The 72,089-nt window shown below is 32.4% G+C and overlaps 4 protein-coding genes, 2 long non-coding RNA genes and 1 pseudogene across 6 annotated transcripts in view; 3 read left to right on the top strand and 4 right to left on the bottom strand.

Moving 5' to 3' along the window:
* Positions 1–8,262: 8,262 nt before the first annotated feature.
* LOC142617054 (uncharacterized) lies at positions 8,263–10,439 on the bottom strand. Its single transcript, XM_075789750.1, has 7 exons — positions 10,364–10,439; positions 10,033–10,265; positions 9,923–9,955; positions 9,752–9,862; positions 9,564–9,656; positions 8,778–8,879; positions 8,263–8,700 (listed from the first exon to the last, which is right to left on the bottom strand). Exons 1-7 carry the CDS (start codon positions 10,437–10,439, stop codon positions 8,263–8,265), a joined length of 1,086 nt encoding a protein of 361 aa, XP_075645865.1.
* A 217-nt stretch (positions 10,440–10,656) lies between these two features.
* LOC142617055 (uncharacterized) lies at positions 10,657–14,087 on the bottom strand. The gene is made up of 4 exons (XM_075789751.1): positions 11,816–14,087; positions 11,617–11,713; positions 11,431–11,518; positions 10,657–11,334 (listed from the first exon to the last, which is right to left on the bottom strand). The coding sequence occupies exons 1-4, from the start codon at positions 14,085–14,087 to the stop codon at positions 10,657–10,659; spliced, it is 3,135 nt and encodes a 1,044-aa protein (XP_075645866.1).
* A 3,609-nt stretch (positions 14,088–17,696) lies between these two features.
* LOC142615784 (uncharacterized) lies at positions 17,697–23,319 on the top strand. Its single transcript, XR_012840846.1, has 4 exons — positions 17,697–17,808; positions 17,918–17,956; positions 20,410–20,496; positions 22,792–23,319. It is a non-coding gene; the product is annotated as an uncharacterized LOC142615784 (long non-coding RNA).
* Positions 23,320–28,123: 4,804 nt separating this feature from the next.
* Positions 28,124–30,692, top strand: LOC142617058 (uncharacterized). Its single transcript, XM_075789752.1, has 3 exons — positions 28,124–28,861; positions 29,161–30,212; positions 30,410–30,692. Exons 1-3 carry the CDS (start codon positions 28,124–28,126, stop codon positions 30,690–30,692), a joined length of 2,073 nt encoding a protein of 690 aa, XP_075645867.1.
* A 7,795-nt stretch (positions 30,693–38,487) lies between these two features.
* Positions 38,488–39,413, bottom strand: LOC142617059 (G-type lectin S-receptor-like serine/threonine-protein kinase LECRK4; annotated as a pseudogene).
* A 5,918-nt stretch (positions 39,414–45,331) lies between these two features.
* Positions 45,332–46,301, bottom strand: LOC142615692 (uncharacterized). The gene is made up of 3 exons (XR_012840828.1): positions 46,220–46,301; positions 45,731–45,826; positions 45,332–45,410 (listed from the first exon to the last, which is right to left on the bottom strand). It is a non-coding gene; the product is annotated as an uncharacterized LOC142615692 (long non-coding RNA).
* Positions 46,302–65,271: 18,970 nt separating this feature from the next.
* Positions 65,272–72,089, top strand: part of LOC142617060 (uncharacterized) — a 6,827-nt gene continuing 9 nt past the window's right edge. Inside the window, exons 1-5 of the mRNA XM_075789753.1 lie at positions 65,272–65,913; positions 66,357–67,106; positions 67,600–68,384; positions 68,533–68,668; positions 71,778–72,089. The exon at positions 71,778–72,089 is cut by the window's right edge and continues 9 nt beyond it. Coding sequence (XP_075645868.1) covers positions 65,305–65,913; positions 66,357–67,106; positions 67,600–68,384; positions 68,533–68,668; positions 71,778–72,089 — 2,592 coding nt within the window. The 5' untranslated portion in view covers positions 65,272–65,304. The remainder of the gene's footprint in view (positions 65,914–66,356; positions 67,107–67,599; positions 68,385–68,532; positions 68,669–71,777) is intronic.

A 72,089-nucleotide genomic window follows, 5' to 3' on the forward strand; every position in this document is an offset into this window, starting at 1 on the left:
TAATTTTTGTTGGGGTGAAAGCCTAATTGAAGAAGGTGTCACTTGGCAGAACCTCATGCTCTTTTACATTAGGTCTCTACTTTTATATATATATATATATATATATATATATACTGATTAGATATTTTGGATGAATTTGGCATCAGTTTTGAGCTTTAGGTTTTAAGTTTTAGCTTTTATGTACAAATTTTTAAAACCTCATATTTTCTCGCATTTTCTCACATTTTCAAATTTTTTTAAGGTACACACGTATACTATAGCACACTTACAGCAAAAAATTTTCAATAAAAAACTAGATAAGTTGTTTCCAAACAAACCCTTTCTATTATGTCTGGCATGTGGCTTGGAATGTTTTAGCATTAATGTCGGCTAACAAATAACCAACTTTGGATTAAGATCTCAGACCAAGGACAAGACTTGACTAATTTAGTGACTGTTTATGACTACTACATTATGCAGGCTGTGAGACACTTACTTGCTTGGGGTTTTGGATTTGTCTATGAAAACCTTACGAATTTCGAGGGTAAAACAGCATGGAACATCTTGCTATGTCAAATACAAGTTGACTGTTGTGAAATTTTAAAGTACTCACAAGTGTATGAACCGTACCAAAGTATAGTTTGATAAGAACGAGGTTGAACCCACAGGGACTTGAATGAATGTAGGAAAATTAATTAAATTTAACCAAATTAATCCTAATCTAGTTTAATGAAAAATGGTTGTTTGAAATTAAATATACTAAGCAAACAATTAAACTAAGCGAAGATATAATATAAAGTAGTAAAGAGATGTAAACAATCTAGAGAAAAGAATTAAGGTTTTGGAATCCGCCTTGTTAATTCATATCAGCATATATTTATAATCATTAATTTTTCCAACCACTACATGATAGTCTAGAAATCAATCTTGCTACCATGGAAAATATTATCGTTAAAACTTTTATTTAAATATGTAAAGCATGCTCTTCTTCACTTCCTAGGTATAAAATCAAATCATCAATTGTATCCGTAGCCAAACAAATCACAAAAGATATCCAATTTTAAAATCAAGAAATAATAAACCAAACATTCAATTAATTAAGACGAATCTTAAATCATGAGAAAAACATGATTGAACTCATATCTAGAATCTCATCTTAGTCAATTAATATGAAATAAGAACAATTTAAACCATTAAAGAATAGCTATTGTAGGGACACGATTTTCAGACCAAGCCCAAAATGTAAGGGATCTTGGCCTAGTGAACCCAGTACAATAAATTTGTGGAGAGTGGGTCAAAGAGCTAAGCTTTAGTGCATGAATAACAGTTAATATGGTTTTGGATGATGAGCCAACAAGAATTGAACCCGGTTTGTGCGAGAAAGTTTGTCCTCGGCACAGTTTGAGGAGCTATGTTCTAATATATATTGAATGACAATGGTTACAGGAGTTGTTGAGATTGCTATAGTGCTTTCTCTTCTCATTTTTTCATCCCCTTTTCATGAAGGGCCTTTTCCATTATATAGTTCCTTTTGGATAATCTTAATCCTACACTTGTTGATCCTTTAAGCCACCACTTGAGTGCTTGTCCCATCAGACACCCTTTCTGGCCTTCTGTGAGTTGTGGTTGCCGACGTAACACTGTTCAGGGGTCTTTTCCACATAAATGCAGTCAGAAAGTTAGCTGCAGGGCATTCAATGTGGTGTCGCAGCTTTCTTTTAGATATTTTTGAGTCCTTATCCCTCTTGTATGTTCATGATACTCGTCCATATCATTAGAACTTCTTGGAAGGTCACTTTGATAATTAGGATCTATATTTGATCTGCGTTTAGCTTATCCGAGGAGATATTAATCCTCGGACTCGGACTACTCACGATCTCGGCCAAATCCCCATGCTCTCGGCTGAAGCCCAAGACCCCACAGCTATTGTAGGAAAAATCAAATCATATAAATATTACTAATAATCCTTAACAAAGTTTTATTTTCAATTCTAATTATAAATTTAGCTACTCATAGTAATTGAAAGAAAACACAAAAATAAAATACTAAACATTAAACTAGAAAAATAATTAAAACTAACTGTCATGGAAGAAGTAGCCACAGCTCTCTATGCATTCAGTCCTCATAGTCTCTCCTTCTATTTTTTCTGTTTTGCTCCCTTTATATACTTGCACACATGCAGCCGACCTTAAGCTTCCTAGCAAACCTGCAATGACCTAGAGCCTCTCTCATTTGTTGTTTGGTGGAGTAAGAAGAAAGCCCAAGCCCACATGTGGTCCACGAGAACAAGCCACATTTCTTCTTTTTCTTTTTCTTGCTCCTTCACGTGTCTCCAGGCCACTTCTCTTTATTCTTTATTCCTTGTCTCTTCTTTTTATTTCTTTCATTTTACTTCACATGCTGACTTCACTACCTCATGATTAAATGTTTCTTTGGCACTTTTACCACGTCAGATTGAGTAGTGGGTCACTTCTTATTCTTTAATTTTTTTGGGTCTTCTCTTGAATTCATGCCTGGCTGGATGTAAGTTGGCTTGATTCAATTAGCCTAGCCTCACTTTGCATTTAAAGCCCTTGGTACCTACAACACAAATGTATTATATAATCAGTTACAAAATAGCATAAAAGTAAGGCTAAATATGTAGATATGAAAGTACTTTATTGTTTATATTTCATGCACATCATTGACAACAGAGAGACCAAGGTCAAGCTATGCTGTGCACAGGCTAAAGCAAAATCAGGATTGTCTCTTAATTTCAACATATAAGAGGTATGCAATACTACTAAGTGGCAGAGACAGGACTTTTGAGTTGGGGGGGCCGAGCTATTGTGTCAAGATAAACTCAAATCAAAATCATAATGTTACAAATTGCATATATTATCAATGTTGAATGATTTGAATGCATTAATAGAATTTGAAATTGAGCTAAAAATTAGGGGTTCCACTATTTACTCAAAAACTTAGTACCTAATTATTTTCATTCTATTGCAATTGTATATCAACTCAATTCTAAACTCTCTCTCTGAGAAGGATTACTAAATTAATTGATCAATGCTTTCTATTTGGGGGGGGGGGGGGGCTCCTATTTTTTCATATAACCTTTAAATATTTATAAAATATACCTATATTTTTAAAAAAAATTAAAAATTTTGGAGGGGCCAAGGCCCCCCAAGCATGCATGTGGCTCCGCCATTGGCAGATTGCCTAAGGTCACCAGGATGTTTGGAGGTTTTTTTTTTTTTTTAAAGAAATATGGTTGTGAAATGATGACATTATCAAATGAAATGCGCAATGTGCTTCTGGTGGTTGCAATTCTACTTACAACAATCACCTATCAAGTAGTACTCAGCCCTCCTAGGGGACTTTGGCAAGATGATGATAATAAGTGCAATACCACAGTAGCACACAAAGCAGAGACATTTAACAAGTGAAGGCAATCTCTCTCTCTCTCTCTCAAAATTATTTTCATTCTCTCTCTGTATTTCTAACCCCCTATTTAGATGGAAATGGATACTATTTCTACTAGTTTATCCTTCCCTTAGTAATGGATTATGTTAAGGGAGCTCATATGATACTTGTCCCATCAAGTATCTCTTCCATCTTTTGGAGATGTTGAGTGGGTTAATGGGTGTGGAGAACTATTCAGGCCGGTCATTTAGTTATACATGCAACCCATGTTATGCGGGAACATCTAATTAATGCGGAGATGAATGTCTAAACTCTGATTCCTTGGCCTTATGTTGATTGAGCCACAATTATACCTTGGCCTAATATATCCACTTTGCAAACTGAGGTGGGTGATTTGTCAGCTAAGCATTGGGTTGCAGTGTAGGGCTTCACCAGGATGGATCCCCAGAATCACGGACATGCTCAGTCCTTCCTTTATGCACCTTGGGTTGGGCCTGCTCCTTTGATTCTCACTCCCTTTGTAGGCCTACTATCCACAACATGTGGAAGGAAACTAGTCAAACCACTCCTCCACAACAAATCCTTCCTAAATATCCTCCAATGACTACTTACCAAACTGTTGATGTGTTAAATTAAAATGTTTAGATGGTGATGACATGCCACTCCATTCAAGGAAAAGGTGCGCTTGATGCATACAAGATTTTTCCCCATTCAAGAGGCTCTCAGTGTTACCAAGATCAAAGAGTTTTTTATTTTTTTAATTTTTTAAAATTTTTTTAAGTTTAAGAAAAATATTAATTTATTTTTATGTTTTTAATGAGGTACATGCATTTATTTTTAAGTGTAATTATATTTTTATAGGTGGTGCACTAATGATTAATATAAAAAAAAGGAAGTTATGTGGTTCTCTTTTTTTCACAATAAATTTGGGTTCTTCCAAGTACTGTCACAGGGTCTCAGTAATTTATATTATTTTTTTCTAAAACTTATATTACAAAAGTAATTTTGAATTTCACAATCCTTCAAGTTTAGAAATAATTGAAATAAATAAAAAAGATACAAATGCAAATTTAATAATACACCCAATCAAAGAAAATAACTAAAACTTATAATTGAATATTTATAAGTTTATTCAAACAATATGTTCGTATACTAAATTATATTAATTATAACAATTTACATTTCTCTCTTTTCAATGAGGTGTAATATAATTAATTTTTGAATATAATATTACATAATGAGTAATATACATGAATTATAAAAAAAATATTTTTATATAAACTTATAATGTATTTGTACATTGCGCGAAACATCTGTTAGTTCCATATGAAACACATGTGTTGGTTTTGTTCCAAAAATATTACACTTTCATTCCAACTTTTGTGTCTATGACTATATGCCTAACGTGAGAATCACCTAAATGTTTTAATTTTTTTTTGGACAAAATTTAGTTACAAAATTAGTTTTAGCTTAAAACCATAACTTTACTCAATATTTTTTTATCATAGGTGAATTTTGACAAATCTACATTTGGGTTACATTTTCTTCTTCTATCCTCCTTACATATAAAATTTCTAGAAAAATAAAGATTACTAGCCATGTCATTAAGAAATTGTTTAAATTGTAAATTTTTGTAATTTAAAATTATGCATGAAATATAATCTTATAGATCATATAATAAATAATATTCTATTGGCACAAAATTTGACATGTATATTAAGAGCGTAAAGATCATGCAACCCAATGGTTAAATTTTCGAAATATGTAAAAATGTTAATGAAAGCTTTGTCCTTTACGCTCTTAATACACGAAATTGGTTGTGGCCTAATTTTATAGCTAAACTTTGTCTTTTTTTTTTTTTTTTACTTTTGTTGGAAAATCAAAGAAAGCTTCATTTTTCATATTCTTTTCTATTTAGAAAAAAAAATAATAGTGTTTTTAAAATAACAATATTAATATATTTTTATTTGTTTAATGAGATACATGCATTTTCTTTTTTCTTTTGAGAAGAATTTAGGTTCTTCCAATATCACTAAGATACAAGGGTTTTGATAATTTAGATTATTATTTGTCTAAATTTTATATTTAAAAACAATTAATTTTGAATATGGCATTCCTGCTCAAGTTTAGCTGTTTTAGCAACAACTGAAATAAAAAGAACAAAACACAAAGGCAAATTTAATAATGCACCCAATAAAAAATATAAAAAAATAGCAATTAAATTAATAAAAAAAATTATATTTGTGAGTGAATTCAAATCATATGTACATATACTAAATTATATCAATTGTTATAATTTACATTTCCTTTATTTTTAATGACATGTAGTATATTTAATTTTCAAAAGGGTTTTAATTATTTCAACTAATAAAATCTTTGATAGTTGAATAATATATCTAGAGTTCAATCTCCGTCTGCACCAAAAATCGATTAGTGTCTTGATCTGACGATAAAGACTTATCATTAAGAGAAGATGTCATTGGTTGAAACTACTGTTTTGAAAATCGAACCGGACCGGCTGGTTGAACTGGTTGAACCAAACCTAGAACCGATTCGGTCAAAATCGGGAAAAAACCAATCAAGAACCGAGTTAAATCGGGAACTGGTCCCTTTTCCGGTTTTAAAACTATGGTTCAAACTCTCTCTCTCTCTCTCTCTCTCTCTCTCTCTCTCTCTCTCTCTATATATATATATATATATATATATATATATATATATATATATATATATATATATTACATGAAGTATAAAAAATAGTACAAATTTTTTTTATATGAACTTAAGTACTCGTGCATCACGAGAAAGTCTTCTAGTTACTCATGAAATACAAGTGAAAAATTCTTGAAACTTCTTAAATGCATGTCGAACTTGACTTTATCCCTTAAGTTGATTTTGTTCCAATACTTTTACACTTCCATTCCAACTTTTGTGTTTATGCCCAACGTAGAAATCACTTAACACTCTTTATTTATTTATTTTTTCTACTTTTGTGCCTATACCTAACGTGAGAACTTCTAATCCAACTTTTGTTCCGATACCTATCGTGACTCGTGAGAACTACCTAAAACACTTTAAATCCCTTGTCATATAAATATGATGTACGTCAATTTCCTTTTGAAACGCCCATTGTCTGTCCTTTACAAAAACTACCACATGAAAAGAAATCACAAAAATGATGAAGCTAGCTATTGAATTTTCTCTATCATACCCAAAAGTAATAGCCATGAAAATATTCACAAATTTTCAGGTAATTTTTTTGGCCCAAGCTTATTATTTTCAATACAAATTTTCAAAATTACATTTTGATCCAAAATTTAATTGACTAGAAAAAAAAAGGTAATAATTAAATATAGGGTAAAATGCAAACTGAATCTCTAAGTCTCTTCAAATTTCAACTCGGTCCTCTAACTTTTTTTTTTTTTTTTTTTCATTTCAGTCCTCTAATTTTCAAGTTTATTCAATTAAGGATTTTCTATCAACTTTTGTTATATGTTGTGGTTGATTTTTCAATTTTATAAATTTTTCTTCAATTTTTTTAAATTAAAAAATTCAATTAATAATTGAAAAGTATTTTTAAGATTTTTTTTTCCTAAAAATTTGAACAAAAATTAACGGAAAGACCTTAATTGAATAAATCGGAAAGGCCTTATTATCCATCTCCAGGATAACAATAACAACTAATAGAGAACATATTAGGTAGGGGTTGTTTTATAGAAGATCGAATCTAAAAATATTACAAGTCTTTATACCTGCATTACAACAAATTAGACTTTTTTCAAGGGTCAAAACCCCTAAAAAAAGTATTAAAAAACCTTGAAAGAAGTTATTTTAAGAGTCCACTCGACCCTTGATAACCTTTGAAACATATACCGTTGAAAAAGAAATTTTGAGAGCCTTTGTGCCCCTCAAAACAAGTGCTCAAATCTTATTTTGAGGGTCAAGAGACTCTTAAATAACCTTTTACCAAGGTTTAAAAGATTTATACTTACAACCCTTGATAAATAAGGTTATTTAAGGGGTCTCTTGACCCTCAAAATAAGATTTTATTTTATTTAAAAAAAAAACCACAATCATGCACTATATATATATATATATATATATATATATATATATATATATATATATATACATTCATGAAGTTAGACATGGTAGCAAGTGGTGGCAAATTGATGCCAACCATAAACCTGGCAATTGATTAAGAAAGCTTAAAACAAGAAATTAAAGGACTGCACAAGAACCCAAATACACAAAGTGAAAAGTATCAACAATCCTGTATGATCAAACAATCATTAGGGGAGAGAAGCATCTATAAAATCCCCCCGGAAAATTTCAATATACCATAGCTTTAACAGACACACAGGTCTAGGCCTATCACTTATCAGTTTAGCAGAATCAAAAACTACACAAATCCCTCAATGATTCTTATAAAGGTATCTGAAAGTCCACTATGCAGCAACAATGGAGAACCATAAGAAATCATCACTGGGAACTAACAGTCCTCTTTAGACGGATCATCATCAGTCACAATAGCCAAACCAAAAAAATCACAAGAATAATTTGATCGGCTACAAGCATAACAGATGTTGTAATGCTGCTTGTTGAGCTGAAACAGAGGAAAAAATAATTATTACTTGAAAGTTGAATTACAACAGAGGAAAAAAATTCTTAAATATATTCTATGCTTTAGTAGGCATGAAAGTTTAAATATAATGCATCTAAAAAGGAAAATGGATAACCAGTACTTTATGATGACTTAAAGTCTCAAACCCCAATAAGGAAATATATATAACAACTCAGTGTAAACAACTCAACAAGTCAATCCAAATTTATCCAATAGTACTAAAACAGTCACTAGCTTGAGTTAATCTTTATACCTTAGTGATCACTACTAGATTGGGCTGATTGCGAGGTGATATAACTGAACATCCGCATCATCATATTGTCATAATGTGCTCTTTGTTCAGCCATTTGACTAGCTTGTTGTTCCTCAAAATGTCTTCTTTGTTCTACCATTTGAATAGCTTGTTGTTCGAGCATGCTTTTGAGGTGCTTTACTTCTCCTTTCAACTCTGCATCAGCCTCTATTTGTTTGTGTTCAGATTCTAAGCGTTTTTGTTCAGATTCTTGGAGTCGCTTCTCAAGATCATATATTCTAGATGAGGAGGAACCCCATAACATGGTAGGAGTGACTCCAGCCCCATAGCCACGAACTCGTCCATGACGCTCAGGTCCAAACACCTCCACAAACATTTGATCTTGAGATATTTGCAATGCCCCCTCATTCACTTGAGTAGTAAGATTCCTCAATGCCACCTAAAAAGAAAAGTAACTTGCAACAAAACCACATAAAAATATACTATCTATATTAATATAATTAGAAGATTTCATACCAATGCATCTTGTGTTGATTCATTTACTGCTTGCCCATTAGCTTGCACATGGGTGATGTCAAATAATTCAATTCTATTAGGACTATGACCTGTCTTCTCTTTCTACCATTTGAAAAACAAATAGAATAGTGAGAAATAAAACCGGATAAAGGTTGAAGCTTAATAAGATAACAAACCCCAAGGCATCATACAATAATTTGAAGATGAAGCTATGAAACAAGTTCCCATAATTCCAAAACTTTGATAAACTTCTTTGCTATAAATCAAAAACCAAAAACAGATAACCAAGCAACTAGATGCAGTTAGAACTTCCATCAGCATATAATGGCAAAACAGAGTCCCCAAAACGCCTAAACAATAAGGTGTACAACTTCCTCTACAGAGTATGTAGTAAAGGTGGCTTTGTATTTCAATCATAACACTGTTATTGTGTTATTCAATACTCTAAAAAAACAGAAGAAAATATAACATTAACCATAAAAAATATTTCATTTCAATCAAAAGCTACCAAGAAAAATATACTCTCAAACCTTACATCAAAAACATGATCCGATACTAAAATAAATTTACCCTTTAAGAATTGATCGAGCCTATGAAGCATACTTTTATATGTACCGCCCATCCGGCAACCCATTCACATTCAACGCAACAGAATCTAGAAAAACTAAATATAACTATATAAAAATGGCTTTGCTAACTAACGAAAGTAACAACAATCACACCCCATATATGAAACTAACAATTATATTTTGAATTGTGGATAGTAAGCATTTTGCTTCGATATACCTCTTCCGCTCTACGTTGTTGGAAACTTTTTGAACCAGAAGTGTGAATAATATCGTTTTTGTCCCGATTTTCCTTGTTTTTCAAACACAAGTCCTACATTTAAGAATGATAAGTCAGTCCCATAAACCAACAAATCCACAAGACAATAGTTAAGAATAAATTTGATAAAAAGTTCTTTGTAATGATACCATATAATCTTTCTGGCTCCACAAATCCACGAGACAATTCCAATCATCCTTCTCGAGTCCGGGTGGAACATTTGCTCGTGCCTCTTCAATTGCTTCACCATATGGCTTAAACTACTTTTTTTTTAGGGAGTCACGATAATTTGAGTAAGAGCTACCTATTTGTCGCCAAACCTCTTGCTCTCGACCCTCAACTTTGAAATACTCCTACAATAGAATTAAACATAAATACACAAATAAAAAAAATCATAGAAGCTGCTACTAGATTTTATTATATTACTTACCAATACTTTATCAAAAAGCTTCCTCTTGTTGATGTATAGTACTTTTTTCCAATCTGTGAACTTTAGAGGTACATTTTGTTGTGCCCTAACAAGTGTTGTACATTCATTTATTAAATCACGAGAATGAGGCCCTACAGGTCTTCCATTCAACCAACCAATCTCATATCTTTCCCCTCCCTTGAACTCTTTGGCCAGTTTAAGATTCCGAGTAGGCCCACGCCCTTTCTTCTTCCCTATGGGGAGAAAAATAAAAATAAAGATCACCTCAACTTACTAGAATAGTATCTTCAATACAGTATTAAAAAACTTGAAAGCATAATTTAAAACTTACCTTGATGAGTCAGATTATTTCTACTTCCATTAGCACCACTTGTGTCAACTCCTCCTTTGCTACCTTCGTTTTCCATTAATAGAATCCCCTTACTTTGATCAATCCAATATATGTTAGCACTATTTATCATATGAATATTTAATTAGTTTAGTCAATACACGCATATTACCATATAAATGAAACATACACATAAATACACGATATAAAACAAATGAACATGTAACTATCTAGATAAGTCAAGAACATAACTTTCAAGTAAATAAATTACAATCATTTTGAAATGTTTAATCTCATTAATTCATATCAACATCATTCATATCAACATCATCCATATCCACAAGTCTGCTAGGTATGTCCACCCTATCTAATGAAATAATAGCATCATCTTGATCATCAGTACTTGTGAAACCCATTTGATGCCCATGTGAATCATTCTGTTGGTATGGCTCTTGATCATCATCTTCTTCATCATCATCATTTTCCTCCTTTGGAGATGGCATATTGTAATAATTTCGAGGTTCTGTTTTTATAACAAAATGCCACTGAGGATTCCTTATGCTTTTCACATAAAATACTTGCTCGGCTTGGCATGCTAACACGAAAGGTTCATTACTCTTTAATGAACGTGTTACATTCACAAGAGTTCGGCCATACTTGTCAACCATAATTCCTCTACCACAATGGTCAACATCCCTCCATTCACATTTAAACATTGCAATCTTATTTCCTCCCATGTAGTGTAACTCAATGATATCAATTAAAACACCATAATAATCACGATTGCCCGTACTTGCATCTCCTTTTACCAAGACTCCATAACTTTGAGTTCTTCTGCTACAATCGACTTCATTTTTTCGAAATCTAAAACCATTGACAATATACCCATTATAACATACAACTTTTTCTAATGGTCCACGAGCCAAATCAAAGAGTTGCTTGCTCACTTTCCTTTCATCATATAATTGAGTAATCTATTCAAAACAAGTTCAAAATCAATACATCATTATAATTGACTCAAATTAAACATATAGAACAATTATAATAATTTCCATATAGATAGAACTTACGTGACTTTCAAACCACTCTCGAAACTGTTTTTTATGTCGATTCTCTACATTCTTAACACTTGCTTGTTGAATCATGTACTTGTGCTCCCTAGATAACAAAAGATGCAATTACATTGTAAACAACTTAGAAGTTTAAGAAGAAAGTGAACTCTATGAGAAATTAATATTAACTACATTTCAACTTACTCAATATATGGGAGCACTTCATCGCAGTTTTTCAAGACATATAAATGTGCTTGCATCCACTCTTCTTGACTAAGTTGACGTGAGACATATCCCCTACCTAAAGCACGACCACTTGGAGAAAAAATGGGCAATCCTTCATATGTCTGTAAACGATCTCCATCCTAATTTCATTCAACTCGATTAAATCGAGTCTCAATACCATGAAAATATCTTGAGCAAAATGTCAAGCATTCATCTATCAAATACCCTTCTGCAATAGAACCCTCTGGATAGGCAGGATTACGAACAAAATTCTTTAGTGTTTGCAAGTATCTTTCTATCGGGTACATCCACCTATATTGGACAGGTCCAGCAATCATAGCTTCACCAGCTAGGTGAATAGGTAAATGCATCATAACATCGAAAAATGATGGAGGGAATATCATTTCCAACTGACAAAGTGCTATTGAAATTTGAGATTCCATTTTCTCCAAGTCATCCACACTTAGCACCTTTGAGCAAAGTGCTTTAAAGAAATTACTCAGCACAATTAGTGGTTTAGACACTTTTGCAGACACTTCTTCTGGCAGCAATCCATCAATTGCTAAAGGAAGTAAGGTCTCTAATAAGATATGGCAATCATGGCTCTTAAGTCCAGATATCTTCCGGTCTTTTAGATTCATACATCTAGTAATGTTTGAGGAATAACCATCAGGAAACTTTACCTCCTTTAAGAATCCAGAAAAATCTCTTTGCTCGTTGACAGATAAAGTATAACATGCAGATGGGAGCTTTAAATATTCCCCACACGATATTGGATGTAGTTCCCCCCTAATGCCCATGGCTTTTAGATCAAGACGAGAATTCAAGTTATCTTTTGTTTTTTTCTTAGTACTCATCAATGTCCCGATTATACTATCACACACATTCTTCTCAATGTGCATAACATCTAAATTATTTCTCAATAATAAGGTTCTCCAATATGGTAATTTGAAAAATATACTCTTCTTCAACCAATTATCTTTTTCATTTAACTCATCATGTTTTCTCTTCTTCGCACCGTTCCTAAATATCAAGAATTCAAGATCACATAATTGACTAAGCACATCATCTCCAGATAGTTGTTTAGGGGATAAACCAATCTCTTTCTTACCATCAAATTTCTTAGATTCCAATCTCCATCTATGCTTGATTGGCAAGAAGCGTCGATGCCCCATGAAACAAAACTTTCTTCCATTTTGCAAATAGGAAGAACTTGTTTCATTATGACAAGAAGGACATGCCAAAGCACCCATTGTATTCCAACCAGAAAGAATCCTATATGCTAGGAAGTCATTAATTGTCCATAAAACTGCTGCACGCATATTGAAATTTTGATTTCTAGAGGAGTCAAAAGTAGTAACACCAACTTCCCATAATTTGTTCAGCTCATCAATTAATGGTTGCAAATAAATATCAATTTTAATTCCAGGACCTTTCGGTCCTGGAATGAGCAATGCTAGCATAAAATAAGATTGCTTCATACACATCCACAGTGGTAAATTATACGGAACAAGGACAATGGGCCATGTGCTATGAGTGGTGCTCATGTTTCCATATGGATTAAACCCATCACTTGCTAAACCCAACCTAACATTGCGCTTCTCAGAAGAAAATGACTCGTGTATCTCATCAAAATTTTTCCATGCCTTAAAGTCAGCTGGATGTCTTAATAGACCATCATCAACACGCTTATCATGATGCCAAGTCATGTAGGAGGCTGTCTTTTTTGGCAAGAAAAACCTCTTGAGCCTTGGTGTTATTGGGAAATAGCGCAATACCTTGTGAGGGACTTTTTTACCCCTTACACTCCCTTCACTTGATTTCCATCTTGAGAGGCCACAAACTTGACACTCACTTCTGTTGGAATTTTCCTTCCAATACAACATACAATTACTTTCACAAGCATCTATCTTCACATAATCAAGACCCAAATCCCGAATCATATTCTTTGCCTCATATAATGAATTTGGCAACTCTACAATAACTTTAGAAAGCGCATCATTCAACAATTGAAGCAATAGAGTAAACGATTTGTTTGTCCAACCACTAAGGCATTTAATATGAAGTAACTTCACAATGAAAGACAGTTTTGTATACTTGCAATCTTGAAAAAGTTTCTGCTCGTTATGCCCTAGTTTTAGAAAAAAGTTAGCTGCATCATCATTAGGCTCTTCAGGAGTACCATCGCCACTCGAATCTCCAACTACATTACTGGCTGCATTAAAGGCTGCACAATAATCTTCTACCATCTCACTCAAGCCATCCCCATCTGACTCATCATCACTATCTAAAATATCACATGTTTGAAAATGTCTCTCCTCACCATGTCTAAACCAACGAGTATAACTTGGGAGAATACCAATAGTAAGCAAATCAACCTCAACATCATCTCTGGTCTTTGCAAAGTAGTTTTTGCATTTTTTACACGGACAATAAATTTTATCCCCCATTGTTGTATGCTCAAATGCAAAATCAAGGAAGTCTTTAATTCCTTGTCTATACTCGGGAAGAGCTCTATTCCTGAGCTTTACCCAATTCCGTTACATCTAAAGTTGAATTAAAAGTTTTTAAAAATCTTCAATGAGAGACACACCTTAAGTTGTCCTCAACCGGAAAAGAGTACTAAATCCAATGGAAAAGCTTGCATAAAAGAATATTTCAATGTAGAGTTTGAGACATTATATAATACAATAGATAAAAGCTTATTGTCAACTAGAGGAGGCAACCAATTCATATTCATTTGTATAAACAAAATGTCCTCACTATAAATGAAGCAAGGTGCAAGTGACTGTTTCTACGATTTTGAAATAAAAAAGGTCATAATTTCAGTTGTGCGTTACAAAAGAGAATTTGTAAAATCATATCCCAAAAGGCATATGGGATACTATGGAAGGACTCTAATGTGGTTCCTACTCAGATGAAAGTTTATTATAATGGTAGACCCTTAAGGTGATCAAATGAGGAATAAATGTAGATCATATATTGACATTGGATATTAGTAAAGAGGGAGCCTCAACAAACTAATCAAGGTTGGCCATATGTACGAGTAACATTTAACAATTATCTCATATTAACATAATAGTTTTATATTTATGGAATGATAAAAATATAAAAACCCATATTAATGAAATAATGTAAATTACAATGGAATTCATAAAAATAACAACATGAGCATAATGTGATTGGCATAATATGATTGGCTGAATTTACACTTTGAACACAACCACAAGGCAATTACTAGGATTATTTAATATGCTTAAGTGCTAAGGTTTGCATTTATAAAAAAAAAGGAAAAAGTGCTAAAGTTTTTTTTTTTTTTGTTTTTTTTTTTTGTCATTTTGAGAAACAAAAGTGCTAAAGTTCTTTGATTGAGCTATAATACATTACTACATTGTTAAGAAAGAAGAAAAGTACGGGCATTAAAGTTATTCATGAATATTAACTATAGTTCAATCTCAACAAACGGTAGGTACTTTTCCTTCTCTACTTTTTTATACTTTTCTTTATATATTTTTCAATGTGAAGACCACCTAACTAGTAGAGCTAATCGGCTAAAATTCCAGAACCTTGTGTGCTACTGCTACCTTATCTTTCTTTCACACACACACATGTGTGTGTGTGTCTATATATATATATATTTGTTGTTTGAGGAAACAGTACACACATATAGATGGTCCCAAGGGAAAGGGAACAGAAAATTAAAAGTAATAACTTCCCCTTCATAAAAGATGATCCCAAATAACTGTGCTACCCTTAGGATTGTCACATATTGCTTACATTATATAAACATGTTTTCATAATTTCATTGTCCTGAGTGTAGTCTCTGTCTAAATGTAGATCATATATTGACATTGGATATTAGTAAAGAGGGAGCCTCGACAAACTAATCAAGGTTGGCCATATGTACGAGTAACATTTAACAATTATCTCATATTAACATAATAGTTTTATATTTATGGAATGATAAAAATATAAAAATCCATATTAATGAAATAATGTAAATTACAATGGAATTCATAAAAATAACAACATGAGCATAATGTGATTGGCATAATATGATTGGCTGAATTTATACTTTGAACACAACCACAAGGCAATTACTAGGATTATTTAATATGCTTAAGTGCTAAGGTTTGCATTTATAAAAAAAAAAGGAAAAAGTGCTAAAGTTTTTTTTTTTTTTTTTTTGTCATTTTGAGAAACAAAAGTGCTAAAGTTCTTTGATTGAGCTATAATACATTACTACATTGTTAAGAAAGAAGAAAAGTACGGGCATTAAAGTAATTCATGAATATTAACTATAGTTCAATCTCAACAAACGGTAGGTACTTTTCCTTCTCTACTTTTTTATACTTTTCTTTACATATTTTTCAATGTGAAGACCACCTAACTAGTAGAGCTAATCGGCTAAAATTCCAAAACCTTGTGTGCTACTGCTACCTTATCTTTCTTTCACACACACACACATGTGTGTGTATATATATATATATAGTTTGAGGAAACAGTACACACATATAGATGGTCCCAAGGGAAAGGGAACAGAAAATTAAAAGTAATAACTTCCCCTTCATAAAAGATGATCCCAAATAACTGTGCTACCCTTAGGATTGTCACATATTGCTTACATTATATAAACATGTTTTCATAATTTCATTGTCCTGAGTGTAGTCTCTGTCTAATAATGTGGACAGACGAGATAGGCCCAAGCCGAATTAGAGTGGCTTTTCTTACCAAGGTCTAAAGTGGAATTTTTATACCATAGTTTTAGTAATAATTGTTCTTTGTCCAAAACCATAATAATGCAAAAACTTATCGGGCCCATTTGCGGGTTAGTTCACCTAATCCGTCAACAATAATTTCTTACAGATCTTTATCATTTTTAATAGAATCAACTTAAGGATACAAACTTTTTTCACAATTCTTATCAAAATTGTTGTGATGATATGTTGTTGTTGGCGCCAATAAAAATGGTAAAGCTATTTCAAATTCAACTTATTATATCGTTAGAAAGATATTGCAATAATAATAAGGTAGGCCATTATTAAGCCTGCTTAGTGCTTTTTTTTTTTGTGTGGATAATTTGATAATTACAAGGAGGGAGGGGAGATTTGAACATGCCGAAAGGTGCCAACTAATTGAGCTACAAGGCTCGTCGTAGGATATTTTGAAATTTAACAATATACTTAGTAGCTTTCATTTTGCCAAACTTTAATAAAACTTTGTTTTAGGTGAAGATACTCAGTAAGTAGCTTTAGATGGTCGAGCAAGGTAGCTTTCATTTTGCCATACTTTAATAAAACTATGTTTTAGGTGAACATACTCAGTAAGTAGCTTTAGATGGTCGAGCAAACAACCCTTAATTGAATAAATCGGAAAGACCTTATTATTCATCTCCCAGGATAACAATAACAACTAATAGAGAACATATTAGGTAGAGGTTGTTTTATAGAAGATCGAATCTAAAAATATTAAAAGTCTTTATACCTGGAAGGAGTGTTAAATTCACCAGTACATCATTTTGGTTTAGTATTTCCAAAAATGTAAATTATTGGCTATTGGTTCACGGTTCATACGGGCATAACTGCATAAGGTCTTTTGTTTTACAAAGCAACTTTAGATGGTTTTTAACAGCCACTTCATATCATTGTATGGGTTGTGCACTGTTGCAAGTGTTAGAATAAAAGCCAATGAACCAATAGTTATAGGTTACTTGTACTACACTTATATCTCTTGTGTAGACACTTCCCAACAAAATGGTTGTGTTGAACTTAAATTTTGTCACATTATAGACACTGTTAGGGCACTTATTACTACTGCTTCCACTCCCTCAAATGTTTTTTTGGGAGAAGCTGTAGGGGCTAGTGATTTTTATTTTTAACCAAAATTTAAAAATGATTCAAAAGAAAAAGAGAGAAAAGATAAAGTTATTTTAAAAAGGACTAACAAAAAAAAAGGGGGAGAAAAGAAGAGCCAGGGAAGAGTGGTTGGCCCCATGGATGAGAATCACGAAGTTAAAATATTAAAAAAAAGAAAAAAAGAAGGAAACACATAGAGGTAATGTAGAGGTGAGCACATAGCTTATATAAAGCAATGAGAGAGGCCAAAGGGTGCAGGCAGCAAGACAAAGTAGAAGAAGAAGAAGAAGAAAGAGGTGAACTACGAGCACCTAAGGTAAAACTTACGTTGGATTTTTCTTTTTTTCATTTTCTTTCTTTATTGTTTTTGTTTCTTCCTCCTAATGGGTTTGAATTAGTCACTAATCATCAATTTATATATATAGAGAAGAAGGGTGCAAAGGGCGAACTACGAGCACCTTGAGGTAAAATTTACGTTGGGATTTTTCTTTTTCTTTATATATTTTTTTTGTTTCTTCCTCCTAATGGGTTTGAATTAGTCACTAACCATCAATATATATATATATATAAAATTACCTTTAGATGGTTTCTAACAACCACTCCATATCATTATGTATTACAAAGATTCCTGACAAGAGAAATAGACAACAAAGATTCACTGTAGACACTGAGAGCAATGGCATGCAATAAATTCTGGTCCCAAGTAGGTCGTCGTTGCATGAGACATAGGTTGATGACTTGCATTCCATATTGAATGCAAAACACATTTCCTCGCGTGGGCGGGGCCTGCTCTTTTGCCGCTTCGGTGGCCGTGGCCGGCGGACACGCTTATGTGTTTTGCTTCAACATTTAAGCTTCATTTACAGCCTTTTGGTCAACTGGAGTTTTTTCCAAAATGGAAAGACAACTGAAACTAAAAATTGAGCATCATTTTTGGACGAAAATGCCATTGCATATGGGCTTCATCCACTTTCCTTTTATTCACAAATTTTTTTTTTTCTTCTTTTACCTCCTAGACGTTTTTTTTTTTTTTTCCTGACGTTGCCTGCCTCTTTTTTTTTTACTGGGCAGGTTTGTCCAGTATTTTTTTTTTCCTTTTGCTTTTTTTTGTTTTTGTTTTTGTTTTTGTTTTTGTTTTTGTTTTATTTTTAAGATGTGGTTTTATTTTTATGGACATGAATTTTTATTTTTTAATAAATTTAGGTGATTGATTTTTTTTTGTTGTTTATCATTTATTTAGTTTTAATTGGACATTATTTTTTAATAAGAATATATGCGTAAATTTATACAAAATCATTTTTTTATCCCTCCATTTTTTCACTCTAAAATAAAATAAAAATAAAAAAATAAAAATATTTTCTATCTTCTCACTTTTCCATCATCTCACAGAAAGGAGGGACATATTGTTCATGGATCTTTAAATTATGAATTTGATTCTCCTTAAAAAAAACAAAATATGGATTGTGTATATAACCAGTGGCGGCTCCAGGATTGTTTCTCAGGGTGTTTCTCGGTGGGCTTGCTCTGTTACAATTTTCTTTTCTTCAGATTCTCTATTACAATTTTTTATTTTTTAGATTTTAGTTCAAATTTTTTTTTAGCTTTTTCTTTTTGCTTGAAAGCAATGTTATGAATACCGTTTTGGACCGGAATATTTTGGTACCGATCTATTTCGACGTACCGTTTCAGGGTGTTTTGGGGTTTCTAAAAAAAATAAAAATAAAAAATATTTATATTTTCTTATACAACATAAAATTATTGATCCAAATAAGTAAAACTCAAATAAACAAATCATTAGTTTTTCTTTTTTGACACTCAAATCATTTAGTTATTACATAACAATTATTGTTTTAGAATATTAAAACATAAATATGAAATTGAATAATGAAAAACAACAACAAAAAATAGTAAAATAAGAGTGTATATATGTATATCATATTGGGAAGAGGCAAGACTCAATAAATAAATTTGAAATCAAAATCTTTTGTTAGCTTTTTGAGTTTTGTCATTTCCAAAGCTTTGTCATGTGGGTGGGGTCAGCAAGCTAAAAGTCTAAAAAACAAACTAAAGAAAAAACTTGACAAAGCAAAAACTAGAGTAAAAAAAGAAAGAAGATGTAGACTAGCAGAATATCTGAAACGAAGCAAAGAAGAAGGGGCGACCTTTGCGATAGTTGGATTTTTTTTTAGGCGTTCGACGCAAGTAATGACATGCTATGCTGACGAGTTTGTCAGTTTAAGAGTTTTTCTTTTTTTCTTCTAAAAACTGGTACCAACCAAAATGTAACATATAATCTACCAAAATTTAATTTTATTGGCATAAAATTTTTTTGAGAGTGTTCCTAATTTTTTTGAGGGTGTTCCTAATTTTTTTTTATAGATAGATAAATAATTTTTTTTTTATTATATATATATTAAAAAAAAAAGAATTCAGGTCAGGGTGGTCTTGGGACCACCCTGACCTATATGTGGCGCCGCCACTGTATATAACCAAAACTTATCTTATCCAAAGACCACCCTGACCTATATGTGGCGCCGCCACTGTATATAACCAAAACTTATCTTATCCAAATGATACTAATCGTACTTCCTGAAAAAATAGCCAGCCCAATAATAGGGGCTAATGAAATTAAAAAAAAAAAAAAAAACATAAAAACCAAATTTTTTTTTTGAGAACACATAAAAATAAAATTCAAAAAGGATTTAAAAGAGAAAGAGAGCAAAGTAAGGTTATTTTAAAAAGGATTAAAGAGAGAGAGAGAGAAGAAAAGGCTTGACTGGATTAAAAAAGAGAGAAGAGTGGTTGACCTATGGATGAGGATCACGAAGTCAAAATAAATAAATAAATAAAAATTAGATAAATATAGAGGTAGCGTAAAGCGGTAGAGGTAGAGCCATCGTATAAAGTAATGAGAAAGGCCAAAGGGTCTGGCAGCAGGTGGACAAACTGAAGGAAGAAAAAGATAAAGAAGAAGAAGAAGGAACAAGAACGACAACCACCTGAGGTAAAACTTATGTTGGGTTTTTCAATTTTTTCTTTTTCTTTTTCTTTCTTACTTTATTTATTTTGTTTTTCTCTTAATGGGTTTGAATTGGCATCCCATCTCCAACTATTATAATTTTGAAATACATAAACCGTTGCTTAATGTGATTTTTTTTTTTGGATTTTTTTTTAATGTTTGTCGGAAAATATTAAACTATTATAATTTTTACTACAAAATACTTAAAAATTAAAATGACAATAAATATAATGAATGCCACATCCATATCATACTAGGCAAACTCCTTGTTACTTTTTTGCTTGGTGATGAAAAGTTGATATATAATTTGTAAGCTCTTTGTAATAAAATTAGTAATATCTTTAACATCTCTTATATATTTAATATTCATGTTATGATATTTTGTAAGACTTTTGTAATAATTTTTTTTTTAATACAAGATAGAAATTTACTCTACTCTAGTCTAAGAGTATATGTGTATGAAGCTCCATTTTGAAGACTTGAATTCCAGCTCTTCCTCTCACCTAAACCTCCCTTCTTAAGAATCGTAGCAAAATTATTAACTTCCTTAGCATCTCTCATATATTTAATATTCATGTTATGAAATTTTGAGAGTAATAAATTTTCATTTATAGGTATATTGGAATATGATTTTCCTTTGTATCAATCATACATTTGGCAATATTTAAAAAAAAAAAAAATCATACATTTGATATGCATGTAGCACCATTTTGAGGGTCTAATAAATTTTCATTTATGGGTATATTAGCCTTTTCACGTACGTTGATTTGCGCATGTTTAGTAGATTTAAAAAAATTATTCTAAATCTTAAAAATTTGTCCAATTTTTTATAAGACTATATTAGAAATTTGAAAAAATGACACCAATGTTGGTTAAATTTCCTATTTTTTATAAGACTACTTTTGACACCTAGAAGATCATGACACCAATGATGAATAAAATTCCTTTTGTAAGTGGTATAGACCAGTTAGATGCATAAATGTTATTCTATAAATGAAGCCAACATAATCACAAAGAAACAAACATGGAATTTACAAAATAAGATGAAAGAATGAAGCTTCTACTCAAAAAAACTCATTTTTTTCAATTGAAAAAAAAATCATTCATAAGCTTCTTTTGGGATTGAGATCATTCCACACTTATGTCGAATTCTTTTTCTTTTTACTTATTTTTGTGTGGATAATTCGATAATAACAACCAAGGTTATCAGATCCGGACCAGACCGGGCAATCCGATTGGGTTAACCGAGAACCGGATTGAAATCCAGTTTTTTAAGCATAAAGAACTGGGCATGCCTGTTAATTCCGTGAACCCCTTGAACCGAGTGGTCCCACCCCGGTTCAAGCATGCCTCTTAAATAAGGGAAAAATCAAAAAATAAGGAAAAAAAAATCAGAAAATGCGCTTACGAGGTTTAGAACCTAGGCATTGTTAGAGTTGAAGCTAGAGCATAACCACTCAGATAAGCTTGCAAACTGATGCTCAACAATAACCCCCAAAAAAAAAAAAAAAATACTTGAAGTAAACTTAACGTTTTTAAAAAAAAAATAAAAACAACTTAACACAATTCTATTCTACTTAATTAAATTATCCATCTCTTACAAAGAATACTAAAAAAATTATAATTAAAATCCTTCAAAGATATTCAACTTTACTTCAAAAATTAATCATAAATTTTAATGTTTTCATGGTTATTATTTTATTTTATTAACTTTCTTATTTATTTATTAAATATATACTTGAAAATCATTAAATTTCCATCTTACATATAGATATATTAGTCAATTTTGCTAGTTTTATTAATTTAATATATTTATTTATAATTTAAATAATTATTAAATTAATTATGACGTCATCACGGTTCGACTTCGGTTTAACTCCGGTTTGACCTCGGTTTGACCGTGGTCCAATCTTAAAAACCTCGAACCTCGAACCTCTAACCTTTTACGGTCTTTTAACGGTTCATTGAACGGTCCGGGTTTCAAAGCCATTAACAACAACGGCAATATAGGATTTGAAGTAGAGGAAGTGTCTTTCTCTCACAAATAAGAAAGACTATGCTATGATATAGAGAGAATAAATAGTAACCTAAAATATATGCTACTCTAAAGCTGGCTTGCCATGGAGTAGAGTCTAAATCAAATACATATAATATTCCAAAGCAGCCAAAACCACGTAGGAATAACAATGTAAAACATACTGAAGTTTTAAGTAGGTGACTTGCTAGAGATATTCGAAACTAATTAGGATGAGGTGGTAATATTGGCTTTGTTGTATGCAGCACTACTAATTCAAGGCACAAAACAACAAGTTCAGAGCAAGAAAAACCCTATATATCAGCCTTCTCTAAAATGGATGAGAGGATGAAGCAGGTTGCTGAAAGTGGAGATGTGAATGCCTTTTACCTATTAATTGAAAAGGATGTAAAATTTTTGGAGCACATTGATCAGCTACCATTTGTTCAAACTCCTTTACACATAGCTGCATCTGCTGAGAACATTCAATTTGCCATGGAGATGATGGGTTTAAAGCCCTCATTTGCTCGAAAACTAAATCAAAATGGGTTTAGCCCTATACACATTGCACTACAAAATGGGCATATCGAGCTGGTGCGTCAGCTTCTACAATATGATGGAGACCTTGTTCGTGTCAAACGAAGGGAGTGTCTCACTCCTTTGCATTACGTAGTAGAAAGCAATGAGCACCGTAATATGTTGAAAGAATTTTTATCATTTTGTCCTGATTCTATTATAGATGTGACGGGGCGAAACGAAACGGTTTTGCATATTGCCCTCAAATATAACAATCTCAAGACACTACAACAAAATGTAACTACAGTGACGAATTTTAGTGAGGAAAATTTTTTCGTCGCAAAAAAGTACCATATAGCGACGAAATATAAATTTCGTCGCTATTTATAAAAAAATGGGTGACCTTTAGCGACGAAATATTTATTTCGTCGCTATAGGGATGCTGAATTAGTGGCGCGGACCAAGTGGGCTGGCGCGAAACCAAAATGGATCTACAGCGACGACTTCGTTCGTCGCTAAAAGTTCTAGTCTTTTGCGACGAAACAGTTTCGTCGCTAAAGGTGCTGAAAATTATGCTTTTAGTGACGAAACATCTTTCGTCGCTGAAGGTGACAATTAGCGACGAAATATTTTCGTCGCTAAAAATAAAATCATAAGATTTGTGTGGAGCAATAGTGACGAAACAAAATTTGTCACTAAAGGCTATGAATAGCGACGAAACATAGATTTCGTCGCTATAGAGGTTGCTGAATTAAGGGCGCCAATTGAAAGGGCAGGCGCGAAATCATGGAGCTTTAGCGACGAATATATTTCGTCGCTAAAAGTTATAGTTTTGCGACGAAAAAATTTCGTCGCTAAAGGTGCTACTGTCATGCTTTTAGTGACGAAACCATTTTCGTCGCTAAAGGAGAAAATTAGCGACGAAAAGAGATCGTCGCTGAAAAAAAACACATGATTTAGTGATGAAATCTGCGAGGAAATTAAAACCGTCGCTAAAGCTAATATATAGTGACGAAATGGAATTCGTCGCTATAGCTATCATATATATACTGCGTTAACTCTTTTTTTCCCTCACTCATTCGGCAACTCCCTCACTCATTCGGCAACTGCGATACCCACTCCCTCACACATTACCCACTCCACTCACACACCCAAATCGGACCTTCAGCGACGCTTCGGCACCGGCGACCTTCGGCGACGCTCCTGCACCGCATCCTGCACCGGTGACCTTCAGTGACGGTTCGCATCGCGCCGCGACGCTTCGCCGCGACGCTTCAGGCGACGCTTCGCCGCGACGCTTCAGGCGCGACGCTTCGCATCGCGTCGCGACGCTTCAGGCGCGACGCTTCGCATCGCGCCGCGACGCTTCAGGCGCGACCCTTCGCATCGCGCCGCGACGCTTCAGGCGCGACGCTTCAGGCGCGACGCTTCAGGCGCGACGCTTCAGCCGCGACACTTCGCATCGCTCCAGCGACACTTCACCCAGCGGCGACACTTCACCCAGCGGCGACACTTCACCGCTTCAGCCGCGACACTTCACCCAGCGGCGACGCTCCGGCGATCCTTCGGCTTCCGTCTCCATAGGTAATATCCTTTTCTTTTTTATTTTCTTTTTTAGATTTTTGTCATTTATTTTTTCTTTTCTTTTCTGGGTTTCTTTTTTATTTTCTTTTCTAGTTTTTTTTTTTTTTAGTTGCAGGTACCCAAAACTATTGAATACAAGCAAAACCATTCGTCTATGAAAAATGTAAGCTGGAAACTTTTTCTCTATTCTCTGTTTGGTTAGTTAGAAAGTGACGGAATTTGAAGGAAAATGATAGTTTTTTTTTCCAACAAAAAAGGTTATTTTAAAATTGAGTCAAGTCTCGAGCTTGTTTAGTAAGGACTCGGTTGAAAATTTAAAATATTTTTATTTAATTTCCTCGAATTTTCTCAAAGCAACCAAACGGATCACTATTTATGTGTTTTTGTCTTTATGTGAGTGTACGTGTTTGTGGTTTTGTAGAGTGAGTGATACGGACAAGGATATATAATAATTGATAAATTTTGTTGTAGTAAGAGAAGAGGAGAAGGACTAGTGGGGGTAAATAAGTCAATTTGATTATGGTTGTTGTTTAGTTTAATAGGCGAGAAGAAAAGGAAGCTGTGTGAGATTGAAGTTTCTTTCTATATAAGGCCATGAGGAGGGTATCTGTTGGTTTTGTTTGTAAAAGAAGTAGGAACTAAAAAAAGATGGTTGTCATAATGCTTTACGAAATACGGTAACAAGTGGATGAAGGTTGAATTTGTGGGTTCAAAACCCACTTGGGTGCATGCACAACTTACAGTCAAACACGAAATGTCGAAGCTCTCGGGAAAAAAAATTCTGGTTGTGCTTTGCGGTTTCTAAAGTGAGGTTTTTGTTATGGTGTCTATGAATGATTAAGTAGCAATCCAAGAGGAGAATATGCTTTTCCTTGTAAGGAGTAAGACCATATTTACAAGATCTCGTGAACTATCTTGTGGCTTCATAGTTGGGTATTATTTCTAGTTGATGCCATGGTGTTTGGAGTGATTGGCCTATTTTCCCGTAGGAAATGACTTTGAGAGCTATCCAACAAAATGTTAAGTGTTTGGCCTTTTATTCTACTTGAAGTTTAGATTGAGCTTACCTTGAAATAATTTAATAGATCTTTACATTCTATGCGGGAAAATCAATAAATTGTGTTGTTTATTACAGTTTTAAATTGTGTATATGGGGCTGCCTGGGGTTAATTTCATAATAATCCTACATATAAAGCAAAGCATAATTAGAATCTTAAAGAAGACCACCTCTACATGGGGTTGTTTATACGGTTGGACAAAGAAACTGACACCTCTAGTTCAAGATAACTTGGGGTCGGCTTTGATCGTTTATTCATGTGCTAAAATTGAAACTTTAAAGTTTTATAGATAGCCTTGTTATTTGAAACTTTTATGTATTAAATTACTACTTGGTCTGCATGCTTTGGTGCCTCTTGTATGATTATCACTTAGCTTTTCACTTTAACAAAGGCACTTGCTAATTATTATTGTTCTCAACGGTGACCAACCTCCTATGTGTCATTGAAAATTACTTTTGGTTTTAATAAATCTTTGGAGCTTATATTTATGTTTTGTACTGACCTACTTCATGTAATTTTGGTCACTTGACAACAACTGCATGTAATAAACTAATGTCTCTTGATCTATGTTTCGGTGAGAATTTCTTCTTTTTTCTTCGCTATAGAGGAGAACATATACAAATTTGCCGGAAGGGTTTTTAAGCTGGAAGCAAGATCCTCCGTGTTCTCGAGGCTCACGGTGCATTTTTTTTCCTTCTATTTTTGGTGTAATATTTGAGTTGTCTTGAGAAAATTTCATTTGGTTTAGGTGAGAAATTTGATTGAGAAATGATAGATAGGCGAGTTGTCATTGTGAATAAGAGGAGAAATTATATGGGTTCTGAGAAAAAAATTGTTTGCTATTATGCTTGTGTTAGAATTGTGATAAAATTTTGTTTGGTTTAGAAGAGAAAATGTAGTGTGACACCATTGTTGAAATGAGAATATTTTTCATGACTTGTTGAAATTTGTAACTTAGTTTTAAGTAGTTTAGCTTATTTAATTACTTTTTGCACCTATGGTTTCAATCAACTGAGCTACTTCTCATTCTTTTCCTTCAATCTTACTATTTAACTCTAAAAGTTGGATAAAAGTTGGATGACAATTTTGTTCAAACTTTGGTGGAAATATGTTTTATTTTGACCTTTCATGGTACCATGAAGATTTTGCATAAATGCGAAGAGATTTGTTAAGTTTGGGTTCTAATTATTGTAAAAGACGTGCTATGCATCATGAGTTCAATTTATTGTTTTCACCAAAGAGAAGTTATCATTAGGGACTCAATTTTGTTATGTCTTCTAGTTATAACGTTATTTATTTATTTATTTATTTTATTTCTCCTTTGCAAGCTAAATATACATTGTTTGCAATAATTTTGGATTTTTTCTGAAAGTTGTAAGCTTAGCTTGAGCAAAGTAAGTAAATTTTAGTTAAAAACTTATAAAACTCTATACTTATGATGTTGGAAATTGAATTTGTGGTGGGTTGTTGTGTTGGAGCAAGCGGGTGGCTTGCATGGTGTTATAAGGTAGTTTAAATACATATTGGGAGTGTTTTTTCAATTCTTGCAAATGTGAATGAGCATTGTTAATTAGATGTGATGAAAGAGAAATTTATTAGATTTCAATACTTGTAAACTCTATAATTGTGATGTTGGAAATTGGATTTGTGGTGGGTTGTTGTGTTGGAGCAAGCGGGTGGCTTGCATGGTGTGATAAGGTAGTTTAAATACATATTGGGAGTGTTTTTTCAATTCTTGCAAATGTGAATGAAATTTGTTGATTAGATGTGATGAATAATACTTTAATTGATTTCAATACTTGTGAACACTCTATACTTGTGATATTTGTGATTGGTTTTGTGGTGGGTTGTTGTGTTGGAGCAAGCGGTGGCTTGCATGGTGTTATAAGGTGGTTTGAACTAATATTGAGAGTGTTTTTTCAATTTTTGCAAATGAAAATGAGTATTGTTAATTAGATGTGATGAATATTACTTTATTAGATTTCAATACTTGTAAACTCTATCCTTGTGATGTTGAAAATTGGATTTGTGGTGGGTTGTTGTGTTGGAGCAAGCGGGTGGCTTGCATGGTGTGATAAGGTAGTTTAAATACATATTGGGAGTGTTTTTTCAATTCTTGCAAATGTGAATGGAATTTGTTGATTAGATGTGATGAATAATACTTTAATTGATTTCAATACTTGTGAACACTCTATACTTGTGATATTTGTGATTGGTTTTGTGGTGGGTTGTTGTGTTGGAGCAAGCGGGTGGCTTGCATGGTGTTATAAGGTGGTTTGAACTAATATTGGGAGTGTTTTAGTATTAATATAAATTTATGCATTCATGAATGAGATAGAATTTTATCTAAGTAGCTTATAGACTTAGATGTTAGAATACATTATGAATGAGTTGTCCTTATTTTACTAAAGTAGCATTCACTTTGCAATTGTAGTTGAACATGGATAAAAGTTGGATGACAATTGGTAAGACACCGGATGGTAGATTAACTCGTCCATATATTGAAGGGGTCAATGCATTTCTTAATTTTGCAAGAGTGGTTGTGGACTGTAGTGGTAATATTCCGTGCCCGTGTATTCACTGTGTTAATTGCTATCGACAATCTCTTCAAACTGTGCGTATACATTTACTTCATCGTGGGATTATGCAATCTTACATTAATTGGTATAATCATGGAGAACCACGTGTATTAAATGAGAACATTTATGATAATGAAATGTCGGATGGTGATCATATGGATGGTATCGATGCCTTGGTAGGTGACCGAATTAGAGGGGAACCAAGAAATGCAACCGAAGATGAGGAAGTGCGTAATTTTGACAAACTTGAGGAAGATGCAAAGCGTGAGTTGTATCCGGGTTGCACTGATTATAGTATCTTGAAGTTTGTTATTGAGATGTTGAATGTAAAGGTAATGACCAACTTGAGTAATAAGGGACTTGATATGATGCTAGAATTGCTGACAAAAGTTTTACCGAAAGGTAACTTGGTTCCAAGGTCAACTTATGAAGCAAAGAAGATATTACGTGACTTGGGCATGTCATATGAGCATATAGATGCATGCAAAAATGATTGTGCACTATTTTGGAAGGAAAATGAAAACCTTGATAAATGTCCGGTGTGTGAGGTGCCTAGGTACAAGGATACACGTGCCCAAGGTAAGAAGATTCCTCATAAGGTATTGCGTTACTTCCCGTTGACACCGGGCTGAGGAAGTTGTACATGTCGAGCCAAAGAGCTAAGGACATGAGATGGTATATAGACAAACGCGTGGACGATGGAATAATGAGGCATCCGGTGATAGTGAGGAGTGGAAGGAGTTTGATTTGCAACATCTGATTTTGCCCTCGAACCTCGCAATGTAAGGTTAGGGTTGGCTACGGATGGATTTAACCCTTTTGGGAATATGAACAACAACTATAGTATGTGGCTGTCATACTTATCCCCTATAACCTACCGCCTTGGTTGGTTATGAAGGAGCCATATTTTATGTTGTCATTGCTTATTCCTGGTCCTCATCAACCGGGAAATGAGATTGATATTTACTTGAAACCATTGGTTGATGAGTTGAAGGAGTTATGGGAAGAAGGTGTAGAAACTTATGATGCTTATAGAAAAGAGCATTTTCGGATGCGTGCAACTTTGTTGTGGACAATACATGACTATCCTGGATTTGGTAATGTGTCTGGGTGGAGGACAAAGGGTTATCATTCTTGTTACACTTGTAACGATGAACCATATTCAGAAGCTTTGGAAAGTAAAATTGGATTCATTAACCATCGAGCTTATTTGCCTATGGAACATCGTTGGAGACATAGTCGGTTGCATAATGGTTTATCGGAGAAACGAAAGAGATCTTTAGAGTTACAAGTGGGAAAGATACAAGAACAGCTAGATAGAATGCCAAATATAATTTTAGGAAAACATCCAAGTAACAAGAAGAGACAACTCATTGGGGAGCCAAATTGGTCAAAGGTAAGTATTTTGTACAAGCTTCCATACTGGAAAAATAAGAAGCTTAAGCACAATATTGATGTCATGCATGTGGAGAAGAACATTAGTGAGAGCGCTTATGGTACTTTGTTGGGCATTGAGGGGAAAAGCAAGGACACCGACAAGGCACGAATAGACTTGCAAAATATGAACTTTAGGCACACGTTGCATTTGAAACAACGTCCTGATGGATCATATGACAAGCCTCGGGCTTTCTTTTCATTAAGCCCAAATGAAAGGGATGGTTTTTATGACTTTTTGAAATCAGTCAAGTATCCAGATGGTTATGCAGCCAACATATCAAGGTCAGTTAATGCAAGAAATGGTAGATTATCTGGTTTGAAAAGCCACGATTGTCATGTGCTACTACAACGAATTCTTCCAATTGGGTTGCGAGGATTTGCACATAAAGACATTAGTCTTGTATTATTTGAGTTAGGCAGCTTCTTCCAAGACTTATGCTCAAGGACCCTAAAGCGAAGTGAATTGGAGAAACTAGAAGAACGTATAGTTCTTATACTATGCAAGCTTGAGAGGTTCTTTCCTCCGGCATTCTTTGATGTTATGGTCCACCTTCTTTGTTCACTTGCCTTGAGAAGCAATTCTAGGAGGCCCGGTACAATATCGGTGGATGTACCCAATTGAAAGGTAATTAGATCATTTGATACATCCATCAATTACATCTTTCCCATGTGGTATAAAATCACATAATGTGTGTATTTTTTCCTCATAGGTACCTTGGAAAATTGAAAAGATACGTTTCCAACCGAGCTCGACCGAAGGTTCGATTGCGAGAGGCTTACATTCTCAAAGAATGTATTAACAATTGGTCTTTGTATATTGATGGGATCGAAGCTGTGCATAATCGAAGAGAAAGAAATGAAGATTTTGGTGAATCTAGTGAAGGATTGATAGTTTTTTCACAAGCGCCCGACCTACGAGGTGGTAGGCGGAATGATGGCAACTTGTCTCGTGCATTGCTTGATACTTGCTCATTGGTACTTGTTGTACAATAGTCTGAGTTAGAGCCTTATTTAAAGTATGTGATTTCATATGCATGTATTGTTTGATTAAGTTTTGAATATTCTCTGCAATGTTTAGCTGAAAATAAATCACCTGATTTTTAATAGTGTACACCTAAGCACATTGCATAATCCTACTGGTGAAGCCATAACTCAAATCTAACGACAAGAGTTTCCCAAGTGGTTCAGAGAACATGTAAGACATTTGAAACTTCATCACACAAATAGAAATTAAACATTTAAATAGTTTTATCATTGCTTATTACTAATTAATATCACTTGTTGTATATCATTATAGATGAATAGATTGAAAGTTAGCGAGTCACCAGAAGCAACTAAACAGTTATGGTCATTAGCAAATGGTCCTAAGCCGCATGTGAAGGAGTACACAGTTTGTATGGTCAATGGTGTAAAGTTTCATACAAGGGACCTAGACAATCGTCGTGTAACCCAAAACAATGGTGTATGTACCGAAGGAGACCATGAAGGAGAAATGCACGACTTCTATGGTCATGTGTGCAAAATTTGGGAATTGGAGTATGTGTTTCGCCATAAAGTTGTTTTGTTCCAGTGTGAATGGTACAATACCAGTACCAATGGTCGAAGGAGAACAATAAGAACTGATGCACACTGCACAAGCATTGATGTTACAAGTCGATGGTATGAAAATGACCCTTTTATACTTCCTAGTCAAGCGAGACAAGTTTTCTACCTTCAAGATACCAAATTGGGTGAACCTTAGAAAATTGTGCAATCCATCCAACATAGGGGAGTGTTTAATGTCCCGGAAGTTGGGGGTGGAGAATCCAATGATAATACAAAAGATAGTAACGCATTTCAACAAGAAGCGATTGTTGATGTTGTCTCTGTTAATGTTGAGGACAATATTATTGAGTATTGTATGGGTGATGTTAAAACTGAGGTTGTTCTTGAAGGTGGAACTTCAAGAGATGCTAATCAAAATGAAGTGCATGACATACCTGATGTTGATCTTGATATGGATTATGATATGTAGAGTTCATAATAATTGTCTTAAATGTTGTGTGTTTGTCTTATAGTTTTATGCTTGTCTAAGTAGCAATTGTTTTAAAGTTTTGTACTTATCTTGAACTTGATATGGATATTGATATGGTCATTTTTTTTGTTGAGGTTTTAGCAATTGTGTTCAAACTTAGCACTTGTGAATTGCTTGATATGAATAATGGTATGGATAATGGTATGGACTATGATATGTAAAGTTAGTAGTAATTGTTATTGAGATGTTTTGTACTTATCTTTAACTTGATATGGATATTGATGTGGTTTGTACTTATCTTGAACTTGATATGGATATTGATGTGGTCATTTGTTGTGTTGAGTTAGTAGTAATTGTATTCAAATTTTGTACTTGTGAATTGCTTGATATGGATAATGGTGTAGACTATGATATTAAGTTAGTAGCAATTGTACTTATCTTTCATGTCAATACATAGTTTCAAAAAATGCCCAAAAAGGCCAAATACGCTCATAATATACCAAGGTATGAGATGGCAAGATTGGATAGAATGAGGCAAAACCAAGAGAGAATTGATGCTTTGGGATTGAAGCACATCTCAACTTCTCTAAAGGATTACGCTCGGTCAATTGTGCAAAAGGGAAAAGAAGTAGAGCTAGTGTTATGGTAGATGATGATTATGTACCACCTATTGGTGACGATGACAATGATGATGAGTCATCTAATTCTATAATCCATAAGGTACAATAGATGTTCCATAGGGTACAATAGATGATAATAATTTTGTTCTATTATTTGTAATGACTTTCTTGTTTCATTAAATGTATGTTTGTTAGTTACGTATGGCACTGTGACGGCTTACACGCTCGCGATGGTGAGGCATCTATTCCTGGTGGTCCAATCTACGGTCCAATCTACGGAAACACCTCCCGAGGCAAATCCTCTTGCCCAAAGTTCTTCTAGTGCGCAGGCACAAGCTACCGATGCATTAACTAGCACGACCGGTAATTACATAGAGATTATATTTCACTTAATTTACTATTGAGATTATACTTCACTTAATTTAACATTAATAATGTTTAAATAGGATCGGCTAGCAGTAAATACCCGTGGAACAACACGAGGTATAGCAAGACGGGCACTTGTTGAAAAAAGTGGTAAGCTGCCAGTACGTATAGCTGAAGAGTACGATGCTCCTGTTGGGAAGAATGCATGTAAGCTGGTCAATTAAATTGGCGTACAAGTGAGAAGTAATTTGTCTAATTACAATGTGAAAAATTGGAAAAGTGTTGATGTTGCTACTAGAGATGTGGTGCTTCAAAATATAGCGGTAAATTTACATTGATAACGTCTAACTTGTCTTTGTTTTCATTAAGCATATTAAATTTTATTCATGATAATAATATTATTATAATACATATACACTTCATTTTACAGATCGTTTGAGCTACACGGAGATTCCAACTTGGTAACAAAAGCATTAAATACAAAATGTGGAAGATTATTGAGTTGCAACTCTTAATAAGTTGCATCAAACTTATAAAAAGATTGTATATTCTAATGGTTCTGACTATGAAAGAAGCCACCCGCCAAAGAATGCCACACTTGAGCAAGACCGGACTCATTGATGGGAAATGGACTAATAAGGATTGGCTGGTAAATTATTAATGCGTATATTTTTATTATTCAATGTTTACTATACTATGTTGTCAAATGATTAACTTAATACTTAGATGAAGTAAATGTATACCGTTTTATTCATGATTTAATAAGTATCTTGAATGTTCTCGAATTAGGAAAAATCAAGAAAGAACTCGAAAAATAGGAAGAAAACTTCAGGAAAACATAGATGCGGGACAAAGGCACTTGTCGTTAGGGTTGATGAGGAGGTGAATGTTTTTTTCATTTTCTTAAACCTCAATATATTACATGTTGTGATTAATTAACTATATCTATCTAACCCTCGAATGTTAATTAATCGTACAAATAATAATGGCGGTCAAGTTCCCGAATTGGCAAAAATCTTCAAAGATGTTCATTTCAATCCAAATACAAATATGTGGATACACCATGAGGATGAAGTGACATATGTATGTGTAGCATTCCATCCCTATCATTCCATTTATATCATGTTTGTAAAGCTATAACATTTGTAGTATTAATGTTGTGATTGTTTGTTTCTTTCTCTCTTTCAAATGATAGGAAACTATTCTCAGAAGTGCAAGAGGATCATTGTCAAGATCCTAATGCAATTCCCCTTACACAAGAGGAGATTTCAAACTTGGTTTTTAAGAAGAAGTCCGGTATTGTAAAAGGACTTGGCATGAGACCATCTTCTTCTCTAGTAACTACCGCTTCATCTAATTCCTCGGTGGAGTATATACAACGGTTAGAAAATGAGATAATTGAGCTCAAAGAGGCAAGAGCTAGGGACCAAGAGGAGCGAGTTAGGGACCAAGAGGAGCGAGTTAGGGAGCGAGTTAGGGAGCAAGAGGCACGAGCTAAGGAGCAAGAGGCACGAGCTAAGCAAGAAGAGGTTCAACAGAATATTCTTAACTTTTTGAGGAGTAAGGGTTATGATGATGCTCTTACCTATGGGGGTGGTTCATCTTCAAGTTAAAACACTTATTGGTTAGTACTTTATATTACATTTGAAAATCTATATTTGCTTTCTACAACTTATAAATTAGGAGTTATGATTTTAATTCATTAGTGTGGCTACTCTTAATGCATTGTTAGAAATGTTTCATATAACATAGTTTATGTTTTTACTTTATGATTTTAATGTAGTATTGTTTTTATATTTGTGCAGATTTCTTATTGGTGGCTTTTAGAAAATTTACTTTTGGCATTACTTGAAGACATATGAGGACATCTTTCATTAGTTCTAATTATATTATGCTACACTTTTTGTATTATTATAAAACATCTTGAGTTATTGTATGGATTGCAAACTTTTATTGTATGGAAGTTGTTTGAAGTGGATGCTTCTTTTATTTTTTACTTGTGGAATGTATAGATCTTTTTTTATAAATGTGTTTTTTAAATTTGAGGTTTTAATAATGTAATGACAAAGTTACATGTTAATATCAAAGCTAGGAAAAAAATAAAAACAGAAAATAAGTTTTAGCGACGAATTTTTCGTCACAATTATTGCAACAAAAAATTGTTTTAGTGACGAAATATTTCGTCGCTAATTGTAGCAAAATTTTGTAAGAAATGGTTTTAGTGACGAAAATTTTCGTCACTATATGTCCTTGAATTTTCTTATAAATAGTTTTAGTGACGAATTTTTTCGTCGCTATATGTACCCGAAAATAGTTTTAGTGACGAAATTATTCGTCACTAAATATGATTTAATAAACTGAAGTGTTTTTAGTGACAAAATCTTTTCGTCACTAAATAGTGTTTTTAGCGAGGAAAACATTTAGCGACGAAATATTTTCGTCGCTAAAAGTTTTTTCTTTTTAAAACAAATCAGACTTTTAGTGACGAAAATTTTCGTCGCTAGGACTTTCAGCGACGGGGTTTCAGCGACGAAATGAGTTTCGTCACTAAAAGTCCGATTTCGTCGCTAAAGGTTCTTAGTGACGAAAAACTGGATTTTTAGTGACGAATTTTTTCCTCACTAAAAATACATTTTGTTGTAGTGAGACTTTTAAATTCTTTGTGAAATATCTTGGATTTAATGTGTATGAAAATGCTGAATTACATCAAAGATTTGTTCTGAACAAGAAGGACAATGAAGGCAATACTGTGTTGCACATTGCAGTATCAAAAAATCAAACCGAGGTAAGCTCTCTCCATTAACATCTACTAAGTATTAACAAAATATGAATAATAGAATTAAAAAAAAAAACATAAGATAACCAACCATGAATAGTCTAGATGACCATTTTATTTTTTGAAACAAAACCTATTTTTTGGGTCAAGTAGATTTCTTTCTTCTTCTTTCTTTCTTTTTTTTTTTCAAAATTTAAAATACTTTATAACTAAATATACAATTTTAAAATGTTTAAAATTTTAGGGAGTGATGGTATTCCTTGGTCTATGTGCGTAATATATACTAGTTATTTATTTTGAATTTAATGTAATTTTTCAATTTGAATTTATTTATTGTTAGTGAGGTTACACATGAAAGAATTTTTAAAAAACTAAAATTTAAGATTTTAAAAATGAGTAAACTGCTAAGTTTATTGTGTGTTAATTTTTAGAGAAATAATAGTATCAAACGTTTGTAGATATATTTAAATAGATAGTGTATGCTAATTTTTTTTCTAAAGAAAGTTTCTCGGGTAGTTTTTTGTTTTTGAATTTTGTTGAATTACAATTGTAACTCTATTTTTTTCATTTTTTAAGAATAAGGATTATCTAACTAAATTAGGGATATTTTTGATATTTTTGAATCCTCTTAATATATATAAATAAAAAAAATTATCTAGTCTTGTAATGATTCAATGGCTTTGCAATTGCATAGTAATACATTATGATTTTTCTTCTTAATTATAATTTTAATTAAAAAAACATATTTTTATATATAATAATAATAATAATAATAATAAATAGAAACTTGTGCATTTGGATTAAGAACAGAGCAAGGACGAGACTTAACTGATTTACATTACGCAGGCTGTGAGGCACTTACTCTTTTGGGGTTACAAATTTGTCGATGTAAACCGTAAGAATTTAGAGGGTAAAACAGCATGGGACATCTTGCAAGCACAGACACAAGAAGTAGACAACTCAGAGATTAGGGTTATGCTACGCGATGCTAAAGCTAAACCAAAGGCTAGCATACTTCCTAAGGCATTTTGTGCATTTAATAGCCATCCACATAACCAAAGGCCGGCGTACTTCTTAAGGTATTTTGTGTGGGTGCTTACGAGTATTAATCGTGAAATGAGGAATTTAACACAGGAAAGGCGGAATATTCTTCTGATGGTTACAGTACTGCTTGCAACACTCAGCTTTCAAGCGGTACTCACCCCTCCTCGTGGACTTTGGCAAGATAATGGTCAGTGCGTCAACCTCACTGAAGTACTAGGGAGTAGTCATCATAATGGAAGCAATCATCTAACTCCCTTCAATATAACAACAGTAGGGAGTAGTAATCATCCTGTAATCATGCATCTGACTCGGTCCAATACCACACTAGCGTGTGAACACAAAGCAGGGACAGCCGTTGCTTTGAAAAATCCCCTTTTTCAGCTGTTCCTCCTTGGTAATTCTTTGACATTTACTCTCTCAAACGCATTAATGGTTCTCCTCGCTATATATGGGCAAATGAAGATTCTGTTATTCGGACTCTATTTTACATTCTTTCTTAGCTATTGTTATTCAGTCGGGGCCATAATGGATAAACCTCTTTTGGGGATTCTGTCGACGGTTTCGGCCGAGATTTTACTTTTAGCACTATTTTGTCCCTGGAAGCAATGATCAGAAACAGAGCAGGGACAGCCATTGCTTTGGAAGGAACCCCCTTTTCTGAAATTCTTGATTTACAGTACTTGCACATTTGGGTGTAATTGTTCTCCTCATTTCAGTTGATTACTTTAATTTCTTCGTAACCAATGCTTACTTCCTCTGGTTTTGTTATTTTTCTTCACTCCCGACCACAACTCAGGCTCCAGATTGCTATTTGTCTTTCTTCCAGCCTTGATTTTTGCAATCTTACCAGAAAATTTTCCCGCTTTGGAATGAGTCAGGCTAAGTGGTTTGTGGATTCAATCATGGGAGAAGAATTAACAAAAAAAAAAGTAGCCGACATTGGAGCAGTATGCATATGTAATGTATGTCAATTTTTATTTTTGTTTCTTTGATAATATAATTTAGTCCATGTTTCTATGGGCATAGTTGAATTACTTAATGTATATTGCTATAAAGCAGTGTGATTGCATAGCAGTACTTAATTTTTGTATTTATAATCAAATTTCTCACATACCTTATATGTTAAGAGTCAAGAGTGTTTGGTTTTGAAGGCTCCGGATATTATTGGGTGCTTTAAATTTCAAAAAGATCATGTTTTGGAAGCATAGGATCATGACAATGAAACAGTGGACAAACTCATTTTAGCTGAACAGTTAGCAATAGCAAATATTGCTTCCAAGTCTTGTATGAATAGCTGGAAAACAAATAAAGCTCTTTGGTTCTTTTTTTTATTCCTCACCTTTTTTTTTTTTGGGTACTTTTGGAACTGTGGTGTCAAAAAACAAAAAATATTGTGTCATGGTAAGAAAAGCCTAGTGAAAACGTAAAATCATATCATTATGCCACCCACTATCTACAGGGGAATAAAAATGAAAATCCATTGCGGTCAATCTAAGCAATGGAAACATAAAAATCCATTCAGCTGAATATCACTTCCATTGTTACGGTTAATGTGTTCTAACACTGTTCACTGTACTTGTCATTGGTTTTGTTTACTAAAGAATTAGTCGAATGATTATGGAGTGGTTCACCTGTAAGGTTGTACATGAGCCACGTTCATGTATAAATATTTGTACTTGCTCGAACAGTGAAAGAATATAAATTAGTAGTCCTTGTTTTGCTGCAGAAAATTGCAGCTTCTTTCTCTATTGAAAAGGGTTGTTTTGTTGCAACCTTTAAGCTATCTTTGTGCATCTTATATGCTGGAATGTACAGCCTAGCATTAGTTTTTTCCCTTTTCATGTGGAACTCCCTGTAAAGCATCATTTTAGGTGGGCTAAGCCCCCCTACTTAAGATTCCATTCATAAGAAGAATTTTCTGTTGTCGTGACGCTTTGGTTAGACCGACTACTCTACTATAGGCTACTTCTAGGATAACTGAAAATCAGGTTCAGATGCTGAACTGTAGAGGAAGGGACATGGGGGTGTAGAAATCTCAAGAATGCCTTCTAGCATATGAGTGACTTCCCTCATGGAAGGCCCTGATGATGGCACATCCTGGATACACAAAATAGCCACCATCAGTAATTTCTTCACCCACTTCAAATCAATAAGAGCCTCCTCATCATTTTCCACCAATCTTTCCACTTTACCTTTACAATAACATTCATAAGCCCCATTCCATTAGAATTGCGGCCCTCCCCATCTCAATTTCCACACATATCCTGCAGCAAGTGATCTCCAACAATATGACTCCGAAATTATAAACATCCACCTTTATTGTGGCAGCTGTGTGTTCTTGAACCAATCTGGTGCAACATAGCCTTTAGTCTCCCTGATGCTAGTAAGAGTTTGGGATTGGTGGTTCATCAAAAGTTTTGCTAGTCCAAAGTCAGAAATTTTGGCTGTAAAAAAATCATTCAATAGTATGTTTTGAGGCTTTATGTCACAATGAATGATTTCTGTGATACATTCTTTATGTAAGTACATTAGTCCTCTAGCAACTCCTGAAGCAATCTGCAATCTTTGTTGCCAACTTGGTCTTACTACTCCAAAGAGGAAACTTGATAATGAGCCATTGAACATAAACTCGTACACTAAAAGTCAGTCTTCACCCTCATCACAGTAGCCAAGTAACCAAACTAGATTCTTATGGAGAGTTTGGTCATGTCAGTTTCAAATTCCCTCTCATCTTCCCTCACCATCTTGTCTAGCTTCTAGACAGCAACATATTTGTTATGACTAGATGCTAATACCTCTTTATAAACAGTACCAAAAGAACCCTTACCAAATTCTTCTTTGAACCCACCAGTGGCTTCTTCAAGATCTTCATATGCAAATGAACGTAGATTCATATCAGGATCTTTTGTAGGAAAAATTTTGGAGAAATTTGAAAGTTTTCCTTGCCACAAGCAAAATACAACTATAGAAATTGCAATTACAGAAAAGAAGTTAAAAATACAGAAGTAACTAAAAGGATTGCAAGGATCAATATTGCTTGATTCTGCTTTCCTTGGCCTGGATTTTGTGAAGAGCTATTCAAATTCAATTTCTTGAACAGTACTTTTCTTTCAACTGCACTGCTGTTGAGCCAACTTGGCAAGTAACTTTCTTCGGACATGATCGAGAATAGGTTGCTCCCAGAAGTCTAAAGGTTAAAATGAGGTGCACGGTGTCGTTTCACTTAGTGCTTAATAAAGAAAACGGTGCCATTCTTATGATTAGTTAAGCTTATTAACGCACTTATCCACACGACGTCGTTCTGATGAAGCCATTATTTGTGATTGAGTGGTTGTTACAAGCGCGGGAAATTCTGTTTTAGTTTGTTAGGTTGTACGTTACAGCTGTAATTAGTTTCACCTGTAATAGTTAATGGTAGTTTTATACTTTTATTAGTGGTATTTGATGGAATGAGAATGTTGATTAAATAATTATTTAATCTAACAAATTAATCATAGACCAATGTTGCAAGTCCATTTTTAAATAGGCTAAATTTGTCTATTTCAATCATTTCCTCTCATTTCCATCATAATTTTTAAAACATCTAAACAAGAGGAATGACTAATTACTTCATTCTCCCTTACTAATTTTTAAAAAGTCCAAACAAGGTGGAGGATAACTATTCCTCTCTACTCTCCTCCCCACTACTCTCCTTCCCTCTACTCCCCTCTACTCTCCTTCATCTCTAAACTTCCAAACAAGCCATTAAGATTGTAAGAGTCAACTCTAAGTGGTTTGCGGATTCAGTCATGGGAATGGGAGAAGAATTGATGAGAAACAAAATATTAGTCCATGTTTCTAAGGGCATAGTTGAAGTACCCAATGTCATCCATGAGTATAGTGTATATATATTGTAATTAAGCATAGTGATAGCATAGCACAACCTAATTTTTGAATTTATAATCAAATTTCTCACAGTGTTAGAACCATATCTTTGCGTCTTTTTACATCTGTAAACTTTAAAAATTATAATAAGACAAGTTTTGATTCATGTACTTGCCAACATAAAACAAAAGACTTCGTGTTAACAATATAGACAACATGTAATCTATTGGTAAGATTTTCAAGGTATTATTCCATTTAAAATATATAAGGTGGTGTAACATTAAGTAAGAGTTAACAAAAGCAGCATGCTAATTAAACATAGAAGTTGTTACATCTTGCACAGACCATATCATTTTGATTGGTTCACAAGAGCAACTTGCCTACACTTTTGGGTCATGGAGGGTGGGGGCAAATGATGTAATTTAGTTGGGCTCCTCAATATTTGAAAGCTCTAAAATAGTTTCAGGTGCTCTAAGGGTCTAATTTGAATGAGATCATGCTTTGGAAGCATAAATTTATAACAAAAAAACAGCGGTCATACCTGTATTGGTTGCATTCATAGTTTGAACTTCTAAAAAAGAGTAAATTATACTTCAAATTGGAGTGAGTTGAAACACTGTTGGCCGGGTCGTAATGCACATACTTAATTATGTTTAGTGTCATCTCATCTTTCTTTAATGCGATTTTTCAGTCTAAAATCAAAAGAAGAAAGTGGCATACTTATGTTGAAGATGATGATCATGGAGGTTCTGTGATTGTCTCTGGTTCGGGTTCAACGAGTTCAAAGAAGAAGGAAAGCCTACAACGCACCGTTTCATTAAAATAGAAGATGTTCTAAAACGCTCCGTTTCATTAATGCTTATAATCAATACGCATCGTTTTGAGTTGGTACTGAGAGTGTGGCTGAAGGTCGCTAAACGGTGTCGTGTGGCGAGAGGATCAAATGACCGTTGCATATGGCGCGAAAAGCTGTTAGAAGCTCAGCTGTATTTCCTGGATTCATGGGCTTTGATCCCCAAAGATTGGGATTTTGTTTATACAGTTACAGTCATCATTTGTATACTATATAGAGAATATTAGTGCTCAGATGTAAATTAAGAAAGAAAAACAATCATTTTGATCAATAAGAAGATGTCTCCCATACACTCTCTTCCTCTTTCCTCTCTCACTTTCTTCTACTTTCTTTCTCTGTATTTCTTTGTGTTTCTTTGTGATTTTCTTTTCCATCTTTCTTCACTTTGTAAGAACTTACTGCGTTTAGACGCCTTAGGGTTTTGTAACCAAGTGTTTCCTAATTTTCATTATTTATGGAGTAAAAAACTTTGCAACCAATAATAATTATTCAAGTTGCTGGAATTAGTCACGTATTAGGATTTGTGCAAAATAGTTAGTCATAGATTGGAGATTTGTGCAACAAAGGAAAGAAGGCTACTACAATATCAAGTTCAATTATGTATTGAAAAGAAGGTTCAATTGTAGATTGGTATATTGGGATAGACTAGGGTAGTGGTAAGATTTCTCATACTTGTAACTGTTTGATTATTAATTAATGGATTCTTGGGAGTGGTGATCTTAAATTCACTCCCGTGGGATTTTTTCCTTGCAAGAGATTTTCCCCATTCATCAACAAATTATCAAGTTATTTATTTTCCTGCATTTAGTTTATTTTGTGATTTTTTGGTGGTTCCATAATTTGCATGTAATTTAACTTAATAATCAATTTGGGCAATTGAATTAATTAATCAGGGACAATCTTTTAACCCAACAATAGTGACAATGTATGACCACATTATGCAAAGTATGAGTCACTTACTGTATTGGGCTTCAGGATTTAACAGTCTAAACCATAGAAATTTAGAAGGACAAACACAAGTAAACAACAGAGATTAGAGTTATGCTAATATGTGTTGGAGCTAATTTGTGGTTTTCTCTTTCAACATTATAGTGGTTTGCAAAATTAGTAAGATCAGTGAATCTTGTTCGAAAGAAGTATTCTCGTGAAATAATGGTTTTTTCAAATGAAAGGTGTAATATGCTTCCCGTGGTTGCAATTTTGCTTGTAACAATCAGCTATCCAATGGTACTAAGCCCTTCTTGATATTAGTGGCGGGTCCACTATTTTTTCTAGGGGTAACAATGGTGGAGCTAGGAATTTGTAATGGGAACAAATAAAAAATAAAATAATTTTTTTCTTATTTTCATATATATACAGCTTTTATATTATATACAATAATCTAGAATAATAATCTAAATACAATTTAGTATACAATACAACTATATTGTACAATACTTTTAAAAAGTTATTAATAGTCTGAAGATTGATGAGACAAAAACCATTGAATACATAAATTAATATAAATAAATAATTAATCATACATTTTTTGTCAAATTAATAATAACTTATTATATTTATATGTAATAAAATTTTAAAAAAATATATATGATCAAGAAAAATAGTAACACACCTAAGGAGTAGGATTGGAAGTAAATGTGAAACTAAGAAAAAAAAAAATAGTAACTGATATAAGTTTTTGCTTTTTAAGTGTACGGATTTTTAACCATACACATGGTCACTCTCTTGAAATTGGAGCAAGGACTAAAAAAACTTCTTGGACTTGGCAATTTATAGAGCATTTATCAAAATACTTGATCAAACAAAAAGAAAAGCTAATAAAAAATAAAAGGGAGAAAAAGAGACAAAGAGAATAAGAAAAGAATCACATATATAGATACAGATTTGTTGCTTGTAACGGTGGTATAATTTTTTGCTGATAAAGAAGAAAAATGTAGGGAAAAATAGCTTCATTCCGTTGTCAATGGCATGGTAATCCAAAGTCCCAGAAAGAAGGTTTATTTATTTTTTTAACAATGAGCAAAAATTTGAAACATTTTTTTTTCATTCTTATAGAATTAATTATATTAAGACTAGTGTTGCATACAAAAAATTTCAACAAAATTTAGGTGACAATTTATTAAAGGTAGGTAAAATGTAATGCATTAACCAAAATAAAAGTAAAAAAGTGATATTAGTTATAGGTCCAGATAAAAACTAGTTATAACTTGCTATTTCACCTTTATTGTGAAATTATTGTAAAAATATTGTGAAAGTAGCATTCAAATGATCATCTTCAACCTTCTTTTAGTTGCATTTAAACAAAATTTAGGGTTAATATATTCAAAATTCTATTTTAGGGGATTAAAACAAATTTTTTTAAAATATTTTATATATAAAAAATATGTTTTGGCCAAGTAACGCCGCCCTTGCTTGGTCTAGGTCTAGGTCATGTTAATTTTTTTTTTAATTTTTTTTATAATACTAGTTTATATAATGCAGTGTTCATAATGCCAGTAATATTATGAATAGTGTCCACTTTTCTCACTATGAAGCACTTTCCAAGAAAGCACTTACAAGTTGAGAAAGCACTTCCAAGAAACCACTTCTAATTGGATTTGGACTCTCTAATTTTTTCTAAGATTTGTCTATATATATATATATATATATATATAGAGAGAGAGAGAGAGAGAGAGAGAGAGAGAGAGAGAGAGGGGTGAATTATGGGGCAATGGTTTTAAAATATACAGAACCCACTTCATTTTTACAATCCACTTCAGAAAAACACATAAAATCTCCTCATCATCCTATTGGGCCAATATGGTTTCATCTTGGAGGCCCAATAGCCTATCCTTATCTCATGTATTCTTAGCAATTTTATATCTTTGGTGAAAGCATATATGGTAGGCCTTTCAATCTTTTTTCATTCCTTAATGAAATTCTTTATTGATGGAAGAAAAGGAATACCTTCTTCAAACATTTTTTTCTTTTAATTTAAATATTAGTACTAAAAAAACTAGTCGCTAACCCGTGCGATGCACAGAGAAGCTATTGAGTATATAACATGTACCACAATATATAATATTATATGACACATTAGGAAGAAATACAATTCATTGAACAAACCTCCAAAAAAAATCTATAATTAAATAGAAAATTAAATTATTTTAGTAATACAAAAATTCACTCACTAAAAACCAATTTGAAAACCTTTTTCAAAACCCAAGCTGCCTTCTGATAGAAAACACCATACAAACATATAAAGAAAATTTGAACAATGGTTTTAATGAATTTAATCAAGAAAATTTTATTTGTTGAAAGTTGACAGAAGTACAGTTGTAAGTGAGAGTCTTAAAAATTGTAAACACATTTATGAATGTTTGTCAGTGACAAATTTTTTTGGAATCAAATAATTTGTAAACACCATATTTATGAATGTAAAAAGACTAAGAATAAAGTACCAATGATGGAATGAGTAGCCACATGTTTTTTATAAATTTAAATCATAGATATTATAATCTTTTTTTTTTTTTTTTTTTTTTTGCTAAATAACATAGATATTGCAATCTTTACCTTCAAAAAATATCAATTGCTATATAAGTTTCATCATCGATGACACAGGAATTTCTCTCTATTTATATCTTTTCAAAAAGTTATTTCCCCACAACAGGCATATCTAGTAAATCAAAATGCAATATAGAAATAAAAAGTCATATCCAGGCTCCATAACCTAGAACAAATTCTAGGATAAAGCAATAAAGATTCCCGAAGTCATGCGTGTATTGATGCATTTAGAAAAGGCAAAAGTAAACTAAGTTGTGACCAAAAAGCATACAAAAAACTCAATAGATTAAACAATCAATGTATAAGCTCTGTTGTTTTCGTGATTCCACATAATTAAAAAAGAACAGGGTTGAGAGAATTTCAATGTGAGTCTAATAGCAATGAAAGCTAGACCTTATTACTTGGAAGTTATTAGCTTTGCCAAGATGGACTGTTTATGGTAAACAATTGTAAGCTTCATTGGCAAAATTAATTCTTAGTTTCCATAACACTTGAAAAGGGAAATAAATAGATGTTAAAATCAACAACCATAATGTCTTCATTTCATCGTTACTCACCTGAGTTAATCACAATAATACACAACAAAGGCTTTAAACTGGTAGGTCATGGCTTGTAAAGAGAAGACTGGAACCTAATTTTTTGAAGAATATGCATGCATTGTAATAGCAAAACATAAAAAGGATATGATATCATCTTTTATCTCCACTGATTTGTATCTATATGATATATTCAAAACATAGATATCACATGTTCAACTTGTATAACCAAATGGGATAGCAGTAAAAAATGAAGCAGCATGTTCTAGGTATTAAACAATCACAACAAAACAACAAAATAAAAGTATGGATCAATATCAATAATTTGAATTATATTTAAGCTTCATGGTGGGCTAACGAACAAAAAGAAAAATAAAAGAAACCAAAGAGAATCCGCATATTAAATGGCACATACCCATGCTTTGTGAAATCCAAAGGTGCAGTCCCCTCTGTAACGGCTCCAATTTCGATTTCGCATACTTGCATGCCATTCTACCAACCTATAAAATAACTACCATGCAGAAATTTTAAATGCAAATCCAATACTAAGTAATATTCAGTCAAGAAATCAAACTTTTTTCCAAAAACTCAGATTTAATTCACAAGAACTGCAATAGAAGTTTCAATTTTTAGGGACCTTGAGATGTGCTTTATCGTCTACGAAATCATAGTAAGGAATTACATTAAAAAATTAATGAGTAAACAAACTAACAAACCCAGTCAATTTAAAAAATTCTTAGGTTTATAATAGACTCTTATAATCCAAATTTGCTTTTGAAACCAACAATACTCAATTCACACATTCACGAATTAGTAAAGCTAAATAAAAGTTAAAATGATTTACAGATATCTAATGCCATTCATACTAAAATGGATTTAGTTGGAGAGAGAGAAAGAGAGTGACCATCTTGAGGGAGTTGGTGTTTTGAGCAATATCATTGTCGAGGAAGAGAGTGGGGTGGAGACTGAGGACTTCGAAGTTCAGAAAGAACAGAAACTTTGACTTTAAGTCTTTGTTTTCCTCGTCAACTGCTTACTCTCCCATATCCTTCACATGCGTGTAAGATGAATTAGAAAAACCTGTTGCATCATTCAAAGAATCAGAAGGGTAAGAAGGCTAAAAGCAGTTCTATTTATTCATTGTATCTATTGGTTTGGGTTTAAGATAGGTAAAATTAGATTACTAAATTATAGAATGAGAGAAGGGATTTGACCTTTGGTTTTTGGGCTTGCTTTGACAATTTGCTTGATTTTGAGGATTTCTGCAAAATGAGCAAAACTTTTATGTAGTTAAAGTCTCAAAATTATTATTGTAGGAAATAAAGTACAGCGGGAGGCGGAGAAAAGGAGAAGTACGTACAAAGATAGGGAGGAGAGAAGTCTTTATGGTTTTTTTTTTTTTTGGAAAGAACTGCTATGAAACCTGTAAAAATTAAAACTATCCAGACCCAGGCAAGATATTGCGTTAGTTTGCGTTTATTTTTTTTAGTCGTGTGATATTATTTGTGGAATTTAGAAATCAAAACGTTTCGCATCAACAACCAAACGAAAAGGCACCTATTTATAGTTAATTCTTAAAAGGTGCATTTAAAAAGTATTGAATTAAATGGTTAGTTAAAAATGTAAAATCTTGAAAAGTCACAATGTTTAGTGTTTTTAAATGTTAACGTGGCTGAAATTTATGTGTGTATGTGTGTGTGTGTGTGTGTGTATATATATATATATATATATATATATATATATATATATATATAGAATTGTCATCTCATACCCAATAAATGAAAGAAGTTACAACAAATAAAGGATATATGTGAGGAGGTTGTAACCTATTGGTGACTGTCAGGATTCCATATAATAGCGGCATTTGAAGAGTCTTGGTTAATGGAGGGGCACATGATAAAATTGAAGATAAGAGTAACATCCGAATTTAAGGAGATGCTTAATAAATGTCAACCGGTAAATCCAAAAAGAAAAAAGAAAAAAAGAAAATAAATGATGACGTAGTGCTAATGTGACTTAACTGAAGCGTAGCAACAATAAATGCTACACTTCAGCTTTTAGTAATATATAGATTATGATGGTGGTGAGTGGAAAGAAACCAGAATGTGAAGTTTTGACTGTCGTGGTCTAGGTGTTCTTAAATAATGCAAAGTTCATAATGCTAGTGATATGGATTAGTGTTCATTGTTCACTACGAAGCACTTTCCAAAAAAGCACTTACAAGTTGAGAAAGCACAAAAATTGCACCAAGTTTTTGGCCTTTGTTGAATCGAGGTCATTTAAATAATGCAAAGCTCATAATATTATTAGAATATGTGAACTAGTCATCATTATGAAACATTTTCTAAGAAGGTGCTAGATAGGGACTAGGAAAGTGCTATTTATACCAAAGATTTTGGCCGAGTCATAGCAATTTATCTCTTTGGTGAAAGCATATAGGCTAGGGCTTTGAATCTTTTTTTTTTTTTAAACATGAATTATCTTCTTCAAATTTTTTCTGTTAAGTTCTAAATATTTAGGATTAAATGTTTAGAAACTAAATTGTTGTATGTTGGCAAACTGAGAACAAAAACTAGTCTAGTATAAGATCTTACGGTCATTGAAGAAGTTTAGACATCGCTCAAGATGATACAAGTTAAGATTCAAGAACATACAAGCTGCAAAAAGAAGAATTGTAAATCTGTTCGGCTTGACTGATCGAGGGAGAGCTTAAACTGATCGAGACATGGATTTTGCAAATTTTAAATTAGGCCCAAAAGTTCACAAAACGTTTAGGGTTTGAGTTCAACATTGCTAGGTATAAATGGGAAACCCTAATACATGTTTTTCAAGTCTTGTGAGTTGCTTTTGTGAGATTTGTAAGGTTCTGTAACCTTCTAACTTAATAAGCATCTACCGGAAAGAAAATCCATACACAAGTACCGATGGAGATAAGTTGCTGCAACAAGATCAATTGCTACTAATGATCTAAACCTCCAAGTGGAGATCTCAAAGTCATAAACTAGAGTATTTAATTTGTGTGCAACAGATTCATAATAGAAGAGTGCATGGATTTGGAGTTGCGTGTGATCAAGTGAGTAAATACTACAAGAGGTAGCATTAGATTTAGAGTTAAATTTATTGTAAAACTTCCATTCTTCTTATAAAGTGTTTCCTTGTAGATTGTTTAGTTTAAATCTTCTCCAAGTATTTTACCTTGAAACTTTTCCGCTGTTTATTATATGATTGATGTGTGTTTAACCTAGATCTGAATAATTAACCTAAATAACAACTTGGCTGATATATTAGGTTAAACAAACTGAGTTTTTCAAGGGACTAAACTTTAACATTTTCTTTTTTTAATATTAGTATTAAAAAAAATCGCATGGCATGGTGAGTGGAAAGACACCATGGATGTGATGTTTTTTTCCTGTCGTGGTCTAGGTTTTCTTAAATTATGCAAATTTTATAGTGAAAATTGTTTAGCTACGAACTTATGAGCTAGAATGAAACACTTTCCAAGAAGGCACTTACGAGTTGGGAAAGCACAATCGATGCAAGTCTTTGGCCCTTTGTTGAAGCGTAGTCATTTTTTGGCAGGGTCATTTTGAGTTTAGATTTTGTTAAATAATGCAAAGCTCATAATGCTATTAGTATGGGCTGGCTAGTTGTCACTAAGTGAAGAAAGGAAAAGATACGACACTGGAAGCACCATTGACTGTAAAGTATATATTCATCAAAATTAGATTATGAATTATCTTCTTCCCCCTTTTTATTTTATATTACTAAATTAGAAAAAGATTGTCATGGTATTGGGGTGGAAAGATGATATGGATGCCAAGTCTTGGTCTAGGTCTTCTTAAGTATTAACTAATTCAGCAACCAAAAAAATAAAAGTCTTAACTAAAACAAAAAATTTCGAATTTCGATGAAAGCACAAGATTCGTTCTGGAGAAACCTCCATTTTATCAGTAATGGATGTAACTTTTTGCTTTTTGGTGGTTTGTGCACTACAAAACACGTGCGTCTTAACTAATGCAAAAACCTTTGATGGTTTGTGCGTCTTATCTGCTGGAATATGTAATATTAGTTTTTTCCCTTAATTTTTAAATGAAACTCCCTATCAAGCATCATTTTATAGTAGAATTTCCGTCTCCAAGTACTTCAACTAGCAAATTGATAAAACTTAAGCAATCAAGCCCAAGTGTAGGCTTTAAGAAATTGAAGGATTGTGTAAGTAGAAACTAAGAATATAACTGAGTACATTGCTTAATGAACAGTACTATACTGATGAATTATGGGGCAATGGTTTTAAAGTATATGGATGCCACATCAGTTTTACAATCCACTTCGGAAAGATACACGAAATTTCCTCATCATCCTGTTGGGTCAATATGGTTTCATCTTGGAGGCCAATGGACTATCCTTATCTCATGTATTCCTAGCAATTTTATCTCTTTGGTGAAAGCATATATGCTAGGCCTTTCAATCTTTTTTCATTCCTTAATGAAATTCTTTATTGATTGAAAGAAAAGGAATTATCTTCATCTTTTTTTCTTTTAATTTAAATATTAATATTAAAAAAATTCTAATGGTGGTGAGTGGAATGACACTATGAATGTGAAGTTTTGACTGTTATGGTCTAGGTGTTCTTAAATAATGCAAAGTTCAAAATGCCAGAGATATGAATTAGTGTTTATTGTTCAATGTGAAGCACTTTCCAAGAAATAACTTACAAGTTAAGAAAGCACAAATAGCAGCTATGTTAGTCCGGTGATCACATGAACACACTTATTAGGTAAAACAGTAAATTTTCCAAGGGTCTAAACTTTAACATTTTCTTTTTTTAATATTAGTATTAAAAAAAAATCACCTCGTGTGGTGAGTGGAAAGACACCATAGATGTGAAGTTTTTGACATTCATGGTCTAGATTTTCTAAAATAATACAAAGTTTATAGTAGAAACTACTATTGCTACAAACTTATGAGTATGAAACACTTTCCAAGAAGGCACTTAGAAGTTGGAAAAGCACAATTGATGCAGGTCTTTGGCCCTTTGTTGAATCAAGGTCATTTTTAAGAACATACTGGATAGGGATTAGGAAAGCACCATTGTCATTTTGAGTTTAGATTTTGTTAAATAATGCAAAGCCCATAATGCCATTAGTATGGGCTGGCTAGTTGTCACTAAGCTTTTTCGGAGAAAGTAACAGATACGACACTAGAAAAGCACCATTGACGGTAAAGTATATATTCATCAAAAGAATATGAATTATCTTCTTCCACCTTTTTATTTTATTTTACTAAATTAGAAAAAGATTTTCATGGTATTGGGGGGTGGAAAGAAGATATGGATGCCAAGTCTTGGTCTAGGTCTTCTTAAAGTCTTAACTAAGCAAAAACTTTCGAATTTCGATGAAAGCACAAGAATCGTTCTGGAGAAACCTCCATTTTATCAGTAATGGTTTGTGTGTCTTAACTAATGCAAAAACTTTAGATAGTTTGTGCGTCTTATATGCTGGAATACACAGCCTAACATTAGTTCTCCCCCCCCCCCCCCCCAAGCGGTATTACCAAAAGCCAAACTAAAATATCAATTACACATAGGAACCCATAAATTTACGTGAACAACCCTTTATCTTTAAAGGAAAAAACCATGAGAAAAATTCCATATCAATACACTTTTATAAAATCAATTACAATATCCTCTCAAGTTTTTGCCTAACTTTGAGATCCACATGAAATATAATAATCTCTCTTTAGGAATTAGCTTTTCCAAGTCACAATTGGAATTTGAAGAAATTTCCCAACATTTTCTTGGATTTTTTTATCAATTAGGAAACTTAGTTGGGAATATGAGACTATAGGCCTCCAAGATTCATAGCAGTTTTATCTCTTTGGTGAAAGCGTATAGGCTAGGGCTTTGAATCTTTTTTTTTTCATTCCTTAATGAATTTATTTATTGATTGAAAGAAAAGGAATTATCTTCTTAAAACTTTTTCTGTTAGGTTCTAAATATTTAAGAACTAAATTGTTGTATGTTAGTATACTGAGAACAAAAACTAGTATAGTGTAAGATCTTAGGGTCGTTGAAAAAGTTTAAACATTGCTCAAGATGATACAAGTCAAGATTTAAGAACATACAAGCTGTAAAAAGAAGAATTGTAAATCTGCCTAGCTTGACTGATCAAGAGAGAGCTTTGACTGATCGAGACATGGATTCTACAGATTTTAAATCAGGCCCAAAAGTCTGTGAAACATTTAGGGTTTGAGTTCAACACTATTAGGTATAAAAAGGAAACCTTACACACGTTTTTTAAGTCTTGTAAGTTACTCTAGTGAGATCTGTGAGATTCTGTAACATTCTAACCCAACAAGAATCTACCGGAAAGAAGATCCATACACAAGTACCAAGAGATAAGTTGTTGTAACAAGATCAACTCCTATTAATAGTCTAAACCTTTGAGTGGAGATCTCAAAGTCACAAAATGGAGTGTTTGTGTGCAACAGATTCATAGTAGAAGAATTCGTGGATTTGGAGTTGTGCGTGGTCACATAAGTACTATAAGAGATAGCATTAAATTTAGGGTTAAATTTATTATAAAAACTTCCATTCTATTAGTGAATTGTTGTCTTGTGGATTGTTTAGGTTAAATCCTCTCTAGGTTTTTTTTACCTTGATACTAGATAGTTTTATTGGTTTTCCTAAGTCATTATATCATTGTGTTCTTTACTTTTCTTCTGTTTATGTTATGATTGATATGTGTTTAACCTAGATCTGAATAATTAACCTAACTAACAACTTGGCTAATATATTAAGTTAAACAAAGTAAGTTTTCAGGGGTCTAAACTTTAACATTTTCCTTTTTTAATATTAGTTTTTTTTTAAAAATCGCATGGCATGGTAAGTGGAAAGACACCATAAATGTGAAGTTTTTGCCTGTCGTGATCTATCTGTTCTTAAATTATACAAAGTTTATAGTGAAAAAAACTATAGCTACAAACTTTCGAGTATGAAACACTTTCCAAGAAGGCACTTACGAGTTGGGAAAGCACAATTGATGCAAGCCTTTGGCCCTTTGTTGAATTGAGGTCATTTTTTAAGAACATTCTGGGATGGTGATTAGGAAAGCACCATTGATGCCAACCACTTTGGCAGCGTCATTTTGAGAATAGATTTTATTGAATAATGCAAAGCTCATAATGCAATTAGTATGGGCTGGCTAGTTGTCACTAAGCTTTTTCGAAGAAAGAAAAAAGCAGATATGACACTGGAAAAGCACCATTGACGGTAAAGTATATATTCATCAAAAGAATATGAATTATCTTCTTCCACCTTTTTATTTTATATTACTAAGTTAGAAAAATATTTTCATGGTATTGGGGTGGAAAGATGGTATGGATGCATGCCAAGTCTTGGTCTAGGCCTTCTTAAGTCTTAACTAAAGCAAAAACTTTCGAATTTCGATGAAAGCACAAGACACGTTCTGGAGAAACCTCCATTTTATCAGTAATGGATGTAACTTTTTGCTTGTTGATGTGTTGTGTCTTAACTAATGCAAAAGCTTTTGTGCGTCTTATCTGCTGGACCAATATGGTTTCAACTTGGAGGCCTAATGTCCTATCCTTATCTCATGTATTCATAACAATTTTATCTCTTTGGTGAAAGTATATAGGCTAAGCCTTTGAATCTTTTTTCATTCCTTAATGAAATACTTTATTGATCGAAAGAAAAGGAATTATCTTCTTCAAACTTTTTTATAAAAAAAAATATTATTAGTATTAAATTTTTTTTGAAAGTGGTGAGTTAGTGGCGGCTCCAGAAATTTTGTTTAAGGGATTATTAAGAAACTTAAATTAAAAAAAAAAATTTATAAAAAGAGAGCTTGAATATATCGAGTTATCTATAAAAAAAAAGTTTTACAATTTTCTTTTACAAGTTTTCAATTTTGAATTGTGGCATGATAGGTCATTATAAATATTTATTGACAATGTGGATAGCTATGACCGTTTTATTTTGTTAAGTTTGTATAACATTTTTATTTTTAGATTTAGCTTACCTCCAGTACTTTTTTAACTGGAGGTATCCTTTTGTTTTAAATACACAATAGTAAGTGATAGTGGGTTTTTTCTCCACCTTTTATTTAGTTAGTGGGTGATGTAATAGTTTCTTATTAAAACAAAAAGAGATTCCAGTTAAAAAAAGTACTAGAGGTAAGTCAAACCTTATTTTTATACAGTTGTTGTTATCTATTTGTCATTGTTTTCATAAAAATACTTTAAACTAAATGACTAAACTCAACTCATTAGCTTTGTATTAATTATTGACACATGCAACCACACACATTCATACATGGAATAATACAGTATTAAGTGTCTACTTAACCAATCAAATACTTGAACAATCACTAGCTTTACAATTTTTTTCTTGAATTTTCTAACTTAATAACAAAAAACTATTATAACATGATATCAATAGACACGCATGTAACAAACTCTCTCTATTTCCTAATTATTAAATTATATAAAATTATATTATACTTATATGTACACACAAACATATATCCACACACATTATTATTCACACATATAACATTATAACAAAAGGTAACACACACATTCAATATTAGACACACTCAGACACTTTAAGAATAAATTAAAGTACCATCACGCACCTTTAGTGCGGTAGTCACTCCACAAGTATAAGTGCTTGTGGGGTGTGGGGGGCAAGGCCGGGGTTTAAGTCTCTAAGAGAGAACTTTACACATATATATACTTAGATTAGACTAGAGTAGAAATTCTATCTTGTATAAAAAAAAAAAAAGAATAAATTAAAGTATTAAGCTTCAAAATATATTACACGCGCGCGCGCGCGCACACACACACACACACACACACACATATATATATATATATATATATATATTTGAAACCATGGATGTGAAGTTTGACTGTCATGGGACTAGGTGTTCTTAAATAATGCAAAGTCCATAATGTCAATAATGCAGAGTCCATAATGTCAGTGGTATGGATTAGTGTTCACTGTTCACTATATAGCACATTCCAAGAAAGCACTTATTAGAAGTTGAGAAAGCACAAAAATGGCTCCATTGACTCTAGGTTATTGAGAAAGCACTTATTACAAGTTGAGAAAGCATTTTTCACTATAATGCAAAGTCTTTGGCCTTTCGTTCAATCAAGGTCACATAAATAATGCAAAGCTTATGATATTATTAGTGCATTTGAGCTAGTCATCAGTCATCACTATGAAACATATTTTAAGAAGGTGCTAGATCGGGATTAGTAAAGTGCCATTGACGCCAGAGATTTTGGCCTAGTCTTTTTGAATTTATAGGTTTTGTTAAATAATACAGCCAAAATGGGGTTTTACCCATTTTTCATAAATTTTTCAGCAAATTGCCCTATATCTGAAACTAATGAGGGAAATGCCAATATTTTGAAACTTGATTTTTTAAAAATCGATTTCCAAATCTAAAACTCAATTTTTGGAATATCGAGTTATAGCGAACGTGTATTTCGGAAAAAAAAAAAATTTTAGAACTCAAGTTCCATGAACTAGAGTACTTCACATGGAACTCGAGTACTTTACATAGAACTCGAGTTCAAGGATTTTTTTTTTTTTAAAATTTTTCAATTTGCTATAACTCGATTGTCCAAAAATCAAGTTTCAAAATATGGACATTTTTTTAATTAGTTTCAAATATGAGGTATTTTGCTGAAAATTTTTGGCAAAAGGAATAAATGCCCATTTTCTCTTAAATAATACCATTACTATGGGCTGGTCATCAATTATTGCATGTTCCAAGAAAGTACTAATACTAATATTTTACGCCATTTGAAAAGCACCACCGACCATTTCTTCTTGAGTAGGACCTAATTTCAAAAAGTAGAGAAAAAAGACAAATCATAAGAGTTAATTACTTTAAAAGTACTTATTCATCAAACAAAATGAATTATCTTCTTCTACTTGTTATTTTATATTAGTAAAATATAAAAATATTTTCATGGTAGTGGGTGGAAATACACCTTGGATACCAAGTCTTAGTCTAGGTCTTCTTCAACAATGAAAGGACTTCGAAGAAAGCACAAGATAGAACCTGGGAAAGTGTCATTATATTAGTATTGGATGTAGCTTTACAAGATAGAACCTGGGAAAGTGTCATTATATTAGTATTGGATGTAGCTCTTTTACGTGACAAATGAAGACTATTACATAAAAGTTCAAATTTTTGATAAAGATGGAGTGTAAAACTAATGTTTTTCACCATCTAATAAGAGATTACCGCATCAAGATTTAACTTAAAATTCAATACATCTTACCATACTTAATAACATCTCAATAAACTCCCAATTTGGTTGGATTTATATATGAGTATTAGAATTGTTTGAGTATGGTTGTGTTTATTCTTAAATATGTGATAAGATGGTGTGGTATATTGGGATTGGAGGGATAAAACATGTTTTTTACATTACATCCTTGCAGAATTTAATCTCATAGCTCATTATATAAAAAAATAAAATCAAAAGTGAAAGCTCAGATTTGTGTTAAAAACACAAGAGCTGTTTAGACTCCAAAATAATAAATTACAGCTCGGTTAATTTTACTCTAACTTAAACTAAGTGCGGAATAAAGTAAATACGAGCGAACAAACAATACAACTACTCTAAGCCATATGCAACAAATCACAACAGTAAAATGAAAGCTAAAAGAGTAGGGAAGAGAGATGCAAACACAAGATAATACGCCGATGTGTTATCAAAAAGAAAACTGAAGAACTCAGTGAAAAACCTCTCCGCCGCCCTCTAAGCTGTAAATCGATCTACTAGACAATAAGTTGGGATACACGAATAGCAAGAGATCCTCCAAGCCTAGTCTATCCAGCGCACCTAAACCCTCCAAGCTCCTACTCTAACATGGCTTCTCGAAACTGTGTATTGTCTAGTTTTCCAGATCCCACAATACGCCCGATTGCATCTGCCAAAACTTGGCTTTTTCCAGTGCTTCCTAGTAGCACTAAAATCTCACTGGACACTCAGTATATGTATGGTAAGTGTTTGGGCTATCAACCTCTCAATGATTTAGAAATGGAGAGGTAGGAGTAGAGGAAAATCACAATGATGGTATAGAGAATTGTGAGTATGACAATCTCACACTCTCAAGGGTTTGTGGCTAGGGTTTTCTCTCTGAAAAACTCTCTACTCAATATGTGAGTAATGATGGTATATATAGTGTGTATGAGGATATAGTGTGTATGAGGATATAGTGGAGCAGATAGGACAAAATAGCAAAACAGACTGTTTCGTGGGTATCTCGCGGGAAGGCCTTACTTGCGAGACACTCATGAAAATCAGTTGTCACCATCTGTCATGACTCTTTGCATTCCAATCGTGTGTTGGGTACATGCATCACTTTGCGGGATGGCTAGTCGCATACTACCCGTGAAAACTCCTTTTGTCTTCAATAGATGCCTTGAGTCTTCATACTGTCTCTCTCACACACAACTCTTACAAATAAATCCCACATAAAATATAGGGTACAAAAGATTGAACAAAATTATAATCAAATTTGGCATGAAATTAAAGCCAACACATAATAATTGTAAATTACAACTTTACAAAAAGGGAATTGAGAGATAGAGGGGAAACTTGAATATATAAAAATGGGGAAAAACAAAACTAGAAATGAAAAGTGCCTGAAATTTATTAACTCGATAATATTCATAATTAGTATTCATGTCTATGCATGATGTTTGGTGATAGTTGGAAAATAGCTTTCAAAGGAACGCACTTTGCATTATTAATTTATTAAAACAATTGAAAGTATTCACATTCATCAAGGATTTAGCCAAAAGTTTTCTACTATTCTACAATATGAATCTATTTATAAAATAAAAAATGACAAAATTTAGTTGCAAAATTAGTTGTATCCTAAGGCAACCTTACTTAATAAAATAAATATTACTACATATTTTGAAAATTTAACTATAAGTTTGTGTCAAATTTTGTGTCAATCAGATATTATTTACTATATGATCTATAAGTTTATATTTTATGCATTATTTTTAACTACAAAAACTAGCGATTTAAACAATTTATTTATGGTATAGCCATTAATCTTTAATTTTCTAGAAATTTTGCAAGCATGGAGGATATAAGAAGAAGATGTAATCCAACAGTGGAATCCTCAAAATTCATCTCCAATAAAAAGATATTGAGAAAAGTTGTAGCTTTAGGCTAATTTTGTAGCTAAACTTTATCCATAAAAAAACTAGCTAACTATTTTGAAAATGAAAAGGTTAACCTTCAATTTAAATAATTTATATGCAAGGTTTAATGACTTGCATGTAATGAGTTTGAGGAGATTCCTCCAAACTGATTCTCTATTTCATTTAAGAAAAAGTTTGGGAAAATTACACTTTACCCTCCTAAACTATACACTTTTTATACTTACCTCCATAAATTATGAAAATATCCATTTACTTTCCTACCATTACTTGTGTAAAATCATCCATTGGATGTGGTGTAAAGTATTACAAGGTTAATAATTTAAGGTGGTAAGTGTGCACTCTCATAGTTTAAGAGAGCAAGTGTTACGCATGTAATAGTTTAGAAAGGCAAGTGTACATTCTCATAATTTAGAGGGATAAGTGTAAAAGAGGGTATAGTTCAAGGGGTAAAGTGTAATTTCTCCAATAGATAAAACACCCGGAAAAGAACAATAGAAAACAAAGCTATTGTTTCTATCGAAAAATAAAAAGATTTGTACATTAAAGAATAAAATAAATAAGTTGATAATTCATAAATATTCAAAATAATTCATATATGCACCCAAAACAGAGCCACATTCTGCATCTAGATAAGAGTATGCCTTGCTTCAACGTGATAATTCAACCCAACTGTATAGCAAAGTTAAAAGTTTGAAATGAATTATTGTCAAACTTATGGCGTATTTGGATGGTAGGATTAGACACATGGATTGAATTTGGATGATTAAAATCTAAATATCACGTTTGGATAGCTTAAAACTCAAGGATTTGGATTTAATAAATCCACCTTGAATTTGAAATAATTTCTAAACCCATAAAATTTTAGAAATTAATAACACATACTTCAATATTTATAGATTTAGAATTAAGGTATTTTAAATCAATCTCTTAAAAATTAAAATCCAAATCCAAATTCAAGTATCCAAACACAACTTTAATGTTTTTATTTTGCATTTTTACCTTTTATTATTTATTATTGTCATATATCACGACAGCCATAACAACTAAGAGAAAACATATTAGATAGAGGTTGTTTTTTATAGAAGAATCTAAATATTACACATCTTTTTCCTATAAAAAATAATAATAAAAATATTACACGTCTTTATACTTGGAAATGGAAGGAGTGTCAAATTTACCAATAAATTTGTTTAGTACTTCTGAAAATTAAATTATTGGTTCATGCGAACATAATTAGGCCTTTTATTTTAAAAATTACCTTTAGATTCCCATATAATAATAATAATAATAATAATAAAAATTACCTTTAGGTGGCTTTTAACAACCACTCCATATTATTATATGGGGTTGTGCACTACAGCATGCATAATCCTAAGCAAGTATTAATGTATATCACCGAAACTTCTTATTCCCTGATACTAATCGTACTTCCTGAAAAAATAGCCAGCCAAATAGTAGGGGCTAATGAAATTAAAAAACTAAAAAACCAAAATTCAAAAAGGATTTAAAAGAGATAGAGAGCAAAGTAAGGTTATTTTAAAAACGATTAAAAAACCACCACGCACTCTTGGTGCAGTAATCACTCTACAAGTATAAATGTTTGTAGAGTGTGGGGGGCAAAGACTGAGGTTCAAGTTTCCAAGAAGGAGTTTCACGTTTCCAGGAAGGAGTTTCACATATATATACACTTAGATTATGTTAGAGTAAAAATTTTATATTGTATATATATAAAAATAAAAAAAATAAAAAAATAAAAAAGATTAAAGAGAGAGAGAAGAAAAGGCTTGACTGTATTAAGAAAGAGAGAAGAGTGGTTGGCCTATGGATGGAAATAAATAAATAAATAAATAATTAGAAAAATACAAAGGTAACATAGAGTGGTAGAGGAGAGCCATCCTATAAGGTAATGCCGCCCCTGCGTGGTCTTGGTGTAGGTCTTCTTAAATAATACAGTGTTCATAATGCAGTAATATGAATGGTGTTCGCTTTTCACTATGAAGCACTTTCCAAGAAAGCACAAAAAGCAGCTATGTGTTAGTCCGGTGCTTACATGAACACAGTTACCTAAAAGGATAAAAACAAAAAGCACCATCGACCCTTGACTTTAGGTCTTCCTGAGTAGGACCTAATATAAAATGTAAAAAGATTTTCATGGTAGTGGGTGGAAAGAAGTCTTGGATGCCAAGACCCTTGACTTTAAGTCTTCTTCAACAATGCTTAGACTTTTGAAGAAAGCACAAGAAAGAATCTGAGAAAGTACCATTATATGGTCATTATTTTAGAAAAGATTCAAATTATACATGATTTTAGTTTACATTTTTTTTAAAATCATATCTTTCAAAAATATGTAATGACTTCCCATTATATATATATATATATATATATATATATATATATATATATATATGATTTAGAATCTAATTAATTTTAGAATTTGTGATTTTTGCACCTAATAATTCACTTGCCACAAAAATTTAAAATTTAGATGAACGCATGACGGAAAATTAAACTCCAATTGAAATACAGTTTTGAATCTAATTGAATTTGGACTCTTTAATTTTTATACTCAATAATTCACTTGACACAAAATTAAAAATTAAATGGGACACGTGGTGAAAATTAAGAATCCAATTAAAATCTAATTAGATTTTTTATAATTCCAATATATATATATATATATATATATATTACTGATAGTCATTTTTATATTTTGCTAACTCTTTAAAAATTTTTGTAATGATATTATTAGGTATAAAATATAAATTGTCCATTTTTTTATTATTATTGTGAAACACTTTTTTGTTTTACAATTCATTTATGCTAGACTCTTTGATTTTTATACTTAATAAGTCACTTGGATGAATATTTATAATGTGGCCTCACGTTTTATTTTAAAATTAAGAAATAAAACTCTTTAAGAATAAATAATTTAAGACACATAACACAAAATTGGAACTCTAATTTGGGATTCTAATTTGAGTTTCTCTCAACTTTACCTATTATTTTATACTAGTTTGTATTTTCATGTATATTCATGGATACACTTAAAGATATACAATAAGATGCATAAGATAATTCATATATATATATATATATATAATTTAAATATTATTGATAGTCATCTTTATATTTTATTAACTCTTTAAAAAAAATTGTAAGAATATTATTAGGTATAAAATGTAAATTGTCCATGATTTTTAAAAAATATTATTTTGAAGCACCCTTTTTTTTTTGGATTCATTTATTTTAGACTATTTAGTTTTTGTACTTAATAACTCATTTGGATGAATATTTATAATGTGATCCCACATTTGATTCTAAAATTAAAAAATAAAATTCTTTAAGAATAAATAATTTAGGACATATGGCGCAAAATTAAAACTCTAGTTCGAAATTCTAATTTAAGTTTCTTTCAGCTTCACCTATTATTATTATTATTATTATTATTATTATTATTGTTGTTGTTGTTGTTGTTGTTGTTATTATTATTATTATTATTATATGACTTATAAATTTGAATTTTTTTAGTTATATGATTATGTTTTTTATAGCTTATTATATTGGACTCCTCGTTTTCTGCATTAAATTAACTAATTTGGAAAAAAAAATTTAAAAATTTAGATTAAATGGGACACGTGGTGCAAAATTAAACTCTAATTGAAATTCAATTTTTACACTAAATTAATTCACTTGGTACAAAATTCTAAAATTTAGATTAGATGAGATACGTGGAATAAAATTAGATTCTAACTGAATTCCAATTTGAAATTTAATTGGATTTTCTCTCTGTTTTACCTATTATATATATAGACTAGTTTATAATCCGTGCATATGCACGATACAATTAAAAAATATTACAATTACACGCATATATGGATTCAAATTATACTCTCTCTCTCTTTTTAATTTTTTTTTTATAGATATACACATGAGTTTACTCTCTCTCACACACACAATGAATCGGGGTTTTAAGCCAAGCAACAACGGCGCTATAAGGAGGATTTATTTTTGTTTTTATTATTATTTATTTTCAGTTTTTGTTTATGAGAAAACAACTATTAGCTATAACTATAAGGAATTTTTTTTTTTTCGTATTTGGAGGAATCCTAATACATTGAATAGAGTCCTAAGCATTTAGGTTTGTTTTTGTTTTGTTTTGTTTTTTTTAATATATATGGAATTTGAAGAGGCTTTGTCGCCAAGGAATGGGCGGGTGTTATTTCTTTTTTGGATTTTTCTGAGCCAAATTTTAAAATTTGAAGGAGACCAAATGGAATTTTGAAAGGGGATAATCTTTTTTGAATTTTTTCTCAAAATATTAAGGGGGGACCAGCAAGTAATTTTAAAGATCAAATACGGTTTTGTTACTACTATTAGTGGAAATTTTGAAAAGCTAGTGGGGGGGGGGGGGGCATGGCCCCCCTGGCCCCAACGTGCTCCTCCACTGGGCTAATGAATTTTTTTTTTTTTTAAACCAATATTTATAAATGATTCAAAAGAAAAAGAGAGAAAAGATAAAGTTATTTTAAAAAGGATTAACAAAAAAAAAATGGAGAAAAGAAAAGGCTTGCCAGGATTAAAAGAGAGAGAGAGAGAAGAGTGGTTGGCGCCATGGATTAGAAAAATATATAGGTAATGTAGGGGTGAGTGCATAACTTTTATAAAGCAATGAGAAAGGCCAAAGGGTGCTGGCAGCAAGCTAGACAAAGAAGAAGGGAAGAAAAATAAGAAGAAAGAGGCGAACTACGAGCACCTGAGGTAAAACTTGTTGGATTTTTCTAATATTCTTTTTCTTTCGTTATTGTTTCTGTTTCTTCCTCCTAATGGGTTTGAATTTGTCACTAACCATCAATTTATATATATATATATATATATAAAGAAGAAGGGGGCAAAGGGCGAACTACGAGCACCTTGAGGAAAAATTTACGTTGGATTTTTCTTTTCTTCTTTTTCTTTCTCTATTGTTTTTGTTTCTTCCTCCTAATGGGTTTGAATTCATCACTAACCATCAATTTATATATATAAATCATCACTAAATGTGATTTTTTAAGGATTTATATTTTTACTTTTAAGTTTGTCTGGATTTTTTTTTTTTTTTTACTACAAAATACTTAAAAACTAAAATGATAATGAATACTAGGCGCGTGTGATGAGACTTTTTTTTTTTAGTGGTCCTATTTTGTAGAAAAAAATTGTATTTAATTATTATATATATATATATATATGATTTTTATTTTAAAAATATAATTTATAAGTGAATAAATCAATTTAAAAATTAATAGGAGAGTGGTCCTATTTTTTAGGCAATATTTAGTGGGAGTTGGAGTTGCATTTTTACCGGATTGCCCTTTAGTTTTGTCTCTACTTAAACATAAGACTGTAGGGGCATCTTTGAACTAAAAAATGAGTTTTTACTGGATTGTCCTTTAGTTTTGTCTCTATTTAAACATAGAATTGTAGGGGCATTTTTTAACTAAAAAAATAGGAATCCAAACAAGGGAAGCCCCTTAAATAGTAGTATAGATGAATATAATACATAAAAATTATCAAGATCGAGATCCTACATGGGATCGGTAAGAGAATTTGGGGATCGGAACATAAGATTAGAACGAGAGATCATAAGATCATATTTTCTGATTAAAAGAATATACTAAAAAGTACTCATAATCATAATTCATAATATACATATATATATATTAAATAAACATTGAAAAAAAGTAATTCTTTATGCAAATTAGTGAATTTACTAATAAAAATTAAAATACTAAATTACAAATACATTAACAAAGTTCAAAGGAGTAGGTGTAGATTTATTAGGGGGAGTGCCATTGCCACCACCACCACTTCCAATATCACCTAAAGACATTATCACTGACTCATTGGAAACACAATTTTCTCATGAGATTAGTTTAGAAAATTAAGTCATCACAATTCACAACAAATAACCATGATGAATTAAGCCGTACAGTAGCCAGAAACACATTATATCAATTATAGTTTTATTGATCATAAAAAGAGTAAGCAACTGACAGCCAATACATCTCAAGAGTAGGCAACCAACAGTGAAATTACAAAAAACAAAAATCACTTTTGTTGTCAATTTTCTTTCTCACAGTGGCTTCATTGTCGGATTTTTCAGATTCTTGCACTCGCCTTCAACTCTCTGGTAATCCAGTCTCCTCTCTTCTCTTATGTCTTTTGTGATTTTGTTTATTAGAGTAAGTTGTTAAGGTGACGACTTATTATTGACATGACCCTTAGGGTTCATTTTTTTTTATATATGTTTTTTTTTTTTAAATTATCAATTGCGCTAGGGTTACGGGGCTAATCTATTTAATTCATTTTTTAAAATCAATTTGGGTTGTTTGGAGGCCTGAAAAACAGAAAAAAAAAAAAATTTAATTTTCCTTTATATCAAATGATCTTTAGTCTTGCTATAGGATCGGAATTCTATAAGACTCTAAAATCCATATTGGAATCCAACACAAATTTGACCTTAATAAAATTTTTAGTGAGACTCAAGATGGTTTAGGTATGTAGGATCTTAGGATCGTAAGATCCAAGATTCAAATTGAAATATTGATAATCAATTGTCACATCCCAAACTAGATAAATTCCTTGTTGCTATTTTGATTCTTAATAAAAAAGTTGACACATCATTATAAAATATATGTAGTAAAATTAATATTTAATATATTTAACATCTGTCATATAATATAATATTCATGTTATGACATTTTGAGGGTGTGATAAATTTTCATTATAGGTATATTGGAATATGATTTTCCTTAATTAGCATTACTAATGTATTTAGAACGCATGTTGCGCCATTTTAACGGTCTAATAAATTTTCATTTAGGGTATCCTCTTCACATTGATCTGCGCATGTTTAATTAGTGGATTAAAAATTTTAATCTAAATCTTAAAATTTGTCCAATTCCAATTTTTTATAAGCCTATTTTAGACATCTAAAAGATGACACCACTGAATGATAAAATTCCTTCTAAGTGGTATAGATTACTTAGATGTAAAAATGCTATTCGATTCTAAATTGAAAATATTTAATTGTAGTCATATCCGAGCTTTCCAGCTGAACTTTTATTTTCCTTGTAGGAAATAAATTTTTAATCATCATACAAGATATTCACCAAGAAGCCAACAGGATATTTACAAAAGAAGCTGAAAGAGAATAACACTTCTACTAAAATAAAAAATAAAAAAACTTACTTTTTAAATAATAAAAAAAAAAAAACACAAAAACAAAGAAAACTTCTTTCCTAGGTTTCGTTTAGGATCATTCCACACTTATGACCAAGTCTTTTTCTTTTCTTTTCTTTTCTTTTTTTGGTTTTTTGTCTTTATTTTTTGTTTTTGTTTTTTGACGATTCAATAATAACAACAATGGAATAGGGGATTTGAAGTAGAGAACGTGTCTTTCTCTCTCAAAATAATAAGAAAGTCGACTATGTCATGATATAGATGAAGAATAAAGAGTGGGTTAAAATTTATGCTAATCTAAATCAAGCTTGGCAAGAAGCATAATCTAAATCAACCAGAAATAATATTCCGAAGCAGTCAAAACCACGTAGGAACAAGAATCTAAAACATACCGAAAGTTTTAATTAGGTGACATGCTAGAGATCTTTGAAACTAATTAGGATGTGGCGGTAATATTGGCTTTGTTGCATGCAGCACTACTTATTCAAGCCATACATCAACAAGTTCAAATCAAGAAAAACCCCATATATCAGACTTCTCTAAAATGGATGAGAGAATTGAGAGGATGAAGCAGGTTGCTGAAAGTGGAGACATCAATGCCTTTTACCAATTAATTAGAGAGGATGTGAAGCTTTTGGAGCACATTGATCAGCTACCATTTGTTCAAACTCCTTTACACATAGCTGCATTTACTGGGAACATCCAATTTGTCATGGAGATGATGGGTTTAAAGCCTTCATTTGCTTGGAAACTAAATCCAGACGGGTTTAGCCCTATTCACCTTGCTCTACAAAATGGGTATATAAAGCTGGTGCGTAAGCTTCTACAGTTTGATGGGGACCTTGTCCGTGTCAAAGGACGAGAGCATATCACTCCTTTGCACTATGTAGTAGCAAACAATGATAACCTTGATCTATTGGACAAATTTCTATTAGTCTGTCCTAATTCTATTGCAGATGTGACGGTGCGAAATGAGACAGCTTTGCATATTGCCCTCAAATATGACAACCTTGAGGCTTTCAAATTCTTGGTGAGATGGCTTGGAAGAAATTGTTCTAAAAATGCTTCATTTAATGAAAAAGCAGTCTTTAACTGGGAGGATGATGATGGTAATACTGTGTTGCACATTGCAGTATCAAAAATTGAAACCCAAGTAAGTTTTATGTCTCTTCATTAACAAAATATAAATAAAAGGGAATAAAAATAAAATAAAATAACTAACTATGAATAGTCTAAGTGAGCATTTTAGTTTTTGAATTATTTGAACTAAAAATATTTCTTTGGGGAGAAGTAAATTTTTTTTTCTTTTAAAAATTTAAAATATTTTATATTTAAGTGTACAATTTAAAAATGTATAAAATTTAGGGAGCGATGGCCTCCCTTGGTCTACGCACAATTCCATTTTTATCACTGGTATTATATCAAAAATTATTTTATCTTTTAATGATTCAGTGGCTTCGTAATAGTATGTATTGTGATAATTTTTTCTTCTTCTTTAATTATAAATTTAGTTAACAAATTATAAAAGAAAAAGAAGTTTATACATTTGGATTAAGAACGAACCAAGGACGAGGTTGAATAATTTACATTATGCAGGCTGTGAATCACCTACTCGCATGGGGTTTCGGATTCATCCGTGTAAACCATAGGAATTTTGAGGGTAAAACAGCATGGGACATCTTCGAAGGACAAACACAAGTAGACAACAGAGAGATCAGGATTTTGCTACGCAATGCTGGAGCTTCATCTGGCTCATCTCTTTCTGCAGTTACTCGAAGCGATTATAATGATATTGATGAATTTTACAACTTAATTGGGGAGGATGTAAAACTTTTGGAGCATATCGATGAGCTACCATTTGTTAATACTCCTTTACACATAGCTGCATCTGTTGGGAACATCCAATTTGCCAAGGAGATGATTGGTTTAAAGCCCTCATTTGCTCGAAAACTAAATCAAAATGGGTTTAGCCCCATTCATGTCGCACTACAAAATGGGCATATCGAGCTGGTGCGTCGGCTTCTACAATTTGATGGAGACCTTGTTCGTGTCAAAGGAAGAGAGCATATCACTCCTTTACACTATGTAGTAGCAAACAGTGATAACTGTGATCTATTGGACAAATTTCTATTAGTTTGTCCTAATTCTATTACAGATGTGACAGTGCAAAACGAGACGGCTTTGCATATTGCCCTCAAATATGACAACCTTGAGGCTTTCGAATTCTTGATGGGATGGCTCGAAAGAAATTATTCTAAAAATTTTAATAAGAAAGTAGTCTTGAATTGGAAGGACAATGAAGGCAACACTGTGTTGCACATTGCAGTATCAAAAAATCAAACTGAGGCAAGCTCTCTCCATTAACATCTACTAAGTGTTAACAAATTTTGAATAAAAGGGGGAAATAATAAACATAAAATAACCAACCAGAATAGTCTAGATGAACATTTTACTTTTGGAACAAAACTCATTTTTTGGGTCAAGTAAATTTCTTTCTTTTTATTTTTATAAATTCAAAACATTTTATACCTAAATCTACTATTTAATAAAGATGTTTAAAATTGTAGGGAGTGATGGCTTCCTTTGGTTTACGTACTGTTTCATTCTCTTTTAATGATCTAGTGGCTTTGCAATTATATTTAATACATTATTTTTTTAGACATCTATATTTAATACATTATGATCTCTCAGCATATAATAATAATAATAATCTCAATAATATATGATCATTTTTTTTCCTTTTAATTATAATTATAAATTTTATATACAAAAGAAGAAACTTATGCATTTGGATTAAGAACTGACCACGGACGAGACTTGACTGATGTACATTACGCAGGCCGTGAGACACTTACTCGCTTGGAGTTCTCGTTTTGTCGTTGTAAACCATAAGAATATAGAGGGTAAAACAGCATGGGACATCTTGCAAGGACAGACACAAGAAGTAGACAACAGAGATATTAGAGTTATGCTACGCCGTGCTGGAGCTAATTTGGGTGTTTCTCTTTCTAGATTTAAATGGCATCCAATGGAATGGCTGTCAATACCAAATCCTTCTACGCTTTCGAGCTTGTATATTAAAAGTGAATTAAGGAGCTTATCAGAAGAAAAGCGCAGTATGCTTTTGGTGGTTGCAGTATTGCTTGTAACAATCAGCTTTCAAGCGGTGCTCAGCCCTCCTGGTGGAGTTTGGCAAGATAATGGTCAGTGCATCAATACCACAGAAGTAGGGAGTAGTCATAATGGAACCATTGATCAGACTCCCTTCAATACAACGATAGGGAGTAGTAATGATCCTGTTACCATTCATCTGACTCGGCCCAATACCACACTAGTGTGTGAACACAAAGCAGGGACAGCCATTGCTTTGAAAGATAGCCTTTTTTGGCTGTTCCTCATTGGTAATTCTCTGATATTTGGCATTTCAAACTCATTGATTGTTCTCGCCGTTCTAAATGAGCGCATGAAGTTTTTGTTCTTGGGACTCAACCTCACCCTCTGTTTTAGCTATTTTTGTTCAGTCGGGGCCATAATCAATGATAAATTTTTGGCATTTTGTTTGGCATATCTTTCGGCCATATTTTCTGTTTTAGCAGTGCTTCTTGATACCAATGATCAGACTCAGTAATTGTGTTCTCATACTATGTAATTGTTCTCCTCATTCTAGATGGGTACATTAATTTCTTCATAATCAATGCCTACTTCCTCTGGTTTTGTTATTTTTCTTCACTCTTGACCATTAACCAGACTCCAAATTGGTCGATTATTTCAGTTTTTCTTTCGGCCTTGATTTTGGCAATCTCACCAGCGAATTTTCCAGCTTTGGAAAGAGTCAGGCTAAATGGTTTGCGGATTCAATCATGGGAGAAGAATTGAGGGGAAAAAAAATATTAGCGGACCTTAGAGCTGTATGAATCTGTAATGTATGCCAATTTTTATTTTTGTTTCTTCAATAATAAGATTTAGTCTATGTTTCTAAGGGCATAGTTGAAGAACCCAATGTCATCTATGAATATTATGTATTTTGCAATAGAGCAGTGTGCTTGCATAGCGAATTTATAATCAAATCTCACACATATCTTATATGTTTTTTTTTTTAAAATGAGCAGTGGCGGCTCCAGGATTGTTTCTCAGGGTGTTTCTCGGTGGGCTTGCTCTGTTACAATTTTTTTTTCTTCAGATTCTCTATTACAATTTTTTATTTTTTAGATTTTAGTTCAAATTTTTTTTTAGCTTTTTCTTTTTGCTTGAAAGCAATGTTATGAATACCGTTTTGGACCTTGTTTCGGTTTGTTTAGTGGAACGGAATATTTTGGTACCGATCTATTTCGACATACCGTTTCAGGGTGTTTCGAGGTTTCTAAAAAAAATAAAAATAAAAAATATTTATATTTTCTTATACAACATAAAATTATTGATCCAAATAAGTAAAACTCAAATAAACAAATCATTAGTTTTTCTTTTTTGACACTCAAATCATTTAGTTATTACATAACAATTATTGTTTTAGAATATTAAAACATAAATATGTAATTAAATAATGAAAAACAACAACAAAAAATAGTAAAATAAGAGTGTATATATGTATATCATATTGGAAAGAGGCAAGACTCAATAAATAAATTTGAAATCAAAATCTTTTGTTAGCTTTTTGAGTTTTGTCATTTCCAAAGCTTTGTCATGCGGGTGGGGTCAACAAGCTAAACGTCTAAAAAACAAACTAAAGAAAAAACTTGACAAAACAAAAACTAGAGTAAAAAAAGAAAGAAAAGGTAGACTAGCAGAACGTCTAAGACGAAGCAAAGAAGAAGAAGAAGAAGAAGGGGCGACCTTTGCGATAGTTGGATTTGTTTTTTAGGCGTTTGACGCAAGTAATGACATGCTATGCTGACGAGTTTGTCAGTTTAAGAGTTTTTCTTTTTTTTCTTCTAAAAACTGGTACCAGCCAAAATGTAACAAATAATCTACCAAAATTTAATTTTATTGGCATAAAATTTTTTTGAGAGTGTTCCTAATATTTTTGAGGGTGTTCCTAATTTTTTTTTATAGGTAGATAAATAAATTTTTTTATTATATATATATATATTAAAAAAAAAAAAGAATTCAGGTCAGGGTGGCCCTGGGACCACCCTGACCTATATGTGGCGCCGCCACTGAAAATGAGAAAACTATAACTTTATTAAAGAGAAGATAAATTTAGTACATCATGAGCAATAATTGACTCAATTAGCGATATATTTTTCTTTATCCATGTTACATAATTATTAATATTATCTATTTCTTTGGCAAACTTTGTCAGGAGATGTGCGGGTTTATTGCTCTGACGCTTCACATGAGACACTTGAATTGATCTAAAATCCTGAAGCTTGTACGCTATACCAGCTAGAACATTTTAGAGAACCATAGGAGGAGTACATAACCCCAGTAGGGTGTCAGCCACTATCTTGGAATCACTTTCAACTACCACATCCCTTATACCTGCATCTCACGCAAATGATAGTTCAATTTCCACAGCTTTCACCTCAAATGACACCTCAAGCCTAATATTATTGGGTGCTTTAACATACCTTATATTATTGGGTGCTTTATATTTTAATAAGATCACGTTTTGGAAGCATACTATCATGACGATAAAACAGTGGTCATACTTATATTGTTTGCAATAATAGAGTGAAGCTTTCATAAAAAATAAACTCTACTTACTTTGAATCAGAATAATTAAGTCATAATGCACAGACTTAATTATGATTGATTTCAACCTGTAATAAGTATCCATAAACGTCTATACTTCAAAACAAGTGACAAACAGAACAAATATTAATTGTCATCTCAACTTTTTAAATATGATTTTTCTATGTCCAAAATAAAGAGAAGGAAGTGGCGTGGTTCTAGCTTGGTCTGTTTGGACTTTTGACTTTGTTAAAGGGCAGCCTGCCTTGCTATTCAGTGTAGGGGTATGCATTCAGTTATATACCCCCAAGCAGCAAAGCAGTGTCTTATTTGTGTAATGGAATGGGAACTCTAGCTGGTCCATGAGGCAGTTGTGCTGGACTATCAATTGTTAAAGAAGGAGATGACAAATGTGTAGGTTGGACAAACTCATTTTATCCGAACTGTTAGCAGTAGAAAACAGTGTTTCCAAGTCTTATAGGAATAGCTAGCTGGAAAAACAAATAGAGCTCTTTGGTCCTTTTTTTCCTCCCAACATTTTGTTTTGTACTTTACGAACTTGGTTTCAAAAAACAAAAAATATTGTGCTGTGGTAAGACAAGCCTAGTGAAAATGTAAAATCATATTATTATGCCACCCTCTATCTACAGGGGAGTAAAAATTAAAATCCATTGCTGTCAATCTAAGCAATGGAAACATAAAAAGCCATCTATGAGCATAGTTGAAGTACGCAATGTCATCTATGAATATAATATATATTGCAATAAAGAAATGTGACTGCATAGCATTACTTAATTTTTGAATTTATAATCAAATTTCTCACATATCTAGTGTTAGAACCATTAAACTCTAAAAAACTATAACAAAACAAGTTTTGATTCATGTGCTTGTCAATGTAAAATAAAATATTCAGTGTTAACAATAGACAACATTTAATTTATTGGTAAGATATATTTTTAAAATATTATTCCATTCAAAAGCAGCATGCTAATTAAGAGCTAACAAGAGCAGCATGCTAATTAACATAGAAGTCGTTATTTCTTGCACAAACCATATCATTTTGATTGGTTCACAAGAGCAACTTGCCAACACTTTTGGGTCATGGAGGGTGGGGAAAAATGATGTAATTTAGTTGGGCTCCTCAGTATTTGAAAGCTCTAAAATATTTTCAGGTGCTCTAAGGGTCTAATTTGAATGAGATCATGCTTTGGAAGCATAAATTTATAACAAAAAATTAGCGGTCATACCTGTATTGGTTGCATACATAGTTTGAACACTGTTGAAACACTGTTGGCCAGGTCGTTATACATAAAAATTTTCTCAACTTTCTTTAATGCGATTTTTCAGTCTAAAATCAAGAGAAGAAGGTGGCATAGTTCTGTTGAAGATGATGATCATGGAGGTTCTGTGATTGTCTCTGGTTCGGGTTCAACGAGTTCAAAGAAGAAAGGAAAGCCTACAACGCACCGTTTCATTAAAATAGAAGATGTTCTAAAACGCTCCGTTTCATTAGTGCTTAGAATCAATACGCTTCGTTTTGAGTTGGTACTGAGAGTGTGGCTGAAGGTTGCTAAACGGTGTCGTGTGGCGAGAGGATCAAATGACCGTTGCAGATGGCGCGAAAAGCTGTTAGAAGCTCAGCTGTATTTCCTGGATTCA

Source organism: Castanea sativa, chromosome 11 (assembly GCF_040712315.1).
Source record: "Castanea sativa cultivar Marrone di Chiusa Pesio chromosome 11, ASM4071231v1".
NCBI lineage: Eukaryota > Viridiplantae > Streptophyta > Magnoliopsida > Fagales > Fagaceae > Castanea > Castanea sativa.

Coding starts and splice junctions, on each gene's coding strand:
- LOC142617054 (XM_075789750.1), bottom strand. CDS start 10,439: ATGGAAAACGAAGGTAGCAAAGGAGGAGTTGACACAAGTGGTGCTAAT. Junction 10,266..10,363: donor AAATAATCTGACTCATCAAG/GTAAGTTTTAAA, acceptor TTCTCCCCATAG/GGAAGAAGAAAGGGCGTGGG. Junction 9,956..10,032: donor AGCTTTTTGATAAAGTATTG/GTAAGTAATATA, acceptor ATTCTATTGTAG/GAGTATTTCAAAGTTGAGGG.
- LOC142617055 (XM_075789751.1), bottom strand. CDS start 14,087: ATGGGGGATAAAATTTATTGTCCGTGTAAAAAATGCAAAAACTACTTT. Junction 11,714..11,815: donor TTGCTCAAGATATTTTCATG/GTATTGAGACTC, acceptor GTCGTGCTTTAG/GTAGGGGATATGTCTCACGT. Junction 11,335..11,430: donor GAGAGTGGTTTGAAAGTCAC/GTAAGTTCTATC, acceptor TGTTTTGAATAG/ATTACTCAATTATATGATGA.
- LOC142617058 (XM_075789752.1), top strand. CDS start 28,124: ATGGATAAAAGTTGGATGACAATTGGTAAGACACCGGATGGTAGATTA. Junction 28,862..29,160: donor GTAAGAAGATTCCTCATAAG/GTATTGCGTTAC, acceptor TTGGTTATGAAG/GAGCCATATTTTATGTTGTC. Junction 30,213..30,409: donor ATACTATGCAAGCTTGAGAG/GTTCTTTCCTCC, acceptor TTTTCCTCATAG/GTACCTTGGAAAATTGAAAA.